Consider the following 61798-nt stretch of genomic DNA (forward strand, 5'->3'; position numbering starts at 1 on the left):
GGCAAGGAGGAACCATATTGATTGACCACATGGCCAGGCAGAGAGACAAACAGCTTAGCCTGCACTGAGGGTCTATAGCAGCAGAGGCAGTCCAAGTACAGCCAAAGGGGGAATTCTGCAGTTTGCGATGTAAACACACAGCCAACAGAGGGTGACTGATGCAGATAGTGTGGTTACAAAAAAAGGATTTCCCTGTCCCAGAGAAGACATTCAGTAGGCGTGACATCCAACAGGAGAGCAGAGAAATGGCAATTTTTGTGGGCAGCATTGGTGGATTTGATGACAACCGCGAATCATGGGTGGTGTACCTCAAACATTTTGAGCAAGTTGCTGCAGATGGACAATGAGTTTCAATCTTGCTGACAGTGATGGGTCGAAAGGCACGTGGACTACTGCGTGACCTATTGTCAACTGTGCCTGGAACTGCCACGTATGCTGTAATTACTGCAACAATGCAGGAACAGTTTTCTCCTATCCCATCAATGGCAGCAGAACACTATCGGTTCCATCAGTGGCATCAGGGAAGTGGAGAGTCAGTAGCACAGTTCATTGCTGCGCTAAGGAAGTTGTCAGAATATTGTCAGTTCAGACAAGTACTAAGTGATGACCCGTGTGACCAATTAGCCTCTGAATTACACAAGGACCAGGTCTGGAAGAAGTTAGGGACTGTATCAGCACAGACATGCAAGAAGTCTGTTGAAGTAGCAGTTGCAATGGAAACTGCAGAGAAGGATTCTTTGGGCTTAAGCGTGAACTGAGCAGTTCATCTCATGAATTGGTGAGACAAAGAACCATGGAAATGTAAAGAATTTCCGTGTGGCTGTTGGGCACAAACTACACTCACCGAGAAGGCTGTTGTTCAGGACACTGCCACACCACCATCACCACATTAGCCCAAGAGAGTATGAAAAAACAGTTGTGCACCTGAATTTATAAATTGTTTAATTAGTGAGTTGCTATTCCAGGGCAGAATAATCCCTTGCAACTCAAGAGTCTGCAGTAGTCCACACACAACTTTTAGTTAGGTTCTATAGTGTTTCATGTTAGTCATGTAAACAGTAATGTGTGTGTGTTTGGAAAACTTTTTGAAGGAACGTGATGTCCTGTCCCTTTAAATATTTGAGCACTCTCCCCCTCCCAAGCCTCACTTTCATGTTGGTTTAAGTTTTGCTGCCTGACCAATAAAAGCTACCACAGCAGACAGCTGTTTCTATCAGCTCAGCTCTGTGGTGATTACTCCGGGATTACTCCGAATTTACAGAATTCGATTTTTGGCAACCGATTGTATAAAGTCGAGTGCATGCGGCCACACTAAGCACATTAATTCGGTGGTGTGCGTCCATGTACCGAGGCTAACATCGACTTCTGGAGCGTTGCACTGTGGGTAGCTATCCCATAGTTCCCGCAGTCCCCCCGGCCCATTGGAATTCTGGGTTGAGATCCCAATGCCTGATGGGTCCAAAAACATTGTCACGGGTGGTTCTGGGTACATCCTCCCCCTCCCTCTGGGAAAGCAACGGCAGACAACCGTTTCGCGTTTTTTTTTCCTGGGTGAACTGTGCAGACGCCATACCACGGCAAGCATGGAGCCCGCTCAGCTCAAGACAGCGGTCATGAACATTGTAAACACCTCGCGCATTATCATGCAGTTTATGCTTAACCAGAACCTGCAAAACCAGGCGAGGAGGAGGCGGCGACTGCAGCGCGGCGACGAGAGTGATGAGGACATGGACAGGGACACAGAATTCTCTCAAACTGCGGGCCCCAGCGCTTTGGAGATCATGTTGTTAATGGGGAAGGTTCTAGCCGTGGAACGCCGATTCTGGGCCCGGGAAACAAGCACAGACTGGTGGGACCGCATAGTGTTGCAGGTGTGGGACGATTCCCAGTGGCTGCGAAACTTTCGCATGCATAAGGGCACTTTCATGGAACTTTGTGACTTGCTTTCCCCTGCCCTGAAGCGCCAGAATACCAAGTTGAGAGCAGCCCTCACAGTTCACAAGTGAGTGGCGATAGCCCTGTGGAAGCTTGCAACGCCAGACAGCTACCGGTCAGTCGGGAATCAATTTGGAGTGGGCAAATCTACTGTGGGGGCTGCTGTGATGCAAGTAGCCAAAGCAATCGCTGAGCTGCTGCTACCAAAGGTAGTGACTCTGGGAAATGTGCAGGTCATAGTATATGGCTTTGCTGCAATGGGATTCCCTAACTGTAGTGGGGCAATAGATGGAACCGATATCCCTATCTTGGCACCGGAGCACCAGGGCAGTGAGTACATAAACTGCAAGGGGTACTTTTCAATGGTGCTGCAAGCACTGGTGGATCACAAGGGACGTTTCACCAACATCAACGTGGGGTGGCCGGGAAGGGTTCATGACGCGCGTGTCTTCAGGAACACTAATCTGTGTAAACGGCTGCAGCAAGGGATTTACTTCCCAGACCAGAAAATAACCGTTGGGGATGTTGAGATGCCTATAGATAGCCTTGGGGACCCAGCCTATCCCTTAATGCCATGGCTCATGAAGCCATACACAGGCAGCCTGGACAGTAGTCAGGAGCTGTTCAACTACAGGCTGAGCAAGTGCAGAATGGTGGTAGAATGTGCCTTTGGACGTTTAAAGGGTCGCTGGCACACTTTACTGACTCGCTCAGACCTCAGCCAAACCAATATCCCCATTGTTATTGCTGCTTGCTGTGTGCTCCACAATCTCTGTGAGAGTAAGGGGGAGATGTTTATGGCAGGGTGGGAGGCTGAGGCAAATCATCTGGCTGCTGATTACGCGCAGCCAGACATCAGGACGATTAGAAGAGCACACCAGGAAGCGCTGCACATCAGAGAAGCTTTGAAAACCAGTTTCATGACTGGCCAGGCTACAGTGTGAAAGTTCTGTTTGTTTCTCCTTGGTGAAAACCCGCCCCCTTGATTGACTCATTCCTTGTAAGCAACCCACCCTCCCCCCTTCGATCACAGCTTGCTTTCAAAGGAAATAAAGTCACTATCGTTTAAAAATCATGTATTCTTTATTAATTGATTATAAACATAGGGAGAGAACTGACAAGGTAGCCCGGGTGGGGTTTGGGAGGATAGGAGGGAAGGAAAAGGCCACTTCAAAAGTTCAAAATAATGACAGCCTTTTGCTTGGGCTGTCCACTGGGGTGGAGTGGGAGGGTGCACGGAGCCTCCCCCCCACGTTCTTGGGCGTCTGGGTGAGGAGGCTATGGAACATGGTTAGGGGGGAGGGCGGTTATACAGGGGCTGCAGCAGCAGTCTGTGATCCTGCTGCCGTTCCTGAAGCTCCACCAGACGCCGGAGCATGTCTGTTTGCTCACACAGCAGCCCCAGCGTTGCATCCCGCCACCTCTCATCTCGAGCGTCCCTCCTCTCCTCACATTCGTCCCTCATGGCCTCACGCTCACTGGCAGCTTTCCTGTACTGTGATACCGCGTGTCCTTCCACTCATTCAGATGAGCTCTTTCATCACGGGTCTATTGCATGATTTCCGAGAACATTTAGTCTCGCGTGCGGTTTTTTTGCCACCTTATCTGAGATAGCCTTCGGGACGGAGGAGGGAGGCTTGAAAAATTTGCAGCGCGGGAGGGAAAAAAGGGAGAGAAGTATTTTAAAAGATACATTTTACAGAACAATGCTTATACTCTTTCACGGTGAACAACACTATTCACATTACATAGCACATGTGATTTCGGTACAAGGTCGCATTTTGCATCTTATGTTGAGTGCCTGCGGCTTTGGTGTTAGAGATCACAGACGCAGGTCTGGGCAACAGAATTCGGCTTGCATGCAGCCATGGTAAGCCATTGTCTTTCGACTTCTGCAACCTTCAAAAAAGCAGCGCCCTCCTTTCCCATACCAAGCAAAGCCCGTTGAGTGCTGCGGTTTTACTGTTAACATGCAGCAGCAGAAACCAAACTAACCCCCCCACCCCATCCAATTCTCTGGGATGATCGCTTTACCCCTCCCCCCATCGCGTGGCTGGCATCAGGGAAGATCCCTGCTAGCCAAAAGCGAAAAGCTCAGCGCCTATGCCCACCCCCCACCGCTTGGCTAACTGCAGGGAAGGATTTCTTTTCAGCCACAGGCAAACAGTCCAGTAGGAATGGCCACCTCTGTCCCCTTAATTAAATTTCCGTATTTCAACCAGGTTATCATGAACGATATCACTCTCCTGAGGATAACACAGCGAGATAAAGAACGGATGTTGCTTGAATGCCAGCAAACACCGGGACTATACGTTGCCGGGCTTTGTCATGCAATGATACCAGATTACTAGCATGGTGTGGTCAAGTGTCCTACCATGGAGGATGGAATAAGGCTGCACTGCCCAGAAACCTTCTGCAAAGGCTTTTGGAGTACCTCCAGGAGAGCTTCATGGAGATGTCCCTGGAGGATTTCCGCTCCATCCCCAGACACATTAACAGACTTTTCCAGTAGCTGTACTGGCCACGAATGCATCCCAAGTCCTCAGGGCAAATTAATCATTAAAAAACGCTTGCTTTTAAACCATGTTTTATATTTACAAAGGTACACTCACCAGAATTCCCTTCCATGGCTTCATGGTCTGGGATACCGCCTTGGGAGGGTTGGGAGGATACTTCAGTCAGGCTGAGAAAAAGATCCTGGGGAGTGCTGTGTGCTCTCCGCAAGCTCGTCCTCCTCCTCCTCCTTCTCATCTTCCCCGTCCGCAGAATCCTCAGGCATGGCTGAGAGTACCCCCTCCTCAGAATCCACGGTCAGGGGTGGGGTAGTGGTGGCAGCCCCCCCTAGAATTGCATGCAGCTCAGCGTAGAAGCGGTATGTCTGCGGCTCTGACCCGGACCTTCCGTTTGCTTCTTTGGTTTTCTGGTAGGCTTCTCTGAGCTCCTTAACTTTCATGCAGCACTGATATGAGACCCTATTGTGGCCTCTCTCCATCATGCCCTTGGAGATTTTTTCAAATGTTTTGGCATTTCGTCTTTTGGAACGTAGTTCTGCTAGCACGGAATCCTCTCCCCATATAGCGATCAGATCCAGTACCTCCCGTACGGTCCATGCTGGTGCTCTTTTTCGATTCTCGGACTGCATGGTTACCTGTGCTGATGAGCTCTGAGTGGTCACCTGTGCTCTCCACGCTGGGCAAACAGGAAATGAAATTCAAAAGTTCGCGGGGCTTTTCCTGTCTACCTGGCCAGTGCATCCGAGTTCAGATTGCTGTCCAGAGTGGTCACAATGGTGCACTGTGGGATAGCTCCCGGAGGCCAATACCGTCGAATTTTCTCCACACTAACCTTAATTCGAATTGGCAATGTCGATTTCAGCACTACTCCCCTCGTCGAAGAGGAGTACAGAAATCGATTTTAAGAGCCCTTTATGTCGAAGTAAATGGCTTTGTTGTGTGGACGGGTGCAGGGTTAATTCGATTTAATGCTGCTAAATTCGACCTAAACTCATAGTGTAGACCAGGCCATAGTCTATCTCTTTCTCTGCTGGATCCAGATATAACACCAAAGTCTGTATTTCTCAGTTGTACTGTGAGGCAGAGTCAGTGTCTGTGCAGCTAGCAAGAAATTCCCCACAAGGCCCAGAGTGAACAAACAACAAACAAGCAGGAAATGTCTGTAGCGTTTCAGTTTTATTTTACTTGGTGCTTGTGCAATCAAAAAGCCAAAACCTATCACAGTCTCTAACCACATTTCCTATGTGCATCTCAAACTCTTATGACCCAGGAGCAAGACTGTTTATATACCCAAAAAGAATTAAAGGGAGGATTCCTGGCCTCAATTGAATTCAATGGAAAACTCCCACTGTCTCTAAATCTTCCTACCCTAGCTTCTAGGATTTGATCCAAAGCCCACTGAAAGTCAATGGGAAGCTTTATATTGACTTCAAAGCAATTTGGATCAGGCCTTTACGCGCAGCACCTTCTTTGGGTATGTCTACACTGCACTGTAAACCCAGGGTTAGTAGAACTCGCGTTAGCAGACCCTGGGTTTGTTAACCTAGGGTTTGAGCATCTACATTCTTTATAACACCAGGTTAAGAATTGTTGAACCCTAGGACCCAACCTGGGGCTCCAATATCTACAGTGCATTATGTGGTTCCGAGTCCAACCACCCATATCCCAGACTTCCTAGCACCTTCCCAAAAAGTGGCTGCTCTAGCCCTTTGTTTGTGGTGCAGTGTAGGAAAACTTGACTGTCCAGAGGACAGAAAGTCGGCCCATGGGATTGTGGAATACGTTTGGCCAACTCCCCGAGCACAAGTCCAGTGGGACTGCATCTAAACACTACAAAGAAACAGGGCTTGAAGCCTGGGTCCTGGCTTGATTACAGCCCAGACCCTCCATCTCCTGTGGGGTCCTCAGACCCTAGGTCCAAGCCTTGGGTTACTGCAATTTATATGTGGACAGAAGTGGGGGGTTAAACTTGAGCCTAAGTTCAAACACTGGGCTTACATTACAGTGTAGACACCCTTTCTCTCCCCAATTTCATGTGCTGAAAACATTTTAAAAAGTCATAAAAACGCTTTTCTGCTCCCAGAAAAAAATCAATAAGACAAGAAATACTTTTATTTGAAGAGAAATATAGCTGTCACCGTAGCTCCGTTTAGCAACTAAAAGCCATTTGAAGAAAAAGAAATTTTACAGTAGAAAATGTGTAGTCAGCAAGGTGGACCTCTATAAAAAAAGAAAAAAATCCCACCTTTTCACATTCTCTTGTATCAGAGGGTTTTCACTGCAATAATAGGACATAGTAGGACATAGTCAATAAATAGCCCACCAGAGCCTGCAAGGATACTGAACTACTCACATTTAGAGATGACTCAGGGGTGCTGCTAAATTAGCTTTTTTTCAGCTATGTTTCTTTGTTGAGGTCTTTGTAAAGTCACTGTAACTTTAAGGTTAGTCAATACCACTTGTTTCAGAATTTTTTTTAACAGCGACTTTTTAAACCCATTTATACCAGTGTAAATCAGGAGTAATGTCAGTGGAGTTAAACTGGTATATGATCAGAATTAGCCTCCTAGCATATAAACATGTCAACAGCATCATAAAGCTGGTGTTTAACCATATAAAATAGTGCAATATCATGGTGCAGAATTATCTCTGATATCAAAGTAATGGAAAACTAGATTAAGAAAGCAATATAATACATGATAATAGAAAGACAGCCAGAAAGACAAAGAGGCAGGAGACGAGTGAAAGGAAAGGGATCATTATTTTGGTTGATAAACCTTATCCCCTTGGAAATATGATGGAACTGTGGTTGGTTATGTCCTGTATTATGTTTTGTAGAAAATTATTAAAGACTACGATAACTTACATATCATATACAGCCAGGGCCGTCCCTAGCCAATTTCGTACCCTACGCAGCCCCCCCATGGGGGGGTTGTGTGGGGCCCCAAGCCTCCGTGTGGGGGAGTCTGGGGGGAAACCAGCCCCAGCCTGCTCTGCTCTGCTCCCCTGGCTCCCAGCCTTGGGGGGAGGAAGGAACCGCCACCCAGCACTCGCTGGCGGCACGGCTGGGAGCCAGGGGAGCGGAGCAGGCTGGGGCTGGGTCGCTCCACTTACCATGTGGTGAGTGCAGGCCCGACCCCAGCAGCAGTTCTCAGGGGAGTGGGGTCGGGGCTGGGGCAGAGCAGGGGCAGGAAGGGACAGGAGGCAGAGCAGGGGCGGGGCTTGGGGAAAGGGTGGAGAGGGGGCAGGGCTGGGGCGGAGCAGGGGCGGGGGTCATGGGGAAGAGGCGGAGTAGGGGCTGGAGCACTACGCAGCTGCGTAGGGCACCAGGAAATGTGGTGCCCCAAATTTCCTGGTGCCCTACGCAGCTGCGTACTTTGCACATGGGTAGGGATGTCCCTGTATACAGCACGTTTATAGTTTTCTTAGCTATTGAGCTTTCTGTCTGTTGTCATGCAACATGAGCACAGCTTGTTCCTCAGATGAATGAATGTGTATGTGGATAACAGTGCATCTCTGTACTGGTAAGGCATGATTGCTTGTTTACTGCCTTCCATGAAACACTGTGAAAACTCAGTTATTATTGTTGTGATTCTGTGTTGTTGTCAGAATGACAACAATCAGTTTTGAGAGTTAAGGCCCTGATCTAGCAAAACACTGAAGGACACGAATAAACACATCCCTGTTCAGCAAAGTACTGAAGCATATGAGTAGTCCCATTGAAATCAATAGGACTTAACTTTGACTTATTAAAGGTCATTTTCTGTAAATATTATATGATGAAATAGAATCAGATTATTTCAGTGCTTTGCAATGTGCAAAGTGCATTGTAGATCTAGTGAACTTCCACTTACGGGGGAAAACTTGCCTCCATGGATATGGCAGATCCTCGGTGCAACAGAACTACTGAGGTTCTACTGAACATGTCTCTTCAGCTGGTTTTTCTTTGTAAATAAAGAGGGGATTATTCGAAGGGAGAGTAGACAGTGCATTGTGGGTGTGGCCACTGGGTTGCTGACTACATGTATCCACTGGTTGGTTGCCCTGAAATGGAAGATCACAGAGTGCAGCAGATGCTACGGCACTGAGGCTCCAATAGTGTCACGGAGGCCATGGAGGGAGGGATTTAGTTCCTAGTTCAGCCAAGCATGTAAACATGTGGTTAAGACCCATTGATTTACAAGAAATAAAGTTAAAGTTGAGCAAGTGCTTTGCCGACTCTGAGCCTTAGTCTCCCTAATGGGAAACCCTGAACGAAGCCATTTTACTTAGGCTACGTCCTCACTACGGGGGGGGGGGTGTCGATTTAAGATACGCAAATTCAGCTACACGAATAGCGTAGCTGAATTTGACGTATCGGAGCTGACTTACCCCGCTGTGAGGACGGCGGCAAATCGACCTCCGCGGCTCCCCCGTCGACGGCGCTTACTCCTACCTCCGCTGGTGGAGTAGAAGCATCAATTCGGGGATCGATTGTCGCGTCCCAACGAGACGCGATAATTCGATCCCCGAGAGATTGATTTCTACCCGCCGATTCAGGCGGGTAGTGTAGACCTGCCCTTAGATTTGTGTCAAAAGAAGGATTTAGCCCAGAGTGAAATTATTTTGTGCAGTAAGTGATTTCTCTGTGAGAAGTTTCCACTGTACTCTGTAGCCTGGCATATGTAAAGCCAAGGCTTGACAAATCCATTAGGGCTCATTCTACTCTAGAGCGCAGATTGTGGCAGTATTTTATGAAGGCAGTAATGGAATGCTGTTCCACATTTTTGATCAATTGGTAGGTGTGTGGATATGGACATTGTTTATAAAAAATGCACAGGCCCCACCGGTAATTTCTTCTACTGAACAATGTGAATCTTAACACTTAATGTGCTCTGTATAAATACAGTGAGATGACAGCTAGAATATACATAGTATAGTATGACTATCGAACTGTGATGTATGGCTGTCCATAAATAATGCATAAGCACCAATCTTACTGTATTTCCTTAATTGCTGTTTTTATTCTTGCACAAATAAACTGCAATCCATCCAGTATTATAATGCTGTACGCACAAGTAAAGCACAATGCTCATGTTTAGAAATATAGTGACTTCACATAGAAGGCAGTCATCATAAAAATCAGGCAATGAAAGCAGCTACAGTATGAGAGCAATAATCTTACATTTTAAGGAAAGACTCATCCTACGCCAAAGAACTGATTGTGGCAGTATTTTATGAAGGAAGTAATGGAACGACATCCCCCATTTTTGATAAACTGGTATGTCTGTGGATATGGACATTATTTATAAAAAATACAGAGGCCCCACACATAATTTCTTCTACTGAACAATGTGAATCTAGTTATTGAATTGAAAGGCCCTTCATGTATTCTCCACTCTGTGGCATCCTGGTGCAAATGCACTTTCATTACAGCAGTGAGGTGCCTATATCTTCCACGTTCAGCACTATCACACAGATTGTTAACACAGCACTGAAAGAGTTCTACCGGCAGCAGCAAGTTCTTACAAAGAAAACATTGCAAACAATAGGTGAAGCGCATTCAAATCTATGGGTTCATTTTAAGCCCAAGACACAAGGCTAATTCAGATTTTTGAATTTTTCCATCCTTGTTCACATCACAGTGATGGAGCAGAATCTGACGGAACTTATCCAGGTCCACACCACTAATGCTGGGCTGGAGACAAAAGAAAGAATCATTGTTGGGAGAGAAAATCTCTCAGTCATTTTTCTAACAACATGTGTCAATGGGAATTGCAGAATGACTGAAGCACATGAAACACATTGAGGGGGGAGAGACAAATGAAATGGAGAGAAGGATGAGGGAAAGGTCTTGTGGCTCTACATAGGTGCAGTGGGTTTAATTAGATTTAAGGGAATCTAAATAAGGAAGTCTAACATAATTTCTGAATTTGGCCCAGAGCATAAGTGAGTGATAAAAACGTAAGAACGGCCATACTGGTCAGACCAAAGGTCCATCTAGCCCAGTATCCTGTCTTCTGACAGTGGCCAATGGCAGGTGCCCCAGAGGGAATGAACAGAACCGGTAATCATCAAGTGATCCATCCCCTGTCACCCATTCCCAGCTTCTGGCAAACAGAAGCTAGGGGCACCATCCCTGCCCATCTGGCTAATAGCCATTGATGGACCTATCCTCCATGAATTTATCTAGTTCTTTTTGAACCCTGTTATAGTCTTGGCCTTCACAACATCCTCTGGCAAGGAGTTCCATAGGTTGACTGTGCATTGTGTGAAGAAATACTTCCTTTGGTTTGTTTTAAACCTGCTGCCTACTAATTTCATTTGGTGGCCCCTAGTTCTTGTGTTATGAGAAGGAGTAAATAACACTTCCTTATTTACTTTTTCTATACCACTCATGATTTTATAGACCTCTATCATATCCCCCCTTAGTCGCCTTTTTTCCAAGCTGAAAAGTCCCAGTCTTACTAATCTCTCCTCATACGGAAGCCATTCTATACCCCTAATCATTTTTGTTGCCCTTTTCTGAACCTTTTCCAATTCCAATATATCTTTTTGGAGATGGGGCGACCACATCTGCATGCAGTATTCCAGGTGTGGGCGTACCTTGGAATTATAGAGAGGCAATATGATATTTTCTTTCTTATTATCTATCCCTTTCTTGATGACTCCCAACATGCTGTTCGCTTTTTTGACTGCCGCTGAACATTGAGTGGATGATTTCAGAGAACTATCCACAATGACTCCCAGATCTCTTTCTTGAGTGGTAATAGCTAATTTAGACCCCATCATTGTACATGTATAGTTAGGATTATGTTTTCCAATGTGCATTACTTTGCATTCATCAACATTAAATTTCATCTGCCATTTTGTTGCCCAGTCACCCAGTTTTGTGAGATCCTTTTGCAGCTCTTCACAGTCTGCTTGGGACTTAACTATCTTGAGTAGTTTTGTATCATCTGCAAATTTTGTCACCTCACCTTTTTCCAGATCATTTATGAATATGTTAAATAGGACTGGGCCCAGTACAGACCCCTGGGGGATACCACTATTTACCTCTCTCCATTTGTTTCCTATCTTTTAACCAGTTACCAATCCATGAGAGAACCTTCCCTCTTATCCCATGACTGCTTACTTTGCTTAAGAGCCTTTGGTGAGGGACCTTGTCAAAGGCTTTCTGAAAATCTAAATACACTCTATCCACTGGATCCCCCTTGTCCACATGCTTGTTGACCCCCTCAAAGAATTCTAGTAGATTGGTGAGGCATGATTTCCCTTTATAAAAACCATGTTGACTATTCCCCAACAAATTATGTTAATCTATGTGTCTGACAATTTTGTTCTTTACTATAGTTTCAACCAGTAGCCCGGTACTGAAGTCAGGCTTACCGACCTGTAATTGCCGGGGTCACCTCTGGAGCCCTTTTTAAAAATCGGCATCACATTAGCTATCCTCCAGTAATTTGGTACAGAAGCTGATTTAAATGATAGGTTACAGACTACAGTTATTAGTCCCAGGGCAAGATTAAGGCAGGGACTTTAGGGGCTGCAGCCCAGGGCCCCGGCTCAAGGGGGACCCTGCAAAAATAAATCACAGGCAATGATCTCCAACTCTAGGCCACTAAAAGTCCCGCGGCACAGCGGGGCTCAGGCAGGCTGCTTGCATGCCGTGGCCCCACGCCACTCCTGGAAGCGGCCGGCTGCTAGCATGTCTCTGTGGCCCCTGGTGGGGGGGGAGGCAGCTCCGCACACTGCACCCGCCCCCAGCACTGTCACTGCAGCTCCCATTGGCTGGGAGCTACGGGTGCGTCGCTTGTGAGTGCGGGCAGCGCACAGAGACATGCTGTCCCCCTCCCCCGAGGGGCCGCAGAGATGTGCTAGCAGCCAGCTGCTACCAGGAGCAGCTTGGGGCTATGGCACACAGGCAGGCAGCCTGAGCCCTGCTGCGCCACTGGCCGGGAGCCGTCTGTGGTAAGCGCCTCCTGGCCGGAGCCTACACCTCGCACTCCCTCCCGCACCCCAACCCCCTGCCCCAGATCAGAATCCCCCTCCTGCACCCAAACTCCCTCCCAGACCCTGCACTCCCTCCTGCACCCCAACCCCCTGCCCCAGATCAGAATCCCCCTCCTGCACCCAAACTCCCTCCCAGACCCCGCACTCCCTCCTGCACCCCAACCCCCTGCCCCAGATCAGAATCCCCCTCCTGCACCCAAACTCCCTCCCAGACCCCGCACTCCCTCCTGCACCCCAACCCCCTGCCCCAGATCAGAATCCCCCTCCTGCACCCAAACTCCCTCCCAGACCCCGCACTCCCTCCTGCACCCCAACCCCCTGCCCCTGTACTTAAACATTTTTTTGCTATTACTTTTTGAGTCTTTGGCTAGCTGTACTTCAAATTCTTTTTTGGCCTTCCTAATTATATTTTTACACTTCGTTTGCCAGAGTTTATGCTCCTTTCGATTTTCCTCACTAGTATTTAACTTCCACTTTTTAAAGGATGCCTTTTTGCCTCTCACTGCTTCTTTTACTCTGTTGTTTAGCCATGGTATCTCTTTTGTGGTTCTCTTACTATGTTTTTTAATTTGGGGTGTACATTTAAGTTGAGCCTCTATTATGGTGTCTTAAAAAGGTTTCCATGCAGCTTGCAGGGATTTTACTTTTGGTGCTGTACTTTTTAATTTCAGTGTAACTAACCTCCTCATTTTTGTGTAGTTCCCCTTTCTGAAATTAAACGCTACAGGATTGGGCCGCTGTGGTGTTTTCCCCGCCACAGGGATGTTAAATGATCTAGGATCACATAGCAAACCCTGCTGCGGAGCTGTGCACAGAACCCAACTCTCCTGACTCCCAGTCCTGTACTTTAACTCTGTTTTCTCCCACAAACATTGTGCCTTTCGGAATGTGTGTGACTGATAGATAAATATTCTCTAAGTTAGTACTATGTGCCAGACTAATTCTATTGCTTTAAACAGCCCTGAAATACCATGGGCTGGCTAACACACTATAGAAGCCTTATTTTAATGGCTACATTTCCATTGTATTACAATAGTGCTGTATCATTTCTTTGCATTAACATCTTTCCTTTGTTCTCACATTCTCCTAATGAGAACAGAATTTGTGGTGTCAAAAATATCAGCTTCAGCCATGGTTACAAAAAGGATGATGATGATGAAGAAATCCCTTGAGGGAAGAATGTTCCCTCATCACATGACCAAGTGTCTTCTTTTCTTTGTTTCAGTCATTGTCCTGGTTACTAAGGTCTTCCCAATCTTTTCAGACACCATGGCAAATGTGAAAAGCATGTTATTGAAAGCGTATCTGCTCATCTGAGCCCAATTTACAAAAGTACATTTTTTATATTTCCATGGATAGATGTTATCTGCCATTTTTGTTATTATTATTGGCTACACGTACACAAGGCTAAAAGGCAGCCTACAGTTAACTATGTGTAAATGGTGGGAAGGAAAAGATTGAGAGTGGATGGAGTGCAGGTTATGGAAAAACAAGAACTGATGTTCATCAGGCTTTCAGATATTGAAAGGCAGATGCCATCATATCCAATCCATATTGTTAGTCTCTGGATACGCAGTCAATATAAAGACTAGTTCTTATTCTTAACTGATATACGATACGCCCCTGATTAATTACACTTTATTGTAGGAGGAGCTGGTAACAACCCCCCTATATTTAGGCTGCCTAGCACTTTCCATTATAAAGAATGCCTGGGACTTTTTCTTTGAGAAGCTCCCCCACCTCCATTGTTTGCAGAAGACCTTTGATATTTGGCAGAGGAAATCCTTTTGGGCTACACAAGTGCCTTTTCTTTGTCCCAGGACAAAGAATTTGCTGAGATATAAAGTGTTGAAAACTGCCAATTCCTTTCTCTCTCTGGCATGCTACCAAAACTTTCCTGAGGAATGTCAAAGTCATTGCACATTCCCAGGCTGGACTCATTCAGCTGCCAAAGCAGTAGTACCAGCACATGCTGCAATGGGAACACCAGCAAAGTGCTGGACTAACTGCAGGTAGAGGAAGGGAAGACAGGTCGGGCAGGCTCCCTCTCCTATTAACTCCCTGATCCAGAGCATGACCCCAGTGGTTCATTTACATCCTTTCCCTTGGGTTTACCACATGGGTCAGGAGCTCCCCCAACTCCTGGGAGGGAAGAGAGAGACAGACAGACAGGGCTTCCTTCAACTATCCACCAAAACCCAGCATATGGCTCCAAAAGCCATTCACACCTCTGGGGGCGACACATAGGACAGGAGTTCTCCAAACTCCGGGGTGGAAAACACAGAGAGCACCAGGCCAGGCTGGACTTCCCCCCAACCACTCTCAAACAACCTTCCCTTGCTGCCAGCTAATACAGTTAGCCCTGCAGCTCAAGTAGGAGCAGTCTGTGCTGCAGTGCTGAAGGTTCAAACTCTGATGATGATTCTAAACTGGGGTAGCTCTTAGCCACAGCATATCTCAAATGCAGTTTCACACGGGAAGCCTCTAAGGGTCCATCTGCACAACGAGTCTCAGAGTCCAGGACAACTGACTTGGGCTTGTGGGACTCGTGCTACAGGGCTAAAAATAGCAGTGTAGATGTTCGGGCTTGGGCTGGAGCCTGGGCTCCAAGACCCTCCTGCCTTGTCAAGTCTCAGAGCCTGGGCTCCAGCCTGAGCCCAAACATCTACACTGCTATTTTTAGCCTCATAGCATGAACCCAAGTCAGCTGACCTGGGCTCTGAGACTCGCTGCCGTGGGTTTTTTTTGCAGTCTAGACATACTCTAAGGTAGCCAAGGTTGAAACTATGTTGGTCAAAATCAAAAGTTCAAATTGCACCTGGAAACTAAATGGAATACAGTGCAGTTATAGTCTCCTGGCTGTGAGAAGCACCAGTAAACAGGCAGGGCGTTGCCTGCACTAGCTGAAGAGTCCAGATGATTTTCAGGTGTAGCTCTATGCAGAACACATATGTACTAATTCAATATGGAGATAGCAAAGACATGGACAATTATGGCCAGGGCCACATCCAAAGAAAAGATTACAACTTTCCTGCCAAGCACAAATGGAAAAAGGAACTCTGAATCTGCACTACACTTAAGTTTTTCTGGTATAGCTATGTTGGTTAGGAGAGTGAAAAAAAATCACTCCCCTAACTAACACAGACATGTCTGCAAAAGCCCTAGTGTAGATGCAGTTACACCAGAAAAAAGTGCTCTCTTTAGCTGGTATAAGCTGTGTCCCCACTACAACAGTTTGCCAGGATAGCTATATAGCAAACCCTTTTTAGTGTAGACAAGGTCTTGGCCAGAGTTGCTATCTGCACATCCAATAACACCTGAAGACTTGATTAACACCCCCCTCCCCCCCCCCCCCCCCGGACTGTGAACCACAGTAATAAAAGGTGGGTAAAACCTTGTAATTGAAGGAAGTGATGCAATCTCCGCCATTTCCTCTGGTTGTTCCACCCGCCTACTACCATCACCTCAGTCTTACCTGGAGCGAATGTCATTTCAAATCACCATTTGAAACATTCTGTGTGACCCAAACAAAATATTTTCATTTTATTGTTTCTGCAAGAAAAACTGAAGTTTCAGTTTGAAACTAACCACTTTTATCCCCCAGATTTTTTGGTTTGTTCACCAAATCAAAAAATCAATTATTCACTCACTCTACTTATGACTTCACTGGGAACTGAGCATTCAGCACCTCATAGGATTGGACTCCTTTGCACTCATAATGGAACTGATAAGAAAAGACAGACCCAAGTACTGCCCATGCAAGATTCCCCTCTTTCCCCTTTACCCCTGACAGCTAAATCAGTGTCCTTCAATCATTGAATCCTACATGAATTTGACCAAAGAAAAAAAAGTGTGTATATGTACCAGTCAGAGACTGAACCTTCAACTAGTGTTTGTTGAACTGCATTGTCTGTCTAATTTAGAACATAAACTATCTTAGGCCTCTATTAAGAAGAAACTGCTGGTCATTTTGAATTATACCAGACTGTGTGTCTGACAGTGTTAGTGTGACATGGACAAATGTCCAACAGTGTTCATGCGGAGACCATGAAATTAATTTCTTCTTATGACTAAATTTGATTCCAGATTTTCAAAGGTTTGTGCAAATCAGGAACATATCATTCCTATGAAAAATATGGGAAACAATAAATGCAAAGAATCCTGAAGCCACCTTGACAAGCTCCATCATATCTTTGACAAACCCATCCACTTCTGGACCTTCCAGTTCTCCTGTTTTACTCTGAAAGACAGAGGAAACATTAAAGGCATTTCACCAAGTCAGAAATATAGTAATATTTTCTACCCATCAGGTCCCCCCAAACTCCATGTAGCTGTAAAATCCTATCCTCCAAACCATCGCACGTGATTTCTCCTCTCCCCATAAACTGTGATGACATCTTCCCTCAGCTGTTTGTGAGGCTCTTTGGTGACTACCCTACAAGTCCTGTGAAGGCAGGAAATGGCACTGATGTGCCACTTTCCAAGTGATATAGGACAATTAGGGAATTCAGTCTCTGCTGTGCCCCACTGGTCCTGCAGTCAAAAGAGCTATGAATGGGGTTTTGAAGGTGGCATTCTGGTTGATGGGGTGAGGCATGCATGCGGTGCAAAACTGCTTGACGGACACAGAGCTAAGGCCAGCACTGCTTCTGTGATTCTATAAACACTGCTTCCCCTGAAGAAAGAGACCCCTAACAATACAGCATCACCCAATGCTACATTGCATGGGAATGAATGCGAGTCCAAGTCCAGATATGCCACTTAAACTGCAGTAGAATAAAACACCCCACAGAACTCACAACATCGTAGTGTGCAAAGATTTTCTCAAAATCGTTCTTCCTTTCTTCTTTACTACAAGCCTGAGTGCAGGGGAAAAAATGATAATAGGTTGAGGCTAGGGCTGAGTTATCTCAGCTGAAAAAAGTAGAACAAATTCATTAGAAAATAGTGCTACTTACATCCATTTTAAATTGAAGGAGGAAATTTTCCTGGAGTGCCAAAATCCTAAAAGGAGAGATCTAAATTATGATCTTTTTGGTTATCGTATTAGTTCTACTTGTCCAGAAGGCAAGAAGATTATAGGTTACAGCGGTCTTAAGAAGGAGGTACTTTCCGAGAGATCTGTGGGTGATGTGACCATAAATCTCTCTCTGTTTGTGGGGAGTTGTAGTACGAATCCCATGGCTCACTGTTCTGAAAATGGACTCCTTTATGTTAATGACCCTTACAGACATAGGCACCGACTCCGTGGGTGCTCCAGGGCTGGAGCACCCACGGGGAAAAATTGGTCGGTGCTCTGCACCCACCGGCAACCCAACTCCCCGCCCCGCCCTGCCCCCCCACCCCAGCTGACCTCTACCTCTGCCTCCTCCCCTGAGCATGCCGCGTCTCCACTTCTCCCCCTAGCTCCCAGCGCTTGCTGCCACAAAACAGCTGTTTCACTGCGTAATAAGCTGTGGGAGGGAGGAGGGAGGAGCGGAAACGTGGCACACTTAGGGAGGAGGTGGGGAAGAGGCGGGGCTGGGGCGGGGATTTGGGGAAGGAGTCCAATAGGGGCAGGGAGGGGGTGGAGTTGGGGCGGGGACTTTGGGGAAGGGGTTGGAATGGAGGCGAGGCGGGGCAGGGAAGGGAGGGGGCGGGTCAGGGGTGGAGTCGGTTGACTGCGGGGTTGAGCACTCACCGGCACCAGGAGAAGTTGGTGCCTATGCTTACAAAACATTTCCAGTGCTAGGACCAGTGGAGGCGGTTAGCCTTAAAAGCAAGAGGTATTGTCCAGTTACTCCTCTGTAACTGGATTGCTGTGCTGAATTAAAGGAAATGCTCTTTCTCTCTTTAAAGTGGAATCAGTGGAATATATATATGAAAAAGAGAGAGAGAGAGAGAGAGATCTTCTCATGGATGAATTCCCTGGTTGTGAAAAAAGGACAAAATAATACTGTCTTGAGCACTAACAATGTACAAATTTCCCCTTAAAGCACTATTAAAAGCCCTTCTTTCGAGCAACTATTCCAGCTCTGGGTTTCCCCTGAGCACAGAATGCCAATCATGTCAAATTGTGCCCTCACTGAGGTTTTGTGATGTGACAAATGACAAATGTTCACTCTGAGCTGGAGGGAATCTACTAAATTCATTTTACTAAGAGTCAGCTAGCATATGTGTTATAAGCAGACCACTTACAGAGTCATATCTAAGAGGAAGCTGGAATAATGGCCTTCCTATGGTATTTTTCATTCTCTCTCTCAATGTGTGTCTCAGAAAGTAAAGTATTAAAGGATTCTGGGTTATTATTCTCAGCTAAATGTTAATGGCAAGTATTAAAGGATTCTGGGGTGCATGGACAAAGGTGAGGTAAAGGCACAACTGAATACACACACACACACACACACACTTTGTAGTGGCCAAGAAGGTGCTTCAAAGGAGGTAACATGGCAGCTGAGGGAAAGTATTAAAAGATTCTGGACTGTGTGTATAGAGGCATAGTCAAGGCATGGCTGAATATATTTTCTCCTCATTAAGAGACAGCTTTAAGTATGCATGTTACAAGGGGGCCACTTTATATATATCTATATGGGTAGAGGCGAGGTCAAGGCACCTCTCTCTATATATTCAGTAATGCCTTGACTGCACCTCTATACACACAGTCCAGAACCTTCTAATACTTTCCATCGGCTGCCATGTTACCTTCTTTGAAGCACCTCTTCAGCCAGTACAAAGTATTCTAGGGCATGTTAGTGAGGGGGAGGCAAATCCTGGCCTTCCCTAGAGCTCTAATGCAGCAAGCACGTGGATGCTGTGGTAATGGGACCATGCTGTAGAAACACCTAGACAGCCTGATTTCACTTGAAACGTAGGAAGAATTCAAACTCAGGCCTCCGCAGTATAAACCATCAGCTTGCCCAGGTCTGCCACTAGAAGCTGCTAAACCATAACGGTACCATTAAAAAATACCTTGCCAGGTCATTCAGATCCAATCGTCCATCTTTATTTTTGTCAAAGATCTTCATCTAAAATCAAGAAGACAAAATTGCCATAAAATAGTAACACTGAGATAGCTGGGTAAGAAAATATGAACATAGAATGGTCTAGAAAAATTGCACTGCCCTTCCCACTGTAAGGAGAGCAGTGCAGAGGGAATGCAATATTGCCCAAGTCCCCAAGAAGTGTGCTGACTACCCTAGCACACCATCTATACACCTCCTATGGTGCAGCATGCTTCTCCCACACCTGATCAGCAATGGGGGGAGGGAGAGGAGAATGACTACTTCTTCATACCAATCCCTTTTGTCACGACCCACAGGTCTCAAACCAGGGCCTGCAAGGTTCATGGGAGCAGCCATGCTCCAACCCTCCACCTGGCAGCCTGCTGGCAATAGCTTACCTGAAACCCATGAAGCCCAGCCCCAGTGTGAGGCTCCGCCCCTGAGGTCCAAGTGGTGGAGTCCCAGAGTGGCTGATGGACCTGCTGGCCCCACGTAAGCTAGCGTCAGGAACAGGAAGCCATCTGAACAACTAGGTTTCATCTTGGTCCAGACTGTGCCCCCTGTGCTTCCTGCTAGCTATACCTGCTCCTGCTTCCCCTGATTGATCTCCTGGCCTTCTGACCAGTGGTGCAAGTAGAAATAATTTCTTGCTGGTACTGCACTCATGGGAGGGACACAAGGGGAAGGCACGTGACCTCCCCACGTGACTCATCCCTGCCCCAGCCCAGGGCCCCCATGCTCTCCCCATCCCTATCCAACCCCCCCTTTGTATATACAAACATCAACATGCTTAACTACTCACTTTCCCCCCAAATATGTAGTATTCAGTCTGTTTATATGGAATATGGGAGTTGGGTGAGGAGCTATTTCAGCATATGTATGACTTACTAAAAGACAAATTTTAAATAGAACTGTATCCTAAACTGCTCTATGGTATTGTACCCAAACATTGCATTTCAATGGGGGATTCAACTTCCTTTATAGGAACAGACTCCTGAAACTCTTACCAGTCCACAAAAGTGGTCCATAATCATGCATATAGTCCCATTGTCTTCAATGGGATTGATCAAATGATTAAGGGTTTACAGGATTAGGTTCCAAATTTGTAAATTGTTCTGGACTAAACTGACAATACCTGAGCTGTCAGATCAGAAGGAGCTTCATTTTAATAAAGGTGGGCAGATGTGTGATAAGTCTTAGCTCCGTTGCTAAGATGAGGAACATATTTTCAGCAAAGTTCTTTCAGATTCCTGAGGCAGCTGGTTTAAGGCCATCAGTGTCTGGCATTATAATCTTCACTTATAGTTCTCTCACCCACAAAGCTGGACAATGAGGCACTTGTCTTCTTTGTTTTGCTGCTCCAGTTCGTTAACAAAATGCATGTTAGACTAGTTTGGCTGCAAAGAAGAATTCTATGTACATGGGGGACAACACCTGATTTCCATCAGGCTGCAGGACTGGGCTGACATCAGAATCCAAACATCCTCTGGTCAGTGCAAGCAGAGGCATTCCTCTAATGATTTGGACTTGATGTGATGCAGTATGGATGTCATGGATAATTCAGACCAATGGGGAGAAACAGAATCAAAAACACTGTTTAAACACCTTCCCTCCCTCCGCCCCCCTTGAGGACTCCTGACCAACGTAACAGCACAATACATATGCTAACAAACTTAAATAAAGCCTATGTTTAAGTTTGTTAGCTTATGTATTGTGCTGTTAAAGCCATATAAAGAATGAATGCCCTCCCTAGCCGCATTCTGTTCCTTTAAGGAGCAGAGCGCAGCCCCACCCCCCGGAGTGGGGGGCTAGCTCCAAGTCTTCCCGGTACCCCATACCTGCTAAAAATCTCTTGCTGGTACTGCATACTGGAAGGTACCGCTCTACTTGCACTCCTGATTCTGACCCAGCTTGATCTCCTGGCATCTGACTTGTGGTTTTTGACTGCCAGTTTGTCTGTCTGCTGCCTCTGACCTCCCAATATCCCGACCCAGCCGACTCTTGACTCCTGTCTCAAGACTGCGGACTCTGGCTCCAACTTCTAGGTTTGGCCACTCACAACCAAGCCATGACACCTTGCTGGTAGCTAGGAGCATGCAATACTGCCCATCTAAGGTGCAGGCACCTTCCCCACTTCCTTGTGCACCCAACACAAGTGCCAGCCACAATCTGGCCTGTTTTTGTCCAGCCACCAAATTATGAAATGAAACAAACACATAGCACAACTTCTAGCCATTCACACCTGGCACAGAAGTAAATTGTGGTCCTAATAAATTCTTTACTAAATTAAATACCAGCATCACACTATTGTCTTTGGAAAAATGTTGGCCCATGAGGAACTTTAAAACCCTCCAGTCCTGATTTCATCATTATCCTCATCAGTTGTAATGGTTATGGCACAGCCCAGGGGAAAATGCTTCATTCTGATACACAGAAATGTCAGCATTTTATATTGTCAAAGCTGGTGGGTTTATTTGGAGCAAAGCTTGGCATCAAGAACCACTAGTTTTATTCAGGAATTTCAGATGGACAGTGTCAAGGAGTTAATCCATATAAATATGGGTGACATCTTTTGCTTAATGTATTCAGATTGTTTCCTCCTGGTGACTCACCCCCATATATTTTATTTTATTTTGGAATTCTTTGCCTGTTTGAAGAATAAATAAGAGGTGAACACTTAAGCCAGGAGAAAAGAGGCTTGATAGATCTTAAACATAAATAATTCATGGCAAAATGGTGTAGAAAAAAATGATTCCACTTTTTATTGCAAAAATGGTATAATATTTCATCAAGACAGGCTGCTGTTCTCTTTCCCATATTCAGTATTGGGATAACTAGTAACATTTCTTTCATGAAACTTACTCCTTTAATGGTTATAACTCTTCTAAAAATCAAAGTGGTTTTATAAGTCCTTGAGAAGGCACATGTGTGGTCTGTCTCCCCTATTTACACCTTCTATAATAGGCACAGTGTTCAGCAGAGAGCTCAATCCATGTGACACAGAATAGGAAAGGGTGATCTCACAGTACGCCAGGGAAACCAAGATGCTGTTTCTAAACATCTTCCAGAACTGGGGCAACCATCTCAGAATTCAGTTCAGAGCCTGATACTTACACGGACTCCCAAGAGCTCAGTAAGTAGAGAATGTGAGAAGGGGCCAGCATGTCCTGAGAAGCCTTTGTATAAATGTTCAGTCCTATTGTCAAACACATCTCCTCCCTGCATATCACTTGAGACACAGTCTGTGGTAATACTCTTTATAGTATTAGGTTTGGATAAGAACAAATAACAGTATTTTACTGAATGAATTCTTCCAAATACTTTACCCTATATATATTCAGCATGAGGTTTTTAAAGAGTACTCAACATTGGCCCAACTTTATTCCCACTGAAATTAATTAGGAGCAGAGTTAGATCTATGCTGAAAGCTTTTGAAAATTGTGTCACCAATTCAAAGTGATCGGAATGTACAATGGATACATAAATGTGTATTACAGTTTCATTCCTGTTTCATAAAGCCTGTTTTGTGTGCATTCACAGTTTTATAAATGTTAGAACTAAGAATAACCTTGATTTTCTAATTTTCCCTCAACCTGGAGCTGGAAGAACGAGTGAAGCAAGTCTAGTGTGGTGTGAAGCAGTCTAATGTGATTGCTCTGAATGAGATCAGGGAGTAAAAACTTAGCCTTGAACTTTTTATATGCACAAAATTATGGTTTATTTTGGAAGCATTGTAAATTGTCACTTTTCCCTCTTGCAGTAAATCACTAATAGTAACATTTTTAAAACCCCATGCAAAGTTAATAGGACTTAGTTGCCTAAGTCACTTTTGAAAATAGGACTTAGGTGCTTTTGAAAATGTTACTGTAAGTCTCTTGTTTTGGGGCTGCAGGTGACAAATGTGACATGCAATAGTCACAAAAATAATATGAAGAGCCACATGAAGTGAGAGTCACCACATTCTAAAAAATACAGGGCCAAATTCATCCCTGATGTAATTCCACTGCATTCTGCCTCCCTGCAAGAGACCAAAATATGCTGAAGACACCTTCCTAATCTTTTCTTTACAAGAAGGAACACTGTGCTTCTCACTGCATTACTAAAATCATTTAACATAGTCAAACTATTTCTAAACTACACCCATGTTCTTTTAGGTATTTCTGTTTCACTGAAATTATTCTTTTACTTTCTACCATATGTTATAAACCTCAAAAATACTCTTGTGCAAAGGTGAAAGTAAACCGGTCCGGTCCGGCGTACTGGCAAGAAAGTGCCGACCGTACTGGCAGGGCCACTGATGGGGGGAGGAAGGGGAGGGCAAAAGGGGTAGCTGCCCCGGGGCCTGGCGATTTAAAAGGGTCCCGGGGCTCCACTGGCTATTTAAAGGGCCCAGGGCTCCCAGCCGATGACACTGCTACCCCGGGGCTCCGGTGGTGATTTAAAGGACCTGGGGCTCCCGGCTGCTGCTACCACACCTGGGGGATTTTGGCCCCAGCCCCGCCCCTTCCAGGGGCCCAGAGCTGCCCCCCCAACCTTGCCCAGGACCCCGGCCGGCCTGCGTACCAATAAGTCATTTAAGTTAATTTCACCCCTGCTCTTGTGTCAGCAAAAATCTCAACCTCTTTCAGGGTCCTTACATTTTTAAATACAGGCCCAATAGCACAATACACTGTGATACATCAAATAGGAAACCCGTAGATCTCTTCGGGAGAATTTCAGCCTCCATGACCACTAAATCTTTGGCTTCTCTATGAGATTGAAATAAAGATACTAATTAATACCAATTGTGATGGCAATTTATGTGATAGAGACACGTGACTGTGACCCTAAGAAGTGGATTGAGGCCAATAACTCTTTGTGCATAGGTCAAGCCAAGCCACTAATTACTTTTTCATTCATATGTCTCCTAAAGTCTCCTTGCCTTCCAGGATGCCCTCAAGGAGTACATAATATAAAACATAACATAATAAGAATAAAAAACCCTCCCCACTGTAGTTATTCCCTCATCTGGGCTTTCCAGTGTGTGTTGTCTACCTTACTTCTGTTTGACTTAGATGACAAGAGCTCTAGAGTAGGAAATGTCTTTTGTGTGTGTGTCATCAAATAGCCATGACCTGTGTTCATGACTACTACTATGGGCTAGATTAGAATTGGTGACCTAGGCGTGAAAGGATCCCTGGCCCATTACCAATCTCCTGAGCAGTTTGGTCCCCTCCTAATTTTAATTTGGACCTAAAGTTTAAATTTTATTGACTTTAAATGTGTATTTTCTAACTAATCAGCATCATTTCTTTCCCTTTGCTTCCAGCTCCCCAATCTGCCTCTTTTCTCTAGGCTCTGCCTTTGCCAAACCAAGAAAAACTCTCAGGGGCAGTGCCAGCCTCTTCCTGGGGGTTTGTGTGTGTGTGTGTGTGTGTGTGTGTCTGATGTGGGCTAGACAGAAAATTTCAGGGGCTGCACTTTACATCTTGTGGGCACACATATGGGAGCACTGAAGCTCCCCTGTCCCTATGCAGGGCCCAGGAAGGGGCTCCGGCCCCTTGCTGCCTCTTCATGGAAAGGGGCCTGGAGCTGACCTGGACTCCAGACCTGCGGCTTGAGGACAGCCCAGCACACCTCACACCACCTGCTGGCTTGCAGCACAGCTCAGCTCAGTGCCTGGCAAGCCTGTTGCTGGTGCCCTCAGACTGCCATATTGTCGGGACTGGATGCCTCACAGCGTCTGCTGGCCCCTGCCCACCCCGCTAACAGCAGCAGTATCCCCTGGGCTCCCAACTCTGCTGCAGCCCCCCGCCCCTGTGCCACCCTCGTGGTGTGCAGTGCCCCGCACCGGGCTGCGCACTACCATTCCACCACATGCCAATCCCCTCCTTGAATGATGCCTGCTTGTCTGGAACTCCTCCCCCATCCACACTTCCTCTCTGTTTGGGGCTTTCCACCCCTTGTCCATGCTCCCCATTTCCCTAACCATGCCCCCCTTCCTCTGTCGGTGTTGCCCCCTCCGCTATGCATCCTTCCCCCGTGATTCTCCTCCCCTAACCAAGCCCCAACTCCCCCCTCTGTGATCCCCCTCCCCTCGCCTAGTCACCTTTCCCCACCTGTGATCCCCCTTCCTTATGCACACTCCTCCCAATCTCTCGCCCTGCATGCTCCCTCCTCCCATTTGTTGTTATTTCCATGCCCCCACCCCTTGCCCATGCTCGATATGCCACCCTGACTTCTCTGCTGCTGCTGGTGGTAGCGCTGCCTTCAGAGCTGGGTGCCAGTCTAGCTGCTGCCGCTCTCTCCACTTTGCCTTCAGAGCTGGGTGGCTAGAGAGTGGTGGCCACTACTCCTGGCAAGGCACCCAGCTCTGAAGGCATTGCCGCTGCCAGCAGGAGCACAGAAGTAAGCGTGGCAATGCCATACCATACCACCCTTTCTTCAATGGTTGAATTTTGTGCTGGGAGGGGTGGCTACAGGAGGGTTAAGGCAAATTTTGGGGTGGCTATAGCCACTGTAAACCCTTCCCCGATCTCCCTCATCTTTTCAAATTCTACTTTGCCTATTATAGGACCAACATCCTAAATAAGATTTCCAAATACATTCAGGTCAACAAAGAAAAAGAAAGTCCCACCTGAAGGCCTAGGTTGTACCTTTCTGTAATAATGATTTGCACATGAAATATGGAAAACGTGTACTCGATATGGAATGGCTTTCAACAAATTAGTTCAGGTACCACATCTACTAAACTAGACATAATCCCATTACTTGGACAACTGTAGCTCAGGCACATCTGCAATGTGCCGTCTCTGCATGTATTACACATCAAATGCCTGGGGATACATTTATTAATTAAACTTGCTAATTTCAAGCATGTGTTTGATCTAATCTGATAATTGCATACACACACAAAGCATTACAGCAGGTACACCCCCATATCATGGATCTATTTGTGTACAAACACACATGGGAGGTTTAAATAGTTGTGGGCCTGATTTTCATTTAAACCATGTTGGCAGCATAAAGATGCCTTTCAGTGGAAACAAATGAACTGTACACCCACTTTAAAGTACCTTTACATTGCCAGAGTGGTGTAAAAGAGCATTGTGTAAATGAGAATAAGGCCCAGCATGTTTAAACAGTATTGCATTTTTATCAAAGCTCAATGAAAAATGGATTATTGTTTGGGAAAGCTCCTTCAGGAAAGATGCTTCCTGGTGAGGTTTGCAAGTAAGCAGTTGTGCCTGAAGGGCATAGGAGTTATTTGGCCCAATTAGCTCCGGATGGGACCATTGTAGCAGATTGCTTGCTGAGAGAATTGTTTCAAGTGCTAACTGCCAGAGTTCTGCAGATGAGCACAATCCTGAACTCACTTTACCGACCACTGAGGAAGGTGTCTCAAAAGGGGCGTCGGAAGGGGAAAAGGGAACTTTATGGAATGTAGGCAGCCCTGTAACCAGTTAACTTTGCCTACTCAGCATCTTCAGGAAGTAATGTCGTTAGCACATGACTATCATCATGCTGATCCCATGTGGGCAAATACCTAGGATAGAGTGGCTGATTCAGCACCTGTCCATCCAGGCAAACAGCCTGTGTCTCAAATTCTGAGAGTAGACTGCCAGATGCCAGTGAATACATCTTTGTAGTACCCTAGTGGGTTCAGACACATCTGATTCCTTGTGGAAGCAGAAGTTGGTAACTGTAGGTCACCAAGACATCAGTTTTAACATGCTGGCGGAAATTGACGCTGTCTCTTTATGGCAGAGCCCAGTCTTTGCGTTTACAGTGGTTTTAAATCCACATCCAAACAACCAGCAGTATGTCTGTGTGAACATGCAAATTACCTGGCCGACAGGGAGAAGGAAGCTTTGCCCCTTGCTGACAACATAGAGCAAACAGCTGAGGGGGTGCTACTAGAAACATTTACCCCTAATCAGCAGGTAGGTTCCCTTAACCAAGGGAGCTCAAGTCTCAATCCTCCAGAAAGGGGGCCAGGAAGGACTCACCCAGAGGGTGACCCCAAGAGGGGAAGTGGGCTTTTTGCATATGCACAGCCCTGGGGTTGGGAGACAGCTCCATAAGGGGCCTGCCAGTAACTGCATCCTTACCTCACCGAACCCTAAATATCAAAGCCCCAAAGATGTGCTGAGATTGACAACGTATGCAGGACGGAACACTGTAGTAAAAGGAAAGCCAGTACCTATGTACATGCAAGGGTACAGGAAGGAATTAAAGGACACAATGGGTATTGAACAAACCAGACTATCTAAACAGAAGGTGTAGTATAACAAGAACTTGCAAACGCCCATTTGTGATTAAAACTTTGGTGGTAACGTTAAACCTTGTGGTGAAAAACTTGATGTTAATGTTCAGGAGCTAGTCCTCAGATGTGGCCACAAGGAGGTGCTCCAACTGTGAGTAGTAAACCCTGTGATATGAGGGTTCGCACCCTGAGCCACTAAACAACATACAAAGTGCATAAACATACTGCAGTCAGGATATATTAGTCATAAAAACAATGGTTTTCACTTCTATATGCCTTCCATCTGATGATCGTATGAACTTCACAGATATGAATGAATTAACTAGGTGTTGTGAAACTAAGTTCTCTTACCTCCATTTTACAGAGGGAAAAAGGAAGGCAAAGAGAGACTAAATAACTTCAGAGGGGCTTTCACCCTAGATTCTCTCCAACCACTAATTTCCATAGAACAAATACTGTACTTCATAATTAGTTTTTATTCAGGCAAAATCCTGTTTGAATTTTTGGTCTCAGCACTCATATTGTTATCACACAAAACGAATGCTTTATTCTTTTGTAGGCAAAGATAGTGTTTGGTTTTTTTTTTTTTTTTTACATAGTAGGATATTGTGGTGCTCAAATTAAAGCCTTTTGGTGAATCTGATATCATCATCAGGGGGTATTCAAAAAATGAACCACAATAACCTTGGTCTGTATGTGATTATTTCAACAGCCTATGTAATTTGATTTGTAGAAGCACAAACTGGTAATGAGCTTTCCCTGCATGCAGCATTAATACATCAGGACTAACAGCTAAAGTAGTTTTGTGAACTATAGAATGCTAAGAACAGTCAGTGCCTTTACTTACAAGGTAACTAAGGAGTGCAAGGGGCTTCTGCATAAGAATGAAAGGTTTCTGTTCGGTCTTGAAATGACTGAGTGCTATATGGTTACAGGTGCAAGAAAGTTTATTAAGGATGGTGATATCTGTGCAAGCTTAGAAAACGGATGTAAAAAGAGTCACCTGCTGCAAATGCTGATTCAATCATTACTTGGCATCGAAGCAAATCAGGTCAGGACCTTGGCATTTGGCCCATTGACAACATTATCCTAGAAAGCCTCCCTGGACTTGATTCTCCTCTGCACTGTACTCCAAGTACACCTCTGCAAAATGGGTGTAAAATGCTATCAGGTTAGAGTGGTAACAATGTACACCCTCTCGGCACAGGTATAAGATGTAAGGCAATGGAGAATCAAGCCCAATGATGTTGTTTTATTTACAATATCTTGCTGGCTAATAAGAAACTTAAATAAAATGGTAAAAAGGATCAGAAATAAGGTGTGGGGAGAAGACAGTGAAGAAGTACTACTAATACAGCAGGGGGGACCTAAGACAGATAAATGAGAGAGAAAGAGATGTTAACTCAAGCACAAGGTTAATTTTAGGTCTGGTTATTATTCATCCATAGACAATACCCACTAAAGTACATACATTAAGACTAGGATTCCATGCTGAGGTTCTGACAAACATATGAGCTTGAGTCTTGTGGTTTTTGTGACTTCACCAGAACCCATAAGTCCAATTGAAGCCTCATTATGTGCAGCTGGAGAGAGATTATTTCTACTATTATTACCAATATTTTATCTTTGTGGTGAAGCAGTAGCAGGCATCACTGCATGTGTTTTCACTATCTTTCTCATAAGTTTAGGAGGGTTGAATATTTTCAGCCTATCAGCAAAACCTCCCATTTTCTTCTCTAAACTACGGTACCTGCCTGGTCTCCCCTGGTACCCGGCTATAGTATTCCTATGGCAGGCTGCTGTTGCTAAGAGCTATGGGTAGAAAGTGCAGTGATTTGAACTCTGCCCCTGAGAATATGCTCCCTCCCCCCATGATGCTTGTTCTGTGCCAACTGGAAGAACAAATCACTTCCAAACATAATTTCCCTGAATGATGGGGAATTGCAAAATGCTATGTATCTAGCTGTACATATATGCATACATGTGTGTGAAGGCAAATATACACACACAAAAATTAAAGAGGGTGAAATTCACTCCTATGCAGCCTCTAAAAAAGCCAGCCTCCACAGCACAGAAGTGCCCTTTTAGCCCTCCTGCGAATAGGAGCTTCTTTGTTAGAACAATTATACTAGAAGCCTCGCCATCATGGGCCCAGCCCTACAAGGTACAGAGCACTGCACTTTGACTTCCCAAAGGGCCTCAATACCTCACATGATAAGCCCCACCCTCTACAATCTATGGAACAGTCCATTGGGGGTGGCCTACTCTACAGCAGAGGAAACAGAAAGGTGCAATAAGCTTTGTTTCAGTCCATAAATTGGCACAGTGATAGCAGTGGGTTGTGCTGAACTCCCATGGCCACAGGCTGCGAATTTCATCCCACAACTGCCAGTTAATCTCCCTCACTAATCCGCTGACTTGGGCTTTGGATAGGGAGGATGCTCTCACTGCATATGGTGGTTTCCACAGAACCATATAACTTAGAGATGAAAAAGACTTGTTAAATCATCTCGTTCATCTTTCTGCCAGTGAAAGATTGTGCCCTAGACTGTTCAGAACTCCCAACTGCTAGAATATAATCTCCAGTCTGATTATACATTATTGAGTGACCATTTTCCTTGGGAAATTGTTTCACTGTCTAGTAGGCCCTACTGTTAGACATTCGTCCTGCTATTGAGCCTAAATTCTCCCTTGCTTAATTTCATCTCTTTCCTCTTCAGTATATCCCTTGAACTTCGACTGTTCCTTTTGGCTCAAAAGAGTGCCACCACCACTAAGAAAATAAGCATCCTGCAGTTACATCTATTTCCATCATGACTATCTCCAATGACTTTGATGCTCCTGAAGATTGTATTTTGCCTACATAACGTGCCCATATAAACACTAGTGAAAGCACTGCCCATTTTCTATCCCTGAGGGTTCACCACTTTCCATTTGTTGGTAAGCCCTGAATCACAATCAACAGTCTTTTGATGAAGGAGCAAAAAGGATGCAAAGATCATAAAGTACTGTGAAGAAATGGAATGATCTGGTAATGCATGGCTGCTAAGCAACACGCTAAATTGAAACGCATTCCTGGAGATGAGAAAAATCCACATTACCCAGGCAGGGGTGTTCAAAATGGGGAAAAGGCTCCAATTCACATTGAAAACAGATAGAGCAAAGAAACTGCCTTGGACACTGTGGGCTTGTCTACATGAACAAGTAGTTTGCACCAAGCAGGGGAGTCATTCTACTTTATACTAATCTCCCACAGACTAGCTGTCCATGTGAACCCTACTGACCTGTATTAACAGTTCATTAATGAGCTCTGATCTAGCCTCTTCGAAAGAGGGCTAGCACAGGGTGGATGCACATCCCAGCTTGCAGCAAACTAGACATCCATGTAGACAAGCCTTGTGTTTCACATAGATGATCTGTGTCACTTAAGGGATGGATGAATAAAGATGAGGAAGAAGAGGGGTATGTATTATGATATGTGGAAAGTGGTGGTTAGACAGAAATAGAATTTATAAGGCAAAGCAGCGTAGAATAAACTTCAGCAAAGTTACCATGAAGTCAGTGCCTATGAAAGCAATTTCCACAGTGAAAGACAAACATTCACTGCAGTCACTCTCTGGTCCATAAGATTGTCCTCCTGACCCAGAATATGTTATAAAAGTATGCAGAGGGACAAATCCTTATGACATAGGTCGCATGGCTGGAGAGGGTGGGTGGGGAGGGCTACAGGCCCTACTCCCAAATCTAATCTTTTCCATCCTAGTGCTCTGATTTTAAAATCATTTGCTTTGGAGGCAGTCTTCCAAAGACAAGCATAGTGCTGCTAATGCCCAGAGCAGTAATTAAAAGGGGCAGGGAGAGTATCTTCACTTGTTTTGTGAGGCACCTGGCCCATTTCTGGGACCTCAGAAAATAATAGCTAACTTTTGCAAAGCCTTCCTTTCATCTGGGCTGCAATTATATTAATAGGAGCAACAGTTTGCATCACTTGATCAATCAGATACCTATCCTGTATCTTCTCTCACAAGCAAGAAGCTGTAAATACCCAGCATGGGATCATAGACTGCTGCTTTTTTCATGTTGTCAAAAATAGTACACCTATCTGTATGTCCTTTATTCACTTCTTCAGAAGCACTGGGGCCCACTCATCTAGTCACTGGCTATTTGAGATGTGTGCAGCCAGCCACAGGCTATATATGCCACGATGCACAGACTTTGACGTTCCTGGTGAGACTGACACATTTTTAGGTCATCACACATTTTATTGACACCATGATATTATTTGTTATTTTTATTTATTTATTTATTTTTTACTCAAGCATTTAGGACCCCAAGTGAGATTAGTGTGCCATTGTGCTAGGCACTGTACTTACTCTGGGTCTCTGCCTCAAAGACCTTACAATCTAAATAGACACAAGTGGGAGAAAAGTATAATTATTCCAATTTTACAGTCAGGGAACTGAGGCACAGAGAAATTAAGTGACTTCCTCATGGAAGTCTGTGGCAGAGCCAGGAACTGAACCTAGAACTCCTGAACCCCAGGTCAGTGCAGTAGCTGCAAGATCTGTCTTTCTCTCTAGATAGACAGGATGATTAATAATAATAATCACATTTTGCACTTCTATAGTACCTTTGATTTGAGGATTTCAAAAGACTTTACAAATATTAATGAATTAATTCCACTGTACTAATGTGGAATAGCTAAGGGTTATTATCTCCATTTTACAGATGGGGAAACTGAATCCTAGAATCTAGAGATTAGAGGTATACATTAGGTTAGGTAATCTCTCTTCCTGCCAGTGCAGGTTTGTTTCCTATTATTCCCTTACTAGAACTTTGTCTGGTATAGTTTTAAATGTGCCAAAAGATAAGGCTTCCATCATTTCCCAAGGGAGTCTATTCCACACTCTAATGATTTGCCATTTTTTCTAATGTTCAGATAAAATTTCCCCTTCTGAGTTTCATCCCATTACTCCAAGTTATATTTGCTCCCTTCTAGATATTTACACCCTTCAAATATTTGTGGACTGTTACAATGTGCCCATTAGTCATAGCACAGTCAAGCTATACATAATTAATATTTTGCATCTTTCCTAGTAAATGAATCCCTCTGGCCTACTCATCTCTGAACTCCTTCCAGTTTGTCAACAGTATTATGGTAATTTGGTGCCCAGAACACGATATTCCAGATGCAGTTGCCTGAGAATCACAGAGAGGAGGATTATCACAGTGCTCTTTTGTGACACTACACCTCTGCATATACAGCCCGAAACTGCATTGGACTTTTCCCCCTGCAATATCGCATTGCAAACTCAAGTCTAATTTGCTGTTAGATAGCACCCTAAATTCTTCTGGCATAACTGCTTTGCAGATTTCTTCCTCCTGTTGCATATTTGCATTTCAGATTATGCATCTCCAGATACACTAAAGCAGCCATTTTTCCAAGTCTGAAGCACAGAGATGTTAAATTACTTGTCCGAGGACACACAGCAAGACAGTAGAGCATCTAAGAATAGAAACCAGATAACTTCTGAGTCCCAGCCCCATGCTTGAACCACTAGACCATGTTTCTTCTCAACTGTATTACTATCTAACTGCATCTGTTGTGTTAGCAATCATATTATGTGCAATGGCAGTTGCTGTGTCTTGGGAAATTATGGGGGAAACTCATAGGAAGGGGAAATAAGTCAGAGGCTATGAGCCAACCATTCTCTACAAATTTCAAATTGCTTACTCTCAGGAGCGCTGCCAGCTTTTCTGCCGCTCTATGCGGCGGAAGGTCCTGCCCCGAAATGCCGCCCCCCACAGAGGTGGTAGAAGGTCCTGCCGCTGAAATACCGCCGTGGTCGCAACCCCCGAAATTGTAGTGCCCTAGGCGACCGCCTAGGTCACCTAATGGGTTGCGCCGGCCCTGCTTACTCTCCAACTGTTGCTCAGAGTACTCACCAGGGAAGTAAATCTTAATGGAGCCTTGCAAAAGCTATTTGCTACCAGAAATTTCTCCTGAAACGACTTTTATGCTAATTGTGGGGATTTTTTTTCTATTTTCAAGTTTTTTTGCTATAAAATTACTTCTGTAGTCTGATTTCATCCCTTTTTGGGGGGAGTGGAAATGTACTGTCATAAGTGGACATGTGAGATTTGACGGTAAAACAAAAAGAAGTTAAATTAGTTCTTGAGTTAGATATAAATGGTCAAATTTGAAGTCATGGGTGCTTATGAATGTGTCCACAAACTGTTTATGAAAGTAGCATTAGTTGAAGCCTTTGATGGAACTCAGATGACATCTTCCACTTCATTACTGACATCAGAAATGAACTATTTTTCTCTGAGTTTGTTTCTTATGCGCTGTCTCTCTCACACACACACACAAACCCCGCATACAATTTTCAAATGTGGGTACCTAAGTTGTTTGCATAAAACCCACATTTGTGCATGCAAAATGGCTGATTATGTAAGCAGATGGGTACATACGTTATGCACACAACTACCCATTTTGCATATACAAATGCTTGCTTGCAGCCACAATGTTGTGGACACATCGTAACCACCAATGATTTAAAGTATGTGTGTGTTCTTTCCTGAAGATCAGGCTTAGATTAGTGAATTTCAAAATGCTGCTGCTTACCCAAAAGGCTGTTCCTAGTAGGGAAGGAGCTGGAAAGCCTGTGAAGATGTGGAGTGAAGAAGGGAACTAGCAGTGCATTGTGGGTTTTGAGGAACAAGAGATCGGAAAGTTTATGTGTGGGTTGGGAAAGATGGCGTCTATGCAGGGAGGGGGAGCTGAGGGTTGGGTCTAGTTTGTGTAAATATGAAGGTACCTCCTTAGCTGAACTTTTGAACAAGTTTAGACAGAGTTTGATTTGTCTAAAATTCTAGTCACAATAAATAATACTATCTTTGCTTACCATTGTATCAGTGTATTCTTCCAGCTTTGCCTCAGGAATCATCTTTCTGTGCTGCAAAAAGAGATCTCCCAGGAAGTCCTATTGACAGAAAAGAATCAGAGTAATAGACTTTACCCTTTGGAGTTCAAGGAATAATATTAAAAATTGAGGCCCCAATTCACCAAGTTACTTAAACACAAGCCTAACTCTGAGTACATGAGGAGTTCCATTGGCTTCAATTTAATTTAAATTTATTTGATCTTTTACTTTTTTTGGTTTATATGTAGTGTTAAAATATATTTTAAAATAATCAGATTCTCCTGTAACAGACATAATGGAACCGTGAGTTAGAGGATCAGCTGTATGAGGGGACAGTGGATTTTTTTTTAAGTGATATTTATTACTCCCCAAACACTTAACTTTCTAAATAATCTTAAATCATTATGGCCCAAACTCAACAAAGCACTTACGACCAGACTTTTAAAGGTGTTTAATCACCTAAATCCACACTTAAGCATAAGTTGAAGTCCCACAGACTTCAATGGGACTTCAGCATGTGCTTAACTTTAAATGTATGCTCTCTCTCAGCATATGCACAGTGTGCCCAGCCATTTGATAGCATCATCATCAGCCAGGTGAAGAGCCGGTAGCCCGCGGTTGAAGTAAGCCAGCAGGCACTCATCAAGGATGTGCGACATAGTCTGAAGTTAACCGCATCTACATCGCAGGTTGTTAGAGAAACCCATTTGAAACATCAGGGAAGTGTGAGATGAGGTCAAAGTCATCAGTACCATAACGTCCTGCCATGCTGATAGCAACATAAGTTTCTTGCAAACAGATTACATCGGTACTGTGACAAGTGGCTAAGGACTAATGACTCTGTGTTGGCTGCTGACAGACCCTCAACATTAAGCTGAAGTATTCGAAGTGCCAGTCCAATGGCTCAGAAGTCAAAAGATGGCAATACATTGGGGTTACAGTCAGATGGCACGTGACCAAGATTCATTGCCGAATTTGCTGCCCAAGTGCTTTGCAGACCAATGATAGATTTCTGAACGTGGTGAAAAGTGAAGTGTTTGATTAAGCGCTTTCCTGAATCGGACCTGGGCCGGAAAGTAAAATAAATGTTGAGCTAAATCCTGCCCCCACCTTTGCAGGCACAGAAAACCATTTATTAATAGGCACAAAAGTAATTAGCTAGTTAATAAAATGGAACTGCTGTGGCTCTGCTCTGCCGAGGCTGGAGAGGGGAGGCTGGGCTAGGGACTGTGCACATTTGTAAGATATGGAGGAGTGCTCTGGTGTTTGTCTCCACAGCAGTCCAGAGGTGAGTTTGGGTGGGGGTGGGGGGGAAGGGATGTAAGCCCAGGGATGGGGGGAAGGAGTGGGGCACAAAGGTGAGCTCAGGTGGTCCACAAATAAGAGGATCTACTGGCCAGTTCCTCACACAACCATGCAAGAGAACCACAGATCTAGCAGCTACAATTACAGCCAATGTGTTCTCGAGTGATTGATTGCTACAGAACAATTTTAAAATGCCATTTATCAAGCTCACGAAAAGGCAGTGGAATTACTAAAGCCAGTGGAAAGACTCCCATTGATTTCAGTGAGTTATAGATCAGGCCCAAAGAGAGGGATAAAATAACTTACTTTGAGCTCGCCAGCTGAAATAAATCCACTGCTATCCGCATCATATTTGCGCCAAATCTGGAGGGGAAAAATTGGTAAGAACACATTAATTTTGCACTTAATCATCAAATAAGTTGATTGTTTCATACAGCTCTAGATCAGATCTCATTCAGTTCCATAATTTGCATGTAGCCATATTATTGAGTACTTAATTCACTATGGACAAAGTAAAATTATCCACATACAGTGTTTTTTACTCTTATTTTGAAGTTGACAGAACTGTGTATAGCACGCTGTGGAAAAAAGGAATCTGCAATCAGCTATTCATTACAGACAGTCTCTTTCTATAAAGGAAAAATATAATCAGACCAAGAACCTGATCAAAATTTTGTACCTAATTTGTGCACAAAGCCATCATGGTTGCATACTCAAAGTGGTAATTGGCCTGTGTAACTGCATAACTGGTCATTGTGTCCACAAACACCCAATTTACATGTTAATCAAGATTATATATTCAGTTTGGAAATCAAGCCTTTGAAGTAGAGGAATATATTTAAAAATAAAGTTGTTTTTTTTTAATAATGGCTTTTAAAAGCTCTCACTAGTCTGGAGCTTTTCCTGTAGGAGTAAGTCGCTCAATGTCTATGAAGGAGTCGTGCAAAATTCTGTTTGGCTATTCACCCAGGTGGGGTATTTTTGTTTTTTGTGGGCAAGTAATTTTAATGAGCAAGTGCAATATCTTTTGCTATAACCATCATCACAATAAAGGGTAAGCAAGTAAATTTTGTCTGGGCTGGTCAATTTTCATGAGTGTTGCAAGGCTGATATAGTGTTTCTGCAGCAGCTAGCAATGCCAAGAATATAGGACCAAATCCTCCCCCAGATTTGTGAAGCTGTTCAAAAGCTGGTAGATCAGGCCACTTGATTTCCCCAAATGTAGGGGAACTCCTTGGGTGGTCTAGAGTTGCCATAATGGCTCTCACTCTGCTTCCTTCCTTGCCCCCCTTGTGCAGAGATGTGGCAAGGAAAAGGAGGCATTTCTAGGGCATCCCTATACCCCAGTGCTCCCCGACTGACAGAATTGCACTGGCTGTCCACAGCCCCACCCCAGGGCCACTTAGCAAATCCCTCAATCCACTCTAAATTGTGCCTTGGAACTCGACGGACATCTTCAGAATCAGGGACGAGTGCCAGTACCAAGGTGGCTCAAAACCTTCTTTGCCAAACCCCATTGATCTTTGTCCAGTGCACAAATGATAAAGCCAAGGATCTGACCCCAGCTCTATAAAGGGTTAAACTGTTCAGTGGGTTGCTACAGACCTTTCATCTCTGGAGAAAATGGACATGTATCTTTAAGAAAGTCTGCAAAGTGCAAGCATCTACTATATGCATCCCCTAGTTTTATCCAGCCTATCTACGGTATCTCTGTCTTTTGAGCATTCCTACCAGAATGTTCACAACTTCAACAGCTAAGAAAATGAAGCCTTCAAAAATAACACTGTTTTCCTTACTGAACATGAACTTGTACAAAATTCCACAGAGGTCCAATATACTAATCTACTTTAAATAAGAGTCTGCTTATAGGTGCCATTCAGAATAATTGACAGCAACGTACAAGGGGTGAAAGCAAAAGACACGCACCCGCATAAACTCCACACTGTTGTCCAAGGGTGTTTCCCGTCGGAAAAGCAGCAGAAAGTTCTCATCCTCTGGCAAGATCATATATGCAAGCTAAAAGAGGCAGGTAAAGATTAGAGCAAATTTACATGACTAGTGACACTATGCAGCAAATAAAAGATGAACATGTTGTTTCCATGTAAATTACACTTTGAGCAAGCAGTTTGAAATTTACACACAACCTGGCTTATCTTTGTGTCCCCGCTCCCTCCCCACCCCCAATGTCCCAATTATTCATGATCCATTTTCTAATTTCATTGTCTTTCAAAAAAAGAGATATTTTGGGAGTTTACCTCATGTATTTGTAAACGTCCATCTGCAGTGACATCGTAGGCAGACATGAATCGTTCTTTCACCCTCTGAAGCTTTTCCTCTGTTATGGCATCCTGCCGTTTGAAAAACCACACACACACACACACACACACACACACACACAAACAGAATCATTTAGGGCACTAGAACATCTCCTGGATTAAATTTACTGTCCCAATTGTCCCATATATGAATGTTACATCATTTAGAATTCTCAGTGCAGTGTTTCTATTGGTCCATGCACAGATGCCACATAGGGTAAGTTTTAGAATGGAGCCCTACATGTAGCTCAGTGGCTCATAAACAGTATGATGGAGACTCATTTCAGACATCTGGAGATGCCTAAATGTTTCAATGTCATTCTCCTTAGCCAGCTGGTCCCGGGGGCGGCAGGGAGTGTGTATTACAAGAGCTAGAATGTCCATTTTACTCTTGTACTTTATGGATTAGAGCAGTTTCCTGGGAAATATATCTTTGTACTTTTTCATTAGGTCATTTGGCTTAGCAGATGTTGGTGACATTGTAGCTGGCTTGTTTCATACGGCTATTACCAATGTGAATGGAGATCTAGAACTGCTCTGAAACTAAGCCCTGGAGGTATCAGTGTTTATGATATGGAATTTTAAGCATCCTGCATTCTTTGTGCTTGCATGTCCAATGACTTATTCCCCTTTCAAACAATTTCTAGGTGGTGAATGTGAGAAGTTGAGAGTTTAACTGTTTACATGATTTGGCAGGTATTATACTGACTTGTGGCCAATTTAACCTGGCAACATTTTTGAACAACTGGTCTGGCTGGGCTGCACCACCTGTGATACTAAAGCAGCTACACCTTATTTTGGTTAGAAAAACTCAAGCAGAGATGCAGAGATAGGGAGAAGAAATTTAGTGGTGATACGCGCAGCATCCAAAAAGAAACACACCACAGCTGACAATTAGGATTTCCAAAGGAGATATCTCCAATAATTTCAGATAAATAGCACTAGCAAGGCAGTCTGAATAGAAATACCCATTTATGTCACACCTCTCTGCTTCCCCACTTGGCAAGTTCAGAGACTCATCATTACCCCTTCTCTGCCTACTGTGGGGTTCATATGCCTTCCTCTGAAGCATTGTGGCCACTGTCAGACAGAATAGTGGTGGACCTTAGGTCTCATCCAGTATGGTAATTCTTAGGTTCTTATGACAGGTAGTCCTAGAAAAGTGAGTCCTATTAAGAGAATTGCCATGACTGCATACCACTTGATTAAGGACAAAGGAATATTAAAATCAAAATTGATTGATGTAAAGAATGAATAACAATTCTGTCTCCCGCTGCTGAGGGTGATGAAGCCGGAGATACTGAGAGCTGCGGTCCAAGCACAGGAAAAGCCGAGCACATGGGGATGTCAGACCATGGGACTAGAAGCCAGGAACTCCTGAGTTCCAGTCCAAGTGCTGACACTACCTCTTTGTGGGGTCTGGGGCAAGTCACTTAACCTCTCTGCTTCAGTTACCCTACATGTAAAATGGGGATCAAAACTACTTGCTTCACAGTAGTTAATGTTTATAAAGTGTTCTGAGGATGACAAATGTGGAACTTATTCTTAATTTAACTAATTATTATTGCAGCAGCTTTCCAAGGTTTAAATAAGGCAATGACAGAAGGACTTGTCATTGGGCCCTGAGTCAGCAAAATACTTAAGCATGGGCTAAATTAGCATTTACATCCACTGTCAGAGGTACAAGGCCATAGAGAATCAGGCCCTCAATCTTTCATTCCGGAACAATCTATAAACTTCTTGCAGCTAACATGGTTGTGCTGTAGGCACAATGACTAAGGCTAGCACTGTACTATCACTGTTAACTCACAAGTCGATATTTTGAAAACTTGCTCCCTGCTGAAATGAATTACAGTAAGGACACCCATGCCTCGAATCTCACAAATCTTTTTGATACCATGCAGAATAATCAGTAGTCACGTGTGACCCAGGAACCTTTTGGTGCCAACTGGCAGAGGGAAAGGGGATTCATAGGATTTTAATAGGGATCCCCTGGGTCAGATATATGCATATTAAGTTCACCAAAGTGTGGCGTGTGAGGTCTCTAATAAGAGCCAATAGCCCACTAGTCACCCCAATCATTTCAAAATGTATGGATGGATAATAATTAAGGATTTGGAGATCTATGCTGGAAATTACATTCTCAAAGACTTGGAGTTAAGGCAGATAACCAAGAGATGACATGACTTCAACAGGTTCCTTTCAAACAGGAGGTAGCAGATACTTAGCTCTGTCTGGTCATGTGTGTATGGGGCAGGGGTCGCAAGCTGGAGGATTCTCTGCGACTTGAAGTCTTTAAATCACGATCTGGAGACTTCAACAGCTGAGTTAAGGGAAAGTGGGTGGGTCAGCTTTTGTGGCCTGCATCATGCGGGAGGTCAGACTAGATGACCATAATGGTCCCTTCTGATCTTAAAGTCTATGAGTCTATGAGTCTCACAATGCAGGCCTATTTGCATACTGAGCCCAATACCCACTGCAATATTTACAGGAAGAAATAAACAGCAGGAGGGGATCCTGTTTACTAGTAAAGACAATGGATTGTGGGGTATTCCTGGGAGTGCAGAGGTACAGTCTAGATTTTTCACATAGGAGAGAAGCTGACAGTGTGGCTTGTCTCATGAAAAAGGGATCATAGCCTGTGTGGCTGGAAAGTGTTGGTAATACTTTATTAGACTCAAGGGTCTTGTTAATTAAGCCTAGGTTCTAGAATGTGTTATGATTTGATTTTATTTATTTTCTTCCAGAACTTCTACTTGTTATCACTCAAATCTCTCTACTTCGTTGAATTAATTTCTTTGTTTTCACTATAAACTTACCTAAGTGCTGTGTGTTAAGGGGAACAGTGGTCTGAGGTGTACCTGGTAAGATGGGTTGTGCTATTCCTTTGGGAGCAGTGAATCTGTGAATACTTTGAGTGTCCAGTGAACAGGGGGTGGACACTCCAGGGAGACCTCAGAGGGCTCGGGGGTTGGAGTGTGCCTATCGCCAACCTGCAGAATCAGAGTGGGGGCATGCATAGTCTTAGAGGGGAGTGCTTGTGTTGCCTGTGGCCAGTGGAGGTGACACAGACAAGGCTTCCTCATGCTAAGACCAGGGGGTAGCAAAGTGCCTCACAGCCCCGGTACCCACGGGGAAGCATAACAATATGATGGTACCAATTTCCAGCTGGTTCAAAAGAATACTACTGTGTAGGATTTTTTCCCTTAGAACCTCTGCCACAGTCAGCAGTAGTTACTCTAGTAGAGTAACATCAGGATTTCATAGATGAGAGAATGGAACCATGATTAGTTCCATTCTCTGTACTGCTGTAGTGCTTCCATGTAGACACTTCTTATGCCAAGGAGGGGCTCCCCCGTCGGCATAGGTAATCCACCTCTCCCACTGACAGTAGCTAGGTTGACTGAAGAATTCTTCTGTTGAGCTAGTACTGTCTGTACCCGGGATAGCTGGTCGACCTAACTTTTTAGTGCAGACAAGGCCATACACTGGAACTGAAGTATCTACCCTCTACACATACTTCAGTCAATATGCTCATGTATCGTGTATTTGTCTGATCACATTCTGACATCTTGCCCAAACCTGATGCTATATTTTTATGACCTAAAAAATGAGCTAGTGCTCATCATTGTCTTTTGAAAATTAAGCCCAGATCCTCAAATCGATTTCAATGAACGTTGGGAGCATAAATTCCTTTGAGAATCTGGTCCTAACTGACTTCCATGGGACTACTCATGTAGTTAAAGTTACACGTGTGCCGAAATGCTTTGCTGGATTGGGGTCTTTCTTTTCCCTCTTTGTTCCCTACACATCCTGCATGTTTAGAAGTGCCTGCTGTTTTCCAAATGCCCTTCACCCATCAATAGTAAGGAGATCTGTTTTATTTCATTATGACGTAAGAATGTAATTTGATTTCTCTTTATCTGACTTCACAGAAAAAAAAAAGATCTCAACAACTCTGTCATGCATGAGAACATTATTGATCTATTATTATTATAACATACCCTTCATTGGGCATCCTACATTGAAATCAAAAGGAGAAACTGTTAATCAAGTAAATGTCTTCTGTTTATAAATGTCAAGTCCAATTAATTAATAGAGAATAGCTCTACTGAAAAGAACGAAGTAGCTCTTCTGACCTGGTTGTATACATCAATTGATTACATGTGAGTGAGTATGGAGGATGGATGGATAGACAGACAAAACAAAAAAGTGGGGCACTTTTGAACATACACAATACTGTTTTCTTTCACCTAAAAATTATAACTCTTTCTTGTGGTATTTAAATTGGCTTCCAGAGCAGAACACTTCCCAGGCGTTAGGCAAGCATATCAGTTGCTATTTTCAATAGCCTGGCAAACTACTCTGAAATTATCCTCCTCCATGCCCAGTAGGATAAGTTATTTTTGAAACTATAATCATCACGGATATTTGAAAAAATGTGCTGTGGAATTCAAACTAGTGTTTTGTTATAAAAGCTTATTGTTCAACCGTATGTCAGCTTTTAACCACGTCACTGAATTTTAGCTATGTAAGAGCATTGATAATGAGAATAAAAATAGGATTTTTTACAATTAGCTATCTTATTGGCTAAATCACTTAAAGATGCATCATTTGGAATGTATGCAAACCATAGCACCATTAGCTTTTGGTCCAGATGTTCTTCAGTCTGACAGATGTTTCAAAGTTGCCCTCCCTCTCTAGGCAGCACCATTCTCTTTCTTGTAATGTAAAAGGTAATAGGAGTCTATTCCTATCACTAAGCAGATCATTTTACTTCCAGAGAGCAAAGGCAGAGTCAAACATGCACAATCTGGGTTTTCGGAGAGGTAGGCTAGAAGTGAAGTGTTTCTATATCATCAACTTCAATCTCCAGCTTTGTTCTTTAGCTCCGTACCCAACATTTGGAAGGACAGGAGCTATTCTGCTGTTGATGCAGGGCAGTCAAGAGCTGCATTTCACCCCCACATAGGGGAGTAAGAAAGCATCTCATGTGGCTGCCCTGGGGCTGCTACTCTCTCCACTGTGCAGGTGGATGGGGACTAGGGCAGCCATGGCTCTGTACCCCAGCATGCCAGCTCATGCCAGCTGAGCTGTTGCAGAGGCCAAGTAAGTTGCTCCATGAAAAGACCTGAGGCAGCTTAGTTCCCATCTGAAGGAAGGGGGAAGCAGGGGTCAAACATTGACTCTAGAAAGCTCAAACAAGTCTGAATCTACTCTGGGTGCTAGGTTTTGTTTTCACATCACTGCTGTAATATTGCTACAGTGAGGCAGTGAGTCTGGAAAGATGATAGTGTTAATATCACAGTAACAAATATTGTTGATAGTTAAAACTTCAGAAGTCTTGTGCATTTGGGAGGGGCTTACCCCAGAAACAGCAGGGAAAAAATTCTTACCCATCAACCTGGAAGCAGAATGTAAAATACTAGAGGTCTGGGTCTGAAGACAGCTTTGGGTTTTACAGTGGAAAATGTTTAAACAAATGACATACATTGTTACTATTAGTTATAGAGCTTAACATACTTACAGATCTTTATATCTTCAAAGCACAGTACAAACATCAATTACTATCACTTAACTGTATTAATTTAATTGGTTTTCAATAATTGCCATGGTTTCCACAGACAAGATTCAAATGTCCCTAAGAAAAGTGTCTTGCCAATGCACAATTAATTTACACGGTGTAGATGTGACCTGAGGATGCATTTTCTACAGTCAGAAGATACTACTGTAGTTTGAAAGGTAACTGCTAGCCCATATTAGTGCTCTCCTCCTCCCTACCCCAAATCTTGGGTAACTTGAGATTGTTCATATTACAAGGAGAAGAAGTGAGAGAGGGAGCGCGCTCCAGACTGACAAACATCAACTACATAGAAACAGAGCTACCACACTGATCAGAGCCAGGTGTGACAATAACAGAAAATGTGGAAGTGGCAGAAGTGTTAAATGACTTTTATGTTTCAGTTTTCACCAAAAAGTTTAGTAGCAATTGGACATCTAACTTAATGAATGCCAGTGAAAATGAGGTAGGATCGGAGACTAAAATAGGGAAAGAACAAGCCTGATGAAATACATCCTACAATACTCAAGGAGCTGAGTGAGGAAATATCTGAGCCATTAGCGATTATCTTTGAAAAGCCATGGAAGGACTGGAAAAGGGCAAATATAGTGCCAGTCTATAGAAAGAGGAATAAGGACAACCCAGGGAATTTCAGACCAGTCATCTTAACTTCAGCACCCAGAAAGATAATGGAGCAAATAATTAAGCAATCAATTTGCAGACACCTAGAAAATAATAAGGTGGTAAGTAAGTCAGCACGGATTTGCCAAGAACAAATCGTGTCAAACCAACTTGATAGCTTTCTTTGACAGGGTAACAAACCTTGTGGATGGGGGGGATAAAGCGGTAGATGTGGTATATCTTGACTTTAGTAAGGCTTTTGATACTGTCTTGCATGACCTTCTCATAAACAAACTAGGGAAATACAAGCTAGATGGAGCTACTATAAGGCCGGTGCATAACTGGTTGGAAAACTGTTCCCAGAAAGTAGTTATCAGTGGTTCACAGTCAAGCTGGAAGGGCATATTGAGTGGGGTCCCACAGGGATCAGTTCTGGATCGAGTTCTGTTCAATATCCGTTTATGTTGGACATTAGCAAAAACTTCCTGTCAGGGTAGTTAAGCACTTGAATAAATTGCCTAGGAAGGTTGTGAAATCTCTGTCATTGGAGATTTTTAAGAGCAGGTTAGACAAACACCTGTCAGGGATGGTCTAGATCAGGGTTTCTCGCAACAAATTTTTTGGTGGCCTCAGAGTGGCCACTCTCACTGGTGGCCGCACTGACACTTTTCCCCTAAAATACTTAATTAACTTTAGGAAAAACAATTAAATATGCACAGATACACACCCAAATCATTGTAATGTATATTTGTAGGGTTTTTTGGCAGACTCGGTAACAAAAATAATGCTGCCTCCTCCTTCGCCCCCCACCCCCACCCCATCCAGATCTTAGTGGGTCCTGGGGCTTGCTGTGAAAAGTGATATTTGTATATTTGTTAATATCACAGCTATGAAAAGTGATAAGTGATATTAACAAACATACAAGTATAATTTTTCACAAATAGCTAGTAAGTCTGCTGTGAAAAGAGATACTTGCATGTTTGTTAATATCACTTTCCTTAGCAAACCCCTGGACCCATTAAGCCCTGGATGGGGGGGACGAAGGGGAAGGCAGCAGGGGCTAGAGGCGATGGTGGGATGGATGCAGGGCCGTGGGAGGCAACAGGGGCCCAGGGAAATGGGGGGTTGGATGCAGGGCTGTGGGAGGCAGCAGCGGCCCGGGGCAATGGGGGGATGGATGCAGGGCTGTGGGAGGCAGCAGCGGCCCGGAGCAATGGGGGGATGGATGCAAGGCCAGGAAGGCAGCAGGGTCCCGGGGCAGGGGGAGGAGGGATGGATACAGGGCTGTGGGAGGCAGTGGGGGCCAGCGGCGAGTGATGAGCCCCACTGTTGTGTGGCCAGAGCCAGGGCCTGGTGTCTGCTGCCATGTGGCCAGGGCCAGGGCTCAGTGCCACAGCCAGAACCCAGTGCTGGGGACAGGAACTGCGTGGCTGGAGCCAGGGATCGGAGCCCGCTGCCATGCAGCCAGAGCTGTGAGTCAGCACCCAGGGCCAGTGCCTGCTGCCGCAGGGCCAGAGCCTGGAGCTGAGGGCCAGAGCCCAGGAGTGCATGGCTGGAGCAAGGAGTCAGCACCCACTGCTGTGTGGCTGGAGCCAGCGCTCTCTTCTGCACGGCCAGGGCCAGGGGTTGGTACCCAGAGCCAGCTCCCACCACCGTGTGGCCGGAGCCAGGGTACAGAGCTGTGGGTTGGTGCCTGCTGCCGTGCAGCTGGGGCAGGGGATCAGTGCCAGGGGCTGGGACCCACGTGGCTGGAGCCCGGGGCCAGCACCAACCACCGCATGGCCAGAACTGGGGGCTAGAGGTCGACTGAAGCTCTGTGGTCAGAGGCGGGGGTCAGCGCCTGCTGCCCTGTAGCCAGAGCCAGGGGTTGGCACCCAAAGCCCCACGGTTGGAGCCCGCTGCCATGCGGCTGGGCCTGGGGTCAGCGCCTGTGGCCAGCGTCTGCTACTGCACGGCCGAAGCCCAGGACTGGAGCCGGGAGCCAGTGCCTGCTGCCATGCAGCTGGAACCAGGGGCTGGAGGCTGAAGCCCCACAGTTGGAGGCCAGGGCCGCATGGCCAAAGCTGGGGGGGGGGTCAGTACCCACTGCCCCGTGGTTGGAGCCTGGGGCCGCATGGCCAGGTTCCTGAAGTCCCGCCGCTGGAGCCTGCCACCCAAACCCCTTCCCCCCAGGGTCAAGAACTCACCTTGCTCCTGCAGCGCTGTGCCCCTCTCTAGAGGTGGTGCAGGGAGGCGCACCCAGGAGCAATAAGGAGGGAGGAGGAGGCGCCGATGCTTCCTCCCCCCATCACCACCCAGGAGGCTGTCGTGGCCTCATGAAAAGCCCCTGGTGGCCACATTTGAGGAACATTGGTCTAGATAATACTTAGGGATTGTCTACACTTACATTTTATAATGCTCTAACTTGCTGGCTCCGGGGGGTGAAAAATCACCCCCCTGAGTGCAGCAAGTCTGAGTGCTTTAAAGCGCTAATGTTAACAGGCTCCCAGCGCTCGGAGCTAATCCCCTCATGGTGGTTGATTACCAGGAGTGCTGGGAGAGCTCTCTCCCAGTGCTTGCGCACGACCACACTCACACTTCAAAGCGCTGCCGTGGGAGGGTTCCCGCAACAGCGCTTTCAAGTTTCCAGTGTAGCCATGCCCCCAGTCCTGCCTTGAGTGCAGGGAACTGGACTAGGTGACCTCTTAAGGTCCCTTCCAGTCCTATGATTTTATGTAAAGTAGGGCTGTTAAAACAACCCATCCCCACTGGAAAGAAGGTTGTGTGGGTTTTTTTAAAAAATTATTAACTAGCTATTCAACAAAGTTGGTGCAAACAGAAAAGGCAAAGCCAAACAAGCTCTAGTTTCATATGTCTAAAGGTTACATTGAATTTGTTTCAGAGCCGTCAATTACAGTGGGCAGTAAATGCTATAGTGGCAATACAGTTCTGACCTGAAAAGTGACCCGGGAAATAGCTTGATGGGATTCTCTGCCTATTGTCTTTATAAACTGGTGGGATGATTTGACAGCAAATAAACAGCTGTAGTCAAGCATAGTCTTTCTCAAGGGTTTGTGGTGCCATTTTTGCATAGTCACCATCCAGAGCAGAATGGCACTTCAAGGTTGCAGAAGCACTTCCTTCTAACTTCCCGCCACTATGGGCTGCAATATTCTAGACTTGTTCTGTCTGATAACTTTATTTTTGGAAAGTTTTGAGCAAAAATGGTTCAGTGCTTTCTCTGGGCACTCTCTGCTGGCAGGGATCCCATGTATTTCCAACAGCAAGCTCAAGCTGCCCTCTTCTGGGGGTGGACTTCTGTACTAACACTGCCTGCCTTCCCCAGTAGGGCATGTGTGAGAATCCTGGGGTGCAGTAGCCTTCACTGGCCTGGGTTGGAGGTGTGTGCAAGTTGCCCATTTAATGTTGCCTATAGAATACAGGAACATTTTTAGAGATGAAAATTTTTTGCAGTCAAAACTAGGGCTGCCAATTAATCGCAGTTAACTCAAGCGATTAACTCAAAAAATTAATTGCAATTAATCGGACTGTTAAACAATAGAATACAAATTGAAATATCTTAAATATTTTTGATATTTTTCTACATTTTCAAATATATCTATTTCAATTACAACACAGAATACAAAGTGTACAGTGCTCACTTTATATTGTTTTTACTACAGATATTTGCACAGTAAAAATTATAAACAAAAGAAATAGTATTTTTCAATTCACCTCAGACAAATACTGTAGTGCAATCTCTTTATCATGAAAGTGCAACTTACAAATGTATTTTTTGTTACATAACTGCACTCAAAAACAAAACAATGTAAAACTTTAGAACCTACAAGTCCACTCAGTCCTACTTCTTGTTCAGCCAATCGTTCAGACAAACAAGTTTGTTTACATTTGCAGAAGATAATGCTGCCCGCTTCTTATTTACAGTGTCACCTGAAAGTGAGAACAGGGTGTTCGCATGGCACTGTTGTAGCCGGTGTCACAAGATATTTACGTGCCAGATGCACTAAAGTTTCATATGCCTCTTCATGCTTCAGCCATCGTTTCAGAGGACATGCTTCCACGATGATGACACTTGTTAAAAAAATAATGCGTTAATTAAATTGGTGAGTGAACTCCTTCGGGGGAGAATTGTATGTCTCCTGTTCTGTTTTACCCACATTCTGCCATATATTTCATGTTATAGCTGTCTCAGATGATGACCCAGCACATGTTCATTTTAAGAACACTTTCACTGCAAATTTGACAAAATTCAAAGAAGGTACCAATGTGAAATTTCTAAAGGTATCTACAGAATTCGACCCAAGGTTTAAGAATCTGAAGTGCCTTCCAAAATCTGAGAGGGATGGGGTATGGAGCATGCTTTCAGAAGTCTTAAAAGAGCAACACTCTGATGCGGAAACTACAGAACCCGAACCACCAAAAAAGAAAATCAACCTTCTGCTGGTGGCATCTGACTCAGATGATGAAAATGAACATGTGTCGGTCCACACTGCTTTGGATCGTTATTGAGCAGAAACCGTCATCAGCATGGATGCCTGTCCCCTGGAATGGTGGCTGAAGCATGAAGGGACATATGAATCTTTAGCGCATCTGGCACGTAAATATCTTGTGACACCGGCTACAACAGTGCCATGCAAACACCTGTTCTCACTTTCAGGTGACACTGTAAATAAGAAGCGGGCAGCATTATCTTCTAAAGTTTTACATTGTTTTATTTTTGAATGAAAGGGTTTTTTTGTACATAATTCTACATTTGTAAGTTCAACTTTCATGGTAAAGAGATTGCACTACAGTACTTGTATTAGGTAAATTGAAAAATACTATTTCTTTTGTTTATTACAAATATTTGTAATAAAAATAAATATAAAGTGAGCACTGTACACTTTGTATTTTGTGTTTAATTTACATCAATATATTTGAAAATGTAGAAAACATCCAAAAATATTTAAATAAATGATATTCTATTATTGTTTAATAGCGCGATTAATTGCGCGATTAATTTTTTTAATTGCTTGACAGCCCTAGTCAAAACACAGTGTGAGTATCATGAAGGGAATTTTTCTTCCATAGAAAGGGGCAAACAGGATCAGATAAAATAAGAATTCTCCAAACTTTGCTCAAAGTTAGGCATATGGAGATTGTGGCTATTTGAGGAGGAATCAAAAATGACACCAAGTTTGCAAGCTTAGGAGCCATGGGTAGTACGATAGTTATCGGTGACAGAGAAAGGAGGAGGGGCAGATCGCTACTGTCAATTGATAGAAATGACAGGAATAAAAAGCAGTGCCTGTCTCCAGTTTTCATTTTGGAAAAAGAAAGGTCACCTTACTCAAAGAATTAAGATCTGTATTAGATTATAATGGTGACTGAACCAAGTCTGGAAGAAGGATTTTTACCCCTTAGCTATCATCATGTGAACAATAAAACTTCAAAGACACTGGCTTAGGTCCCAATCTAGCGGAGTGCTGAGTATCTCTTGAGAGCAGCTGAGCATCCTCAATGGCCAACAAAGCCTATGGTAATTGAAGGCACACCACTTTTTAGGATCAAGTCCCTAACATGTATGTTATTAGCAAACAAAAGATTATATAATTTTACTATGAAAATATAAACAGCTGTAAAAAAATATGGCCCATGGCATTTATCATAAATCACTTGATTTAAGGACAATTTTTTTTACAAGAACATTTCTTATTAAGGATAATACTCCACAAAGTTTTGCATGGGACAATTACTGTAATTCAACCCACCATAGTAAGTACATTTTCCCCTCTTCACATCTGATCCTGTCCTTTAATTTTGTGAAAAAGCCTTTAAAAATATTTCACACCAGAAATGTAATCGACATATTCGTACTTCTCATTATGATGGAAAGGACATGTTCACCTTTTTATCCCCACAGTGTTTCATTTCTTAAGGATGGTTGTCCATAACCTTCTGGAAACTTGACAGTAATCTCTCTCCTTTTATCACATTTTTTTCTTTTGGGCGCCCTTGCCCCCACGTTCTCTCATATTTCTTTGCTTGTTAAGAGAGCTGTGCTGCTGGTAGTGATTTATTTTAATGAAAACACAGTGATGAATCATTTGTTTTGGAAAAAATAAAATGTGCAGAGAATCACAGGGACTTTAGAACTTGATGTAAGAGTAGGTCTAATTTAGGATATGCCAACCTTGAGAGTATCACTTTAATCAAGAACAGGTCATGCCATTAACAATTACCATTCTCCCCCACATGAGGAGATGGAAAATAGGATTTTCCCCTGCAATTAAGTAAGTACATCACATGTAGGGGGGGGAAAGGTCTAAAGCATTGAAAGATGCTTGTTTGCAAGCGATTTTTTTGTTTTTAAATTCCCAACTTCCCTTGTTCATTGGTACAAAAGGCAGGCAGATTGCACCATTCAATTCTGTCTGCAGCTAGCTGTCAGCGTCTGCCAAATTGGAACAACAAATCCTTGGACTAATTCAGACCTCACTTAGGATCTGATCCTTTAACAGGCTGCATGCATGCAAAGCCCTGTGTCCACATGGAGCCAGATGCAGGATTGAGATCTTAGTCAATGCAACTCCCACAGAAGCCAGTGAGAACTGAACTCATGTGAGAGCCTGAATCTGCCATGTGCTAAGTGCCTCCTATGCAGAGTAACTACAATAGCCTCTTTTTAAAAAAAAAAGCTAGCCGTCTACTTGCACCCACAAATTGTGGGCACAAATATGTGATGGTCCAATTTATTCCTCCACAAATCTTAGGCATGTATATGACCAAGTGTATTTACAATTGATTGTGGGTGGAAAATGAACCAGTAGATATGTCCACTCAAAAGAATAGTGGGCACAAAAATGGAACTAAAGTCAGGCTGGAAATCAGGACCTATATACATATGACAGAAATGGCAACTTCCAGCAGTATCCTGGATGAACACTACTGAAGTAAGTTTAAGTATTTTAGGAGTTTACTATATTAAAAATGCAAATGTTCATGTATTATTGTTGGACTGTATGTAACTTGTTTAGAAGGGAGACATGACTAATGTAAATTTGGGGAAGTGTTACGAGCCTCAAAGGACTACTTGAAACAATGTGAACTTTTAAAGTTAAGTGGGTTTCCCAGGAAATTTCAAGGGGGAGGCGCATGCAAATGTTACCCCCTCAGGTTATGCAAGAGCTCAGCCTTTCGAAGCTCTGCCCTGAGGAGGGGACCTTTTGTCTGCTGATCACCTGTTACATGAGGACAAGGTCAGAGGCCCAAATAGTAGGAGTGACTCTGAGATTCATGGGTGCGCTTATTCTAAGCTAATAGTTGTTACGAACCTATGGCTGCATAAAACCCCCTAGGTGAGGCTGGAAGGTTGGGGCGTGATCTCTGGTAAGCTTATTAGCATGGGTGTAAGTTCTTTTAATACTTTAATATATTTTCTCTAATGCTTTCACCTTAAGAATAAACATGCTTGCTTAGGAAAGCTGCATGGTATCGTGGACAATTATGCTTTTTATAGCCTGTGAACCAGCTTCAATAGGCGAGAGCCCCACATCAGACTATTCCATAGCTCAGTGGTTAGAGCACTCACCTGAGAACTGGGAAAACCCACATTCAGATCTCTGCTCCACATCAGGCGGGGGAGGAGGGACATGTAACCCGGGTCTCCCACATCCAAGTGAATACGTTAGTCACTGGGCTAAAAGTTACAAGGGAAGCTGCCACCACTTCCTATTCCCACCCCACGGAGTGTTTTTCTTGCAAAACAAAACAAACAAAAACCCCAAACCAAAACAAAAAAACAACTGCTTAGGGGCCTAGCTCCAGGAGAGCTGTGAATTCCAAGCAGCGATAGCTGCCTCCCTGCAGCACCAAACTCCCTGAGAGGGGTAGGACTCAGGCCACACCCCTCTTCTTGACATTTCCTACTAGCTAAGTTAGGTAGCACCCCGCTCAAGCCATTTCTACACTACAAAATTATGCCGACCTAACTTACGTCAGCATACAGCCACCGCAGTTATTAAATCGCTTGTGTGTATGTGCACGCTTTGCTCCTTGTGTTGTCGGTGTTCATCCTCGCCAGGACCACTTGTATCGATTGTATTGTCAGCATGGGGCATTGTGGAACAGCTGCTGAAAGTCAGTAACAGTTGATGTAAGCAATGCAGTGTCCACACTGACACTGCGTCCACCTAGTTACATCGCCCGTGACTCTATGCTACACGGGGAAGCAGTCTTACTAAATTGGCGTAAAGAGGCACTTACGTCGGTGGGAGTCAAATTTAAGTGAAAACACTTCCACAGCTAGATCGCCGCAACACAGCTTACGTCAACTTCACCCTGGAGTGTAGACCAGGCCTCAGTATGATGGTCTTTTGTGGATCCCATTCTTTGACAGCTAACTCTTTCTTCCATGCACTGGGCATGTAGGCACCTAACTCAGAGGCTGTGGATTCCACTGGATGCAGCAAGGTGCCTAAAAGGTAGGCACTGCAACACTGAGTATTGCAATGCCTAAGTCCCTTTGTGGATCTAGTCCTTAGCCCATCAGTATAGACTGGTAATTAGACTACAGAATCCTACCATAACTCCATCAATTTACTAAAACCTTTTGCATATGTATTAGAGAGATGAGGTGAGTGAGGTAATATCTGTTACAGGACCAAATACTGTTGGCGAGAGAGACGAGCTTTTGAGCTTACACAGAGCTCTTCTTCTGGTCTGGGAAACTAACTTGACGTGTCACTGCTAAATACAAGGTTTGAACAGATTGTTTAGCATAAGTAGGTAACAGATTTCAAGGGACCATTCAAGGTGAAGTGGCCCATTAATCTACATCTACTTGCAAATCAAAGGAGTTATGGTAGAATTGTATGACCTGATAGCTTTTCATAGTTAGATAAGGAAAGGGGGGGTTGGATCTGGGATTTGGTTTGGCCCATTATAAAGTTAGAGGGGCTTTGCAAAATTCAGATCTTCCTTTGCTTCAAAACACCCCCAAAAGTTCAAAGATATTTAGATTCAAGACTTTGGTTTGGACCCATCTTCACTAGTGACATATTCTGAATCCTCTTTCTTGCCCAGTGCTCGTAATCCACAAATCTGATTCTCAAGTGGCTCATAGACTCTGTCTTTAATTGTTTCCCCAGCTGCTTTGATGCACTTGCATTTAATGTCAGACAAAGATGTAGCAGAGAAGCTGGGAAAAATAACAGAGTTACAGATTACAGTGGTCATTAGGGGAAAATAATAGCTTAGAGAGCGGAGGTTGAAAAAATATAATTATGAAACTGTTCACTATTCAAGCAGAGACAACTTCGAGAGCTGATAATGTTATTTATCACTTGTATAGCACTTTGGAAATAGTAACTAATTAATCCTTGTAATGCGTCTGCTAGGTATGTCATTAAGTGTTATTGTCTCTCTGTAGCAGAGGGTAGAAGAGGCATAGAGGTTAAATGCCCATAAAAGGAATCAGTGTCAAAACTAGGATTAAAATGCAGAGATCCTAGCTCCCATCCCTGTGCTGATATCAGTAGGCAATGTGTTTCTTTAGGGTAATGAAAAATAGTTTCAGGGGGGGCCTTGACTTTTTCCACTGTGGGAAGGGGTTCTTCACACATCAGTAGGAGACATGTATGGAATAGGTGATGTGTACAGAAAGAAAAATGGTGGGTAAACGTAATGTTATATGATAATTATACAAAAATAAGTCATTCATATATAGTGCTACGATGCTCATGATGCTTAAGAGACAAATAAAAAAAAGGCCGTTCCCCGAGGAGCTTCCAATCAAAGCACAAAATTCTACTCTCAGACTTACTCAGCCTCAGTATTTCTCAGTAGCCTCAATGGGAGATCCACCCATGCAGGGAAAGCAGAATGCTGAGGCTGACTACTGCCCTATGGATTTGAGATAACTTTGCCATTAGTTAAACAATGAGAACTGAAAATAGACCCATCGATTGCAAGGCCAGAAGGGACCATTGTGATCATACACAGGAGGTCAGATTATAACACAGACCATAGAACTTCTCCAAAATGATTCCTGGAGCATATCTTTTAGATCAGTGGTTTTCAAACTTTTTTTCTGGCGACCCAGTTGAAGAAAATTGTTGATGCCTGTGACCCAATGGAGCTGGGGATGAGGGGTTTGGGCTGTGGGAGGGGCTCAGGGCTGGGGCAGAGGATTGGGGTACAGAGGTGAGGGCTGCGAGGTGGGGCCAGGAATGATGGGGTCAGGGTGTGGGAGGGAGCTCTGGGCTGGGGCAGGGGATTGGGGTACAGAGGTGAGGGCTGCGAGGTGGGGCCAAGAATGATGGGGTCAGGGTGTGGGAGGGAGCTCTGGGCTGGGGCAGGGGATTGGGGTGCGGGAGGGGCTCCAGGTGGGGGTGCAAGCTCTGGGGTGGGGCCAGAGATGAGGGGTTTGGGGTCCAGAAAGGGGCTCCGGGTTTGGGGGGGCTCAAAGTTGGGATAGGGGATTGGGGCGTGGGGTTGAGGCACGGGCTTATCTCGGGCGGCTCCCAGTCAGCAGCAAGGCAGGGGTGCTAAGGCAGGCTTCCTGCCTGTCTTGGCACTGCAGGCCACGCTGCACCTCGGAAGAGCCCAGCAGCAGGTCCGGCTTCTAGGCAGAGGCACGCAAGTGGCTCCACGTGTGTCTCACACACAGGGATACCACTCCCCTCAGCTCCTATTGGCAGGTTCCCAGCCAATGGGAGTGTGGAGCCAGTGTTCGGGGCGGGGCCAGTGTGCAGAGCCCCATGGCCCCCCGCCTAGGAGCTGGACCTGCTGCTGGCCACTTTCAGGGCTCAGCGTGGTGTCAGAACAGGTTGGGACTAGCCTGCCTTAGCTGGGCAGCACCGCCGACGGGACTTTTAATGGCCCAGTCGGTGGTGCTGACCAGAGCCGCCGTGACTAAGCGCCTTACGAGGCGCTGCAGTTTGAAAACCACTGTTTTAGATAAACGTCCAATGTTGGTTTAAAAATTGTCAGGGACGGAGAATCTACTGTGACCTTAGGTAAATTGTTCCAAACTACTCTCACTATTAAAAATTTACACCTAATTTCCAGTCTGAATTTGTCTAGCTTCAACTTCCAGCTACTGGATTGTGTTATATTTTTCTCTGCTAGATCGACAAGCCTGTTATTAAATATTTGCTCTCCATGTAGGTTCTTATAGATTGTAATCAAGTCACCCCTTACACTTCTCTTTGTTACGCTAAATAGATTGAGCTCCTTGAGTCTATCAGAATAAGGCATGTTTTCTAATCCTTTAGTCATTCTTGTGGCTCTTCTCTGAAGTTTCTCCAATTTATCAACATCCTTCTTGAATTGTGGATACCAGGGGAAGGGATGCAAGGCAATGCATGATCATATTGTTTAAGGACCATATACTGGCTCCCTCGCTGTTAAGTAGCACCTTACCGCTCCCACTGATTTCACTGAGAATCCTTTGCAAAGCAAGATACTACTCTCCATATGAGTAAGTGTGGCAGAATCTGTTCCTTAAATTTAATTCAGAGGGTTTTAATTTATGTGAAACTTTTTCTTATAATAGCAACAGTAGATATAGAAAATGAGAGATGCAGAAAGGAAAAGAAGACTGATTTAAATTAAATCATTTGAACATATAACTTTTGGCAATGATGAGAGTTGTCATTATATACCCTGTTTAACAAAGGGGAAAATATGTTCCATTATGAACCTTGTACACACTGGTTTCTGTGCACTACTGTTTTGGTATGTAATGCCCTATTTCATGTCATGAAACAGACTTCACATAGACCTCAGTGTGTGATCATGGGAACATAGGACTTGCTGTACTGCAGAAGTCTCATGGCCCATCTAGTCCAGTACTACAGTGGCCAGCACCAGACACTTCAGAAGACGGTGCAAGAAACCCCACAGCAGGCAAACATCAGATAATCTGCACTATGAAATTCTTCTCCTAACACCTCATAATTAAAGGTTGGCTTAAACCCCAAAGCTTGAAGTCTCATATCCCTTCCAATACTTTCTTTAGCGTTGTTATAAATCTAGATAGTCTTATCTATATAAATGTTGATCCCTCTTTGAATATTGCTAGGTTCTTGGTCTTGATAACATCCTATGGCAATGAGTTCTAGTCACAATCTGCATTGTGTGAAATAACACTTTTATCAGTTTTGAATACGCCACCTTTCAGTTTAATTCAGTGCCCTTTTATCTTGTGTTATGAAGCAGGGAGAATGGAAGCTTACAATTTTATCTCCTTTTTAAAATTAATAATCACAGTCTTTTCAACCTCTCTTCATATGAATTTTTCTGTATCCATAATCATTCTCATTCCTCATCTCTGAATCCTCTCTGTCTTTATGCAATTTATATCTAAATTCTAAATAGACTTTTCTATACATGCCAGCAATATTTCATAATAAAACTATTCTTTTTGCAAATGAAACAACAGTTCCTTTTTGTTTAGAATAATTACAAATTAGAGTATGTAAGACCCCCCATTCTTAATTTTGCACGTTGTAGTCAGAAATCTGTTCAGATTTAACTAGCCTGTTTTTCCTGTCTTATTATCTGTTTTTATTTAATGGAGTTGCTTCACATCACATTTATTTGCTTTGTGTCCATTTCTTCTATTTAAAGAGATGCTGACTTTTTTTTTCTTGTATTTGACCCTGTAGTGAAAACATACTTTTTTTAATGTAATCTTTGTGCAAATTCTAGGACAGACTTATTCAGTGGCAGTAGTTCTCTCTGGCATATAGTGACATTCAAAGGCAAAGTATGAACTGAAGATAAGGGGGAAAGGGAGATTTAAGCATAAAACTTTTTGTACATTTTGATTTGTGGACAGCATAAGATGAGCAGCACTGATAAATAGTATGAAATAGAGCTAAAAAAAACCCCAAACCCAACCCAAACCAAACAAAGATACACAAGTCTTGATCTTATGAGCAATATGTTTGACTCATATGTTTATCCTTTAGCCACTTTTAAGAATGAAGGCATAACTCTTCATAAGCACTGGTTAAAATTAATGCAGGAAGAGTTCTATGGTAATTTTATTTCCAAAGTCAATGATCATATTAACAAATCAGCATTGTTTTGAATCAAGCATAAATACTTGCTACTTTCCCCTCCAAGACTAAATTCTGTATTAAAGAATTTCAGTTCCATTTTTATTCATCTAAATGGATTTTCCTCCAAGCTTTCAAAGAGATTTGGTTTGTGCCAAAAGTATAATCTTGGAGTGAGTAACAGATGTTGGACTGAAAATAAACAGCTCTAATACTGGTAGAGTTATTGCACCTGTTTCTCCTAGCACCTGTTGTTGCTAGGAGAAAATAAAACCCTTTATCTTTGGTCTCACTAAGGAAACTAGTAGTCACAGAGCAAAGAGTACAAAACCTTTTTAAACGTAATTGTCTTCACATGCATGGAATTTGGTAAGTACTTACAGATGTGCCCAGTTTCTTCAGTAGATGATGAAAAAAATTATCAAGCTCCTTTCCCTCTATGTAACCATTGTCTAAATACAATTAAAACATACATGATTGAACAGACATAATTATTGCTCTAACTCTAAGCACAACTTACGTACTATAGAACCATTTTTATGTTTATAGAAACTGTGCCAAGTTGGAGCAATGTTCTCTTTATTCCTAAATAAGTCTATTCATCCTTCCTATCTTATGGCACATCACTTAAAGTTGGAAGTTGTTATATTTAATTCAAATTCTTAGCATTTTAATATTTTTAATTTTTCTTTATTATATTGTAAAGATCTTGGCCAAAAGGAAAAAAGAAGCAGTAGCAGTAACAGAGTAGACAAATATTTTGTGCTCTGAGTGCATTCTCTGCAAGGTATATTTATTGTTAAAAAAAAAAATTCCCTTATGTATATAAGGTCAACCCTGTGAAATTCAGGATTTCCTGGAAGGACTGATTCAGCTACTCAGTGCTGGTGGATGCTCAGCAAGTACTTGATTTAAAAAAAAAAAAAAAAAAACATCGTTGGTGCGCAAAGAGAACATTTGTCCTGATTTTTGCTGCACGGTGTTAACGCTATCAGCCCGCTTGCGGGCTATCCGGGGCGCAGGCAACATCTGCCAGAGCTGGCAAACACAGAAGTACGTGGTAAGTCTCAGACATATATGAAGCCCCAGCCACATGTTACTTAGACTCAGGCACCACACTCACGTGCATCACACAGGCACAGGGCATGCACACCTAGGGCCGCACTCAGGGGCACCACGCCCCAGCTACATCACAGGGGGATTCCCGCATACACAGCCTAGGTGCCGAAAGATACCCCACGCCCAGCCACAGGGACCCGTCCTCCCAGTCCCGGGACCCCTTGCCTCGCCCGACACTCAGCGCCCCCAAGCCAGCGGCGCCCGGCTCGCTCCCTTCCCGCGCCAAGTTTCCCCGCGCGAGCAAACTTCCCGCACCGTCGGCGTCGAAGCGCTGCCAGATGTGCAGGAAGCCGGCGGCGTCCAGCTGCTCCAGGGGGCTGCTGTCCATGGTGCTGCTGGGGGAGAGAACTCGCCCAACTCCCGGCGGCGGCTGGAGCTCTTTGCCCGCCTGCGGTCCCTGCAGCGCGCCGGCCGCTCTGCCTGCCGCCCCCCGACTGACTAGGGGCGGGAGGTTTTCCAAAGAGGAGCCCGCAGGGAGACACGCCCTGCGCTCGCGCGCATGGGCCCAGGTGAGAGGAAGGGCAGAGGCCGAGCCACCGGGGGGGAGAGGGAGAACTCCACTGCAAAACAGCTGTCCGCAGCTGGACACCCCCCCCCCCAAGTTAAAAATCAACCCCCCATTCCCTGGTGTCTGAGAGCTGCAGGGATGCAAAGAGAGGACACCGCTAACTACATGGGGGGCTCTTAGAAACTGCCTCCCTATTGACCCCTGCTCTGCTCGATACAGGGTGGAAGGGCAACTTAGAGAGTGCTGCCTGGAGATATTTATTTTAGCATCTCTCACAGTGGCTCTTCCCTAAGGGCCTGATCCCAAGCCCACCAAAGTCACCTGACCGTCCTGTTTAGGGGGATGTGTGTGGTCTGAGTGACATCTGCATATCAGGCTGCAGTAATGACACACACCTAGCCCTTGGAGCTGTCTGTACAGTGCTGTTGAAGTCTTGGTGTGTTTTTGTGCAGTGCCAATGCTTGTTTTCTCAGTCCTCTTGCGTACAGTTTTGCAAGATTGATTTTGGTTTGCACATGTTTGTATTTTATTCAAACAAGGGTAGACCTAGAAATTCAAGTACACCTAGAAGCAGGGGGAGGATTGACTTAAAACAAGAATCCTTCATGTTGGCATTGCACAGGCATCCATTTACTCTGAAAAAGACATGTGCATGGGTTTTTTTTGGGGGGGGGGGTCGTCCTTAAATTATATTTTGCATGGAAAATGTGAGTTTTAATTAAAAGAAAAATGTCCTACAAGACTCCAAAAAGTTCCCTAGAAACCAAAATGATAAAAAGAATTCCAGGGTATTTACTAGGATTCTCCAACTCTTCATTGAAATTAAAGTCACACCTGTGCTGAAGTGAGAGGAAGAATTGCACCGCCAAATATCAAAAATGGGTGCCTAATGTTTGACTGTTAGGGCCTGAGCAAGAGACCATTGAAATCAATGGAAAGACTTCCACTGACCTCAATGGGCTTTGGACCAGGCCCTTAAAGAACTCATTTGTAAGTTGCAAGATTTTCAAAAGTTCTGATACCCAGAAACTCCCATTGTCTTAATTTATAAATATATATGATTTCATTGGGAGCACTGCTGGAAATCCTGCCAGTCACTTAGCCAGATGCCTAAATACAGATTGAGGAGGCTAACTTTAGGCCCCTGCTTTTGAAAATCTTTGCTTGCATTTGTTCAGTAGATGTTGCCATTCACACAGAGAACACTATGCCTGCAAATTACTTGCTTTTAGTGATATCACACCTATGAATTAAAAGTTTTTAATCTGTGGCCAATCTGTTAGATAAATATAACATACAGATCCATAATGGACCTATTCTAAGCTACCAGAGCCCACTAACCTTTTAGGTAATTGAATAAAACCACTTGGTTGGTTTAAGTAGGGGAAGGAAAAAATAGCTGCCATAGAGTTGAGGCATTTAATTAACAGCATGAGAGCTGTTTATTACAACTATATCACAGCCAGCTGACTGTGGTCTCCCCACTCTATTCTAGACAAAAGGTTTCTGAGATGTTCAATGGAATGCCTAGGCTGTAAGCAGCCTCAGCCAAAGGCCCCCACCATGAAGTGGGAGCCCCCGCAACAGGAGCATTAGGCAAAAAGACAGATAAATCAGGTAGTCTGGGGGTATCCGCACAGGTACTCTCATCATCAGGACTGGACACTCCACCATTCTTTATCTGATCACTCCTTTGGGGAAGGCTGCCTCTGCTTCTTCCTTACACATCATGGACGTTGAATGGGGTTCAGCGCTCTGGAACCCCAGATCTCTAGCCATCTCTGCATAGGCCCCATGCCTCTGCACTGCTGTAGGAGCTCATGACTCTTTCCTGCCCCTGATGGACCCACAGTTCCACCAGCCATTGCTCCTGAAATGGCTTCCTGGAGCCAGTGTTCACTTACCCTCTAAATTCCCTCAGGCTGATGTAGCAGAGTGGCAGTTCCCTGGATATGCTCCATCACACTGCAGGGCTGAAACTCTGTAAGATATCTGATAAGGGGCTTCTGCAGGGTAAGGGGAATGATGCAGTGGGGGAGGCATTCCTCCTGTCCATGCACACCCAGCCAGGATCCCTGTTCTGTCTACTCACAGAGAAGGAGCATATGGGCCTTAAACAAATATCAGTAAAAGTTATTTTCTAGTTATTTATTAACTGGCTTTTAAAAGTATGGCTCTTCCATAAATGTTTGCTCAGAGGCCATTATTGGTGACCTAGGAGACTAAACTTGGTCTTTATAAACCCATTTTAGTTGATTTAAGGACAATATTACCATATTTTATAATCCTTATGGAAAGTGTCTATAGAATTTAATAGGGACAAAGGCAAGAAGGTTCTATAGAAAGTTAATAAGGTTTCAAATTACTCTAAAACCAACAGAATTTAATACAGACAAGAGATCCTTTCTATAGGGTTTCTTAACCAATCTGTAGAATTCTATAGCATATTTATAATTCTCTAGTACATTTTATAGGACAGTGCAAAGAACTTACAGAAACTTAATAGTTTTCTATAGGATTTCTCTGTAAGGGTATTTCCTAACTTCCTCTTCTGGTCCTGTAGACAGCAGCTTGGCTCCCTAGCTGTGACATTACAGGAGCAAGAGCAGACAGGGAATGGTAAAATCTGCTTCCTGTTACTGCTGCTGTCCTTTCAGAACCTCCCAGAGCCCCAACAAAGCAGGTCCAGGCTTAGGAGGGGAGGGAGGCAAGAGGGACCCACTTGATTCGTTA

The 61798-nt window shown here is 44.2% G+C and overlaps 1 protein-coding gene across 1 annotated transcript; it reads right to left on the reverse strand.

Moving 5' to 3' along the window:
* Nucleotides 1-9996: 9996 nt before the first annotated feature.
* Nucleotides 9997-58885, reverse strand: SCGN (secretagogin, EF-hand calcium binding protein). The gene is made up of 11 exons (XM_065399923.1): nt 58813-58885; nt 57820-57890; nt 38152-38244; nt 37823-37912; nt 36203-36259; nt 34574-34651; nt 19389-19444; nt 17399-17444; nt 17240-17299; nt 16612-16680; nt 9997-10125 (listed from the first exon to the last, which is right to left on the reverse strand). The coding sequence occupies exons 1-11, from the start codon at nt 58883-58885 to the stop codon at nt 9997-9999; spliced, it is 822 nt and encodes a 273-aa protein (XP_065255995.1).
* Between the last annotated feature and the right edge of the window lie 2913 nt (nt 58886-61798).

This window comes from Emys orbicularis, chromosome 2, assembly GCF_028017835.1.
Source record: "Emys orbicularis isolate rEmyOrb1 chromosome 2, rEmyOrb1.hap1, whole genome shotgun sequence".
Classification (NCBI taxonomy): domain Eukaryota; kingdom Metazoa; phylum Chordata; order Testudines; family Emydidae; genus Emys; species Emys orbicularis.

Bases quoted from the DNA above. Each gene is read 5' to 3' on its own strand.
- SCGN (XM_065399923.1), bottom strand. From the start codon at position 58,885: ATGGACAGCAGCCCCCTGGAGCAGCTGGACGCCGCCGGCTTCCTGCAC. The intron at 38,245-57,819 runs GTAAGTACTTAC...TTCAAACGGCAG, and splicing joins TGAAGAAACTGGGCACATCT to GATGCCATAACAGAGGAAAA. The intron at 17,445-19,388 runs GTATTTTTTAAT...CTCTCCTTTTAG, and splicing joins GATCTGAATGACCTGGCAAG to GATTTTGGCACTCCAGGAAA.